At 35.8% G+C, this 72089-nt stretch overlaps 5 protein-coding genes across 8 annotated transcripts in view; 2 read left to right on the forward strand and 3 right to left on the reverse strand.

Moving 5' to 3' along the window:
• LOC110669832 (protein SOB FIVE-LIKE 5) overlaps positions 1-226 on the forward strand; it is a 1211-nt gene extending 985 nt beyond the window's left edge. Inside the window, exon 4 of the mRNA XM_021831656.2 lies at positions 1-226. This exon is cut by the window's left edge and continues 35 nt beyond it. The gene's annotated coding sequence lies outside the window, so the exon portion shown is untranslated.
• A 2940-nt stretch (positions 227-3166) lies between these two features.
• Positions 3167-24625, forward strand: LOC110669858 (calcium-transporting ATPase 3, endoplasmic reticulum-type). 3 transcript variants are annotated; one of them, XR_002497781.2, is made up of 35 exons: positions 3167-3379; positions 3502-3552; positions 3689-3722; positions 4309-4326; positions 4784-4920; positions 6461-6535; positions 6730-6775; positions 7448-7507; positions 7609-7689; positions 8992-9077; positions 9557-9658; positions 10058-10111; positions 10756-10857; positions 11428-11486; positions 11896-12040; positions 12586-12693; positions 13185-13337; positions 13537-13641; positions 13880-14076; positions 14955-15066; positions 15366-15464; positions 15563-15708; positions 15886-15943; positions 17318-17410; positions 18445-18495; positions 19022-19153; positions 19515-19616; positions 21352-21406; positions 21512-21597; positions 22375-22523; positions 22660-22765; positions 22870-22923; positions 23474-23522; positions 24015-24199; positions 24450-24625. XR_002497781.2 is itself a non-coding variant. In XM_021831696.2 (34 exons), exons 1-34 carry the CDS (start codon positions 3347-3349, stop codon positions 24080-24082), a joined length of 3006 nt encoding a protein of 1001 aa, XP_021687388.2. In that variant the 5' UTR covers positions 3167-3346; the 3' UTR covers positions 24083-24436. The 3 variants fall into 3 exon arrangements, 1 of the variants encoding a protein (XP_021687388.2); XR_002497782.2 differs by lacking the exon at positions 24450-24625 and having other exon boundaries at positions 22870-23371; positions 24015-24081; XM_021831696.2 differs by lacking the exon at positions 24450-24625 and having other exon boundaries at positions 24015-24436.
• On the reverse strand, positions 24473-27948 carry LOC110669859 (serine carboxypeptidase-like 2). The gene is made up of 14 exons (XM_021831699.2): positions 27216-27948; positions 26991-27136; positions 26762-26838; positions 26549-26671; positions 26369-26471; positions 26221-26258; positions 26015-26116; positions 25801-25887; positions 25560-25712; positions 25380-25451; positions 25186-25304; positions 24981-25094; positions 24826-24871; positions 24473-24748 (listed from the first exon to the last, which is right to left on the reverse strand). Exons 1-14 carry the CDS (start codon positions 27338-27340, stop codon positions 24665-24667), a joined length of 1389 nt encoding a protein of 462 aa, XP_021687391.2. The 5' UTR covers positions 27341-27948; the 3' UTR covers positions 24473-24664.
• A 943-nt stretch (positions 27949-28891) lies between these two features.
• On the reverse strand, positions 28892-32279 carry LOC110669801 (serine carboxypeptidase-like 17). The gene is made up of 14 exons (XM_021831581.2): positions 31938-32279; positions 31688-31833; positions 31444-31520; positions 31224-31346; positions 31040-31142; positions 30813-30850; positions 30614-30715; positions 30379-30465; positions 30071-30235; positions 29865-29936; positions 29661-29779; positions 29456-29569; positions 29315-29360; positions 28892-29212 (listed from the first exon to the last, which is right to left on the reverse strand). Exons 1-14 carry the CDS (start codon positions 32078-32080, stop codon positions 29129-29131), a joined length of 1419 nt encoding a protein of 472 aa, XP_021687273.2. The 5' UTR covers positions 32081-32279; the 3' UTR covers positions 28892-29128.
• Positions 32280-33961: 1682 nt separating this feature from the next.
• Positions 33962-39792, reverse strand: LOC110669800 (70 kDa peptidyl-prolyl isomerase). 2 transcript variants are annotated; one of them, XM_021831579.2, is made up of 13 exons: positions 39509-39792; positions 39259-39345; positions 38865-39122; positions 38685-38765; positions 38502-38582; positions 37097-37291; positions 36369-36458; positions 36091-36266; positions 35818-35940; positions 35574-35720; positions 34817-34944; positions 34619-34739; positions 33962-34484 (listed from the first exon to the last, which is right to left on the reverse strand). In XM_021831579.2, the coding sequence occupies exons 1-13, from the start codon at positions 39705-39707 to the stop codon at positions 34395-34397; spliced, it is 1776 nt and encodes a 591-aa protein (XP_021687271.2). In that variant the 5' UTR covers positions 39708-39792; the 3' UTR covers positions 33962-34394. The 2 variants fall into 2 exon arrangements, with proteins under 2 accessions (XP_021687271.2, XP_057986896.1); XM_058130913.1 differs by lacking the exons at positions 39259-39345; positions 39509-39792 and having other exon boundaries at positions 38685-38770; positions 38865-38900.
• Between the last annotated feature and the right edge of the window lie 32297 nt (positions 39793-72089).

The following is a 72089-nucleotide window of genomic DNA, read 5'->3' on the forward strand; positions in this document are numbered from 1 at the left end:
CCACTGATTAGCATCTTTTGTCTCTGCCACTGCAGTTGCTGTGGAGAGAAATATGGAAGGGATAAAAAGAGCAAAAAGGCACTAGATCTCAAAAGGGTTTTGTTCCTTTCTTTTTAAACTTGTTTTTTTTTTTTTTCTAAATTCTACTCCTTTTTATATGTTCCTGTCAATGCAGTGGGAAACAACTTGAGAATTTAAAAAAAAATAAATTTATTTATGCCTTTAATGCTCTCTTATTTTTCTCCTTTTGTTACTGGTAGTGTTCACATTAGGAAACTAGCAAGTCCTCTCTTCTTCAGCCTTTGCCACTCTTCTCTTTAGTCTCTAATACTGCATAATCCAATTTATCAGATTATCACCGAAGAATATAAATAAATAAATAAATGTTACATTAAATAAATAGTAAAAACACAAAACGTCTATAATGTGTCACATTAAAGCTCCAGCTTTTTGTCATGATTCACAGCTGCTGATAAAGTTCATTATCAAGAAAAGGGCAGCCAGTAAATTCAGGTAAAAAAGTTAACAAGAAAGACTGGTAGGACTAGATAAAAACTATGGTCCTTTGAAGAACAGAGTGTCTTGGCATTTGCCCTTGATAAGCGGGGTATCCATTTGCCCCCATCCAACAATAAACATGCACAGGGTGTGCAGGAGCTCAAGAAATGGTCATAACTACTAGAGCGTACCAATCCTGGAGGCCAATAAGTGACCCGCCCTTTTTCCACAATTGCACATGCCAGCCTAGCTTAAAAACTAGCTAGGTATGGTTGGTAAATTTGGTGATGTGCGACGAGCCAGACAATTTTTCAGATGGAAGGAACCGAAAGGTAAGCTTCATTTTCCACCAAAAGCGACCAGAAGCAGTTCATAACCCCACAACCCTTGGTAGCTACCTACTGAGAATGTGATACATACATAATATTGGTGCAATTATTGAATTTGTTTTGGTGGGTTTCCTTCAAAATCTTTATTGAAGGGGTTCCCATCCTCAAAATTAGCACCCTATATTGGAAAATGACTTAGATTTAGGAAAATGACAACGCCCTCCCTCCGCCTCTTTCCTATCAGATCAATTCTTTACTTGATAAAAATAACTTGACAGCATAGGACATCGGCTATTATAAGGCTAATGCCAACTTTAATCAAGATAATTCAATGAAAGGACTGAACAACTTGGTGCTTATTGATAAGATTAAGAAATAAGAACTAACATGAGAATCTTTCACAGAAATTCAGGGCCTACACTTTCTTTAGGCAATTATGCTTTTAATTGATACATAATGCCTAAACAGCTTGTTATGGATGCACTCATCATACTCTCACAAAAAGCACCAATAATTGTTATGAGTTGAAACTAACTTGTCCTCTTCTGTCATTTTTAAGCTCCTTCCAACAAATTTGTCGTTGTCTTCGCCTAATGATCACAACACTATCATCTGGATTATGGATTATAAGCTTATCAACACCTCTATATCTCAACATATGTAAAATCAAGTCCAAGTCATGGATTTTTCTTCAACCAAACCTCAACCCAAAAATGCAATATTTATTCGATATTCAAATTCGAATGTTATTTAATGTTGTGTACAATATAGTATTGAATTAATTCAACTTTACGTCACCTAACCATTTCTAAAATTTTCTATGAATTGTGGCCTCAATGTGCCACCAGCTTGCCACCAACTTGCATCAAATCATTCCAAGAGAGAAAGGAAAAAACAAAAGAAGAAAAAAAGGTAAAAAGAAGGTGATTATTTTGAGTTTTGACTTCAAATAGGTACACATTCCACAGTACACTGCACAAAGTCCCCTGAGATCATATAAGTAACTATTCCAGGTTTCGGCACCCACATGCCATTTGCTTACGCACAATAGCTATATGCCCCTAGAGTTGAAGACCCACATGCCATTCCTCCTCCAGGGTCAACCCACATATAAAAAAAAAAAAAAAAAAAAAGAAGCAACAATCGTCCACGGGAGATATGAACAATTATTTACTGAAAGTTTGAAACACTATCAACAAGAGTATAAGTTGCTTTTCCCAGGCCCCTCCCCTGGAATTTAAGGTAAAGAAGCCTTTGAGGGTTTGACATGGTGGTTAACTGTTAATAGTCACGAGGACCTGAGCGGGTGGGGTGGGGGTACCCATTCGTGGTTTGTCCTTGATTAAATTAATGCCTCGCTGCGGCCCATTGGCTATTGGTCTCACCGTCGTTAGCGGGCAGAAATTCCCCATCATAAAATAAAAATTAAAAAGAAGCATATGCTCATAACAAGTGTCCCATAAAAACAAAATATAAGCTTGATGATATGATTGACTGCATTAGTATTTTTAGTTTTTCTTGTTTAAATTTTTATTTTTATATTTAAAGATATCCTTCTATCAATTTACTTTATTCACATTTAAATACATTTAATAATTATGTATAATTTTTAAATTATTTTAATATAGTTAAAACTATGATTAATAAACAGAGAGTTTTTGTTATTAATAATTTAATCAATCCTATGAACTTATTTGGTTACATTTTTTTTTAAATCCAACAAAAATATTTATAGATTACTAGAATTAAAATCAAGTACATCATCAGAAAATGAGGAAGGGATATCACCCCACTTATTAAAATCAGACTCAGAAATAGCCATCTTTGCAATAAAATGAGCAGACTAATTCACTAATTTACGCACAAAATAAAAAGATACCCCTTCAAACTCATGAACCAGGGCTTTTATATCATTTACAATAAGACCAAAATAAGAAATATTAAAAGTTTCAGAAGTGATAGCTTGTAGAGAATAACTATTATTAAATAAATCAATACAAATGAAAATAATAAAGCAAAAAATAAAAGTAATTATAGAAATATTTTTTAAATGAAATTTCCAAAAAAAATTTATAAAGGGACTAATTTATTAATGCTGATAATCCTTTATATAATATTAAATTTTTTTTTAAGCAAATAAAATTTCCGGAAATGATGTATAAATGTCACTCTATGTGAACATCAGGGCAAGGGACAAGGCCCAAATATGAGGCGCGGCCCAATTAGAAATTTCAATCAGCTTCAACTTCAAGCTAACGCCACCAACGTCTCTAGGGTCACGCTAGATTGAGGCCGAGAAGTTTTGTTAAACAATAACCCAAGGCCCAGCGTCCCCTCCCTTGAGCTTAACGTTTCTCTCTGTTCCCAGAGCGAAACCGAAGCGCCACGTCCGCAAATTAGATCTAACAAAAACCAGTGCCGACGATTGCTGTGGTCACTACAAACCAAATGGAAAGTCGCCGCTATTAAAATCGTACATTCAGTTATTCACAAAACCTTACAATTTCTTCATTTCTGCAATGGAGGACGCCTACGCCAGATCAGTTGCCGAGGTAATTGCCTTTCCTCGCTGAATTTACTTGTGGAATTCGATTAATTTCGATTTTAAGTGCTCACGTTGATGAGAAGCTACTAAATGCGATTATTTCTTTTTGTATTTGTTTGTTTTGGGCAGGTTTTGGATTTTTTTGGGGTGGACCCGAATAAGGGTCTCAGTGATTCTCAGGTATGAATAATTTTGTTTTTGTTTTTTAGAAGTTGAGCTGACTTTTGTAGCAGAAGAAGTGGAGTTGGCTTGAGTTGATTACTTGAGTGATTTGGGCATTTGATTTCGAGTTTAAGTTACGAGTTGTTGCTTGCAGGTAGTTCTTAATGCAAAAATTCATGGTAAAAATGGTAAGATATTCTTTCCTGAACTTCTGTTATTATTTAATTGAGCTTTCATTTTTTCGATTATTAGATTAGATAATCTTCCTTGCAATCTTGGTAGAGTGCATAGGAAAACAAAAAACTAGTACACCTTTGATTTCATGGTCATTTTACTTCTTCATAAGCTGATCATGTGGTTTAATGTAGTAATGTAATTGTATGTAATATAATTGTATTAACTCCTGCATAGATGTCATGGAGTCATTTTTCTGCTTGCCTTATCCTTAATTTTGATCTTTTCACTATGTGATGTCATAGAGGGCTTTAGATTATTATTTTTGTGCTATGCTGACTGCTGAGAGGCTCTCAATGATGTTTAATTGATGTCCTGTTATGCTGACTTCTTGCTATGACTGCTTTAGTATGTGTAGTTACATTAGTATTATAATGTCAAAATTTGGAAGGATTGCTTCATTTTTCTGTCATCTCCATTTTATGCAGAATTGCTTTTGTTTCTGTTAATCAATAATTTCTAGCGCATATCCTAACTTCTTCCTTTTGCCCCTTCATGTCTGCTTATCATTTGGCTTTATGCTGAATTCCCGGTCTGCAGTGCTGCCTGAAGAGAAAAGTAAGTACATGGCATATGCCTCTCTCTCTCTCTCTCTCTCTCTCTCTCTCCCTCATACACATTTATATGTATAGAGTGTAGAGACTTATTGAATCATGCCTCTATGTTTTTCCATATCATATATAAAGCAAAAGATAGTGTGTTTTACCCCAGTTACATAGCTACTCTCAACTGCTTTCAGATTTTTTTTCCTGCTAAGTTTTAATTTGGTTTATGACTTAATTGCATTGAGTACCATTTAATTGGTTATACTAGATGCTCAGGAGGGTTAATATAATGAGAAATAGTAATCTCTTTAATTAAAGTATTTAAAGTGGGATGAAGTGGAGGAATGTGTGAATGTCAAATATGTTATTTCAGCAGTATACTCTAAACATGTCTGTGATGGTGGTGTTACATAAGAAATTTAATGCATTAATTTCAAAAAGCTTATGCATTTCATTCTTACTCAATGCAGGGACTCCCTTCTGGAAATTGGTTCTGAAACAGTTTGATGATTTGCTTGTTAAGATATTAATAGCTGCTGCCATTGTTTCTTTCATTTTAGCTTTGGTTAATGGAGAGACTGGATTAACAGCTTTTTTGGAGCCCTTTGTAAGATATTATATTTTTTCTACTTGATTAAGCTGATTCTCATTATCATTTTGTGAATAAGCAAGGGCAATATTTTCAAAGTTCTTTCAAATAAATTTGCTTTTCAGTGTTGAACCTTTATACTACAGATGCTTAAATGCATGGATGTCTTGTTCCTTTTTAAAATGAATTTCTTTAATGTTCAAGGATCAAATAAAATTTCCACTTGTCTTTGGACAAGATGTATGGTTTGAACTTTGGCTGGTCCATGTCAAGGATCTTTCACCAGCAGGTAGTAGTATGTAGGAACACAATTTTAAACCGGGTGTTATGTAATCTTTTTGAGCTACTGTTATATTAATGACTAACTTTTAAGGTTGTAACCAATAAGAATACTTTATCTTCCCTGAGAAGCTAATGTTTCTGAAAATTAGATTATTGTTCTTTAATTCAATAATTAATTAAAATTGCTGTTACGTATTCACTATATCATAGACTTGATTTTTAAATATCTGTAACCTATCTAATGTGACTATTACATGGATAATGCATTTTGAATATTTTGACCTGTATGCAATATACTGTTATGCTGTTGTCTAGTGTTCTGAATCAAGCATGACATATGTTAGTATAGGAGTGGCAATTTCTTGGGCCAGGCCAGGCATGGTTTAAGGTAGAGCTTTATTAGGCTAGTCCTGTTTTAATCTATGCTTCTTGCATTTACATTTAATGGTTTTTTGATGCTTATGGCTGTTTTATGGTTACCATATTATCAACTGTTTTTTAAAGAAGTGGCAAAAAAGTTGTGCAGATGTATCTTGCATGGGTTAGTGATGTAGTATAAGATGGAATTTATGAATTATGTTAATTTAATTGTTAATTGTAAAATTAGGAAGATTAGATTTCTATTATTTAAGCATATTAGGTTTAGTATTTTCCTAGTTAGTATTGATTTTTATATTCCTAGTTTGTTTTAATGTGGTATTCCTAATTGGTTTCAATTAGGGCTAGTGATACACTTTAAATGCCTATATCTAGGTATTTTATCATTAGAGAGACTTTTATTATGATATTATTGACAGTTGAGAATTAATAAAGTTGAGAAATTAGTTTCTCCAGAGAATTTGTTTCTCACCCTTTGTTCCCCATTACCTTATTGATTCTACATCAGTTAGGTAGGCTCATTGGCCCAATAAACTGAAGGATGCTCCAGCTTAAAATGGGGCAGGCGGCTGGTCAGTGGCCACAAAATTGACACTTCTTGTTTTGAAGAGCTTTTTTTTTTTTTTTTTTTTTTTTTTTTTTTTTTTAAAAAAAAATGATATGGATGTGTTTTATGTGTTGGTGATAGAACAAAATAATTTGATGTGATCTGGGATGTGCATTTTGGTGTTTCTATGGCGCATTTACTTCTCGTATTTCTCTGTTTGCTGGGCACACTTATTAATTCCCATGTAGGAGTGTCATTTGTTGCTTAGGTCTCCAATTCTACATCCTGGCATATGCACAATGATCTTTAATGGTTAATATCTTTTTTATGTTGATTACATGACTTGTACAGGTTATCCTGTTGATTTTAGCTGCCAATGCTGCTGTAGGGGTAATCACAGAAACAAATGCTGAGAGGGCTCTTGAAGTAAGTTCTGAACTTCTAATGGCTCACCTAAACACTTGCAAAAATATCTTTAACCTTATGGATGTGCATCTTACTTTTATCCTTTGCTTTTCTTGGGTGGTAGAAGATAAGAAATGCAAACATATGTTCTGGAATGCTATTGATTTTAGTTTGCACATTATCTCATTGTGACTATTGTTTCCTCTTGCTTGTAGGAGCTGCGTGCCTACCAAGCTGATATTGCAACTGTGCTTCGAAATGGTAAAGCCAAAGTATAATTCCAGATCATTGTGAACTTGTGAAAGCTAATTTTTCTTGTTGCACTGAATAAGTCCTTTTCAGTTGGGCGAACTTATTTGTAAATAGAATGAAATATTAAATTTCTGTTGAGATATTCTCAAAGCTGTTTTGAGGATGGGATGTGATTTGTTTGGGTTTAAGTTCAAGTCTTCTGGTAAGAAAGTGTGAAAATAACTGCAGTTGTTGTAATTGCTATCCATTTATGTTGCTGTATCATTGTATGAGAGCTCTGTGAACATTCTTTCCCCCTTTCTCTGGTTGATTTTGTTTTGAAGATGAAGGAAGACAAACAAATAACAGTAGCTCTGTTGTTTAAGTATTTGGCTTCTATTCTTGACTTGGTTGCTCTCTTTACTCAAATGCAGAGCACTTACGAAGTTTTTGCTTTTCAGTGTATCTTACTTAGATGGCTAAGCACAATTTTTTTAAGGACATGTCCATTGTGGTTCCTTTTACTGAAAAAGAGAATAAAAGAAACTAGCTAGATTTCTGTATTGGCCTAGCAGTTTACAGAAGCCAATATATTAGTTCTATAATACACTTTGTTACTAGTTCACAGATAAAATAACAAATTGCTAAAAGTGTTTATATTATTTATTTATTGCTTTCATTCCACCTGAAACTTTTATGCAGGTTGCTTTTCCATACTTCCAGCAACAGATCTTGTTCCAGGTGATATTGTGGAAGTCTGTGGTAAGTCAATAATGCTTCTGGATTTTTAGAGTTGGTTAATTATTATCATACGGCACCGTGATCTTAGAGGATATGACTTTAGATTTTGTGGCCTAAAATAGTGGGAAGCAAGGTTCCAGCTGACATGAGAATGATTGAGATGCTAAGCGATCAGTTACGCGTTGATCAAGCAATACTTACTGGTACATCTGCTATTTATTATTGATATTACATTTTAACTTATTCTATATTAATGGTATTTCAGGTTCTACCTGAATTGCCATAGAAAGGGGCAAAGAAACTGCACGCTTTTTAAACTAACTAATGTGGTTTTTCTTTTTTAAATTTTTTGTTGAATATGCATGTGGATTTCGCATTTTCTTTTTTCAATTTTAGAATTTGAGTTGTAGCTTTCTTTTACATGTTGCTTAGTTCATGGAGATTTGTGATTATTATTTTGTTTACTTAAATCAATTTAGTGTCATTCCCAAACTAGTTGGGGTGAATTGTATAAATCCATTTCCTCCATTTCATTTTTTTTGGGGCTACTTAGAGCTCATATGAACTCCATTTTTTCCATGTATATTTCTTTAATTGGGATCAATTTCAAAGCTAATGGCTTGAAATAACTAAATTTCTTGAGGCATGTACATGTCAAGGACAAAAATTTGACACATGGTAATGGAAAGAGCTGAGGGAGGGGGACATGGAAAGACATCAGTTTCTGTATTTTTTTGTGGGAAAAAAGAAACAGAACCAAGGAGGGGGGATTGAAAAAATCATTTTCATATTGTCATTTGAAAGGGGGAAAAAAAGAAAAGAGACAAGGGAAGGGAGGAGAGGAGAATGAATCAGAAAAGAGTTGAAACAAGATAGAATGAGAGAGATTTGAGGTGCATGGATGCTAGAAATGGAAGGATTGACAGCTGGCAACTCCAGGGCCAATGGCTTGGTCAGATTTTTGTGATTTCTGGCGACAGTGATGACATTTCCAGCATGTTGTGGCTTTTATTGGCAAGGGAACTAGACGGCAGAGGCTTGGGAGGCATTTCTCACACCTTGCATTGCACAACAGTTGTGTGCCTCTGTGGTTTTGTCCACCTCATCCCTGTAGATGTGCTGGCCCTAGGGCCTGGTGTGCCTTAAACAATTATGCCTTCCACTGGCCACTCGTATGTGGAACAGACCATGCATCTTACACTCCTCTATTCATTCTTGTCTGGACTGTGTCATACTCATACACTTCACAAGGCGACAGAAAATCCATCTTAAATGATGCTTGCAATTTTATTTAATTTGTATGCATTGATACAGATGAAGGGTCTAGCAAGTGCTGCTGCATCTGTCTGTGTTTTTATTTGCACATGGAGCTGTTTTTAGTAATATTTCTTTCTGGTTTGTTTTTGAATTGGGGTTTTTTGGATTCTCTTTGATGATTGCTATGAGCATGTGCATGATCTGATTTGGGTATGAAACCAAATGATTCTGTGTGGTGATAATGACAGGTGAGAGCTTTTCTGTGGAAAAGGAACTCAAGTCCACAACTGCAATAAATGCTGTATACCAAGACAAGACAAATATTCTTTTTTCGGTAATAATTATGTTCTCTTGTTGCATTTCTGAACTAACATCCGTCAACCTTACATGATGAATCGAATTGTTTGTTATCCAATACATTTGTTTTGGATTCCTTCTGGCATGTTGGTTTGTGAGATGAGAAGAGTATGGTTACTTCTATGAAGTAAGCCTGGACATAAAACATGTGCTTATAAAAGAAAATTGGACTCTAGCTTCTATTTCCTTTAGCAAGGGAGAGAATAATAAACTAAAATTAAGATGCTGCGAAGGGGTTTGTGAAACTCATTGAGTAGACATGGGTGGAGATAGATGTTTAGTTGAGTGGGTCATTTAATGCATTCAATTTTAATGGAAAGGAAGTACAGATTGTTTCTATTAGCTTTTTAGATGTTTGAGTAAATTAATCACAACGAGATAAGCCATACTGTAAATGCTATGGTATTTTACAGCACATTGTAACAAATGAGATTTTCCGTGTATTTTGACAACCAGGGTACTGTAGTGGTTGCTGGTCGGGCAAGAGCTGTTGTTGTTGGAGTTGGTGCCAACACTGCTATGGGCAGCATACGTGATTCTATGCTGCAAACAGATGATGTAAGGGTTTTGGTTCTTTAATTTTAGTTATATGTTCAATATGCAAAGTATACCTTTTAGTTATTTTTTTTTAAATTTATCCCCTTTCTCTATATATCCAATTTTCATCCCATAAACTTGCTTCGAAATTTTTATATTTCCCAGTTTAATTCATTGAAGCCCTTTAAGGGACTATGGTCTTGATGAATTGTTACTTTACAGAGTAATGAGCTCAAGGCAATATTTTCTCAGAGGTGTTTACTCCTGAATTGGTTTCTTTTCTGCATATTATATTATAGCCTTGTAATATGGGTCATAACTGTTTGTGTAATATTAGCTTATGTAAATCTTCTATGAGTGTTTGTTATAATATAAGCAGCTTTCTTGCATAATAACTGTTTATTTGTACAACTCTTGCAGGAAGCAACACCATTGAAGAAGAAGTTGGATGAATTTGGTACTTTTTTGGCTAAGGTTGTTGCTAAGAATCTATCCTCCCTCTCGTTTTGTGTTCTTCTGCTGGGATAAGCTTACTATTACAAATGTTGGGTTTGGAGTTTGTGAATTTGGTTGACTTTATCGTAAATGTTAATCATTCATTAAGCAAATCATCAATTTAAATGTTCATTGTGCATTTTCTGGACTTTCAATAGCTTGTTAAATCTAGGTCTGGGACTAGATAGATTGTACGTTCAACTTATTCAACATCCATGTCGTAAATTTGGACAAATTGAATTCTAATAGAATGATTGGCTGGGAGCTTGGTATTCGGCTTAAAAATAATTGGGCAGCAGATGCACTTTCATTTGGAACTTGGAACTAAAATTTTATGAATTACCGCATTACCTGCAGCACGCTTTTCACATTTTCATGCTAAACACAAAGTTTGGTTGATAGGAGCGCTTAGAGGAAGAAGTTTTTTCATGCATGAGGTCCCTGATTATAGTTATATATACTGTTTAATATTGTCTGATTGCCATTACCTCTAAGATTGTCAATATTATGCACCCCATACTGTTGAGCATATGAGTAGTTCTTCCTTTGCTCGCATAAACTGGTTGCATCTCTTAACTCTTATGTTTCTATAAAGTGTGTTTTAATGTTTGCTGCAAATTTAGGTTATTGCGGGGATTTGTGTGCTGGTATGGATTGTGAACATAGGCCACTTTCATGATCCTTCCCATGGTGGCTTCTTGCGTGGTGCAATCCACTATTTCAAGGTATTGTTCAGGAGATGAGATCCTTTCTATTTTTTTTTTTTTTGGAATATAACCTGTTAATGGCTTCTAAATTCATTCACTTTTCTAGGTTGTAATCTTCCTTGGAGATTCTTTGTTTTGTAAAGCAAAGCTTATCTATTTTCACTTTCATGCATGTCATCTAGCACAAAAAAATTTTAGCAAAGGTCACAAGATCATTCCCATTAGGACATGGTGGCAATTTTTGTTATGCTTAACAAAATTACTTATTCTTTTCACTTTTTGTAAACTTTCAGACTTCATCCATGGTATTAAAGTATATAACCTCCATATAATTTGTTGATTTGATCATGTAATGCCCTTTTGTTTTAGGTTTGTGATCTAAAAGTTATTAGAACCCTGGCTGAATAATGCTAACCTTTCCTGGTTCCATTTTTTGCTTTGTCTGTCGTTGTCGGGTTGAATTATCATTTGGTGCCTAATTATTAATCCCATTGTGCATTCTTCTTCTCAATGTTGCTGCTGCTGCTGCTGTTGTTGTTATTATTATTATTATTATAACTTTTGAGTTACTTTGTCGTGCCTACCTAGATTGCAGTTGCTCTTGCAGTTGCAGCAATTCCTGAAGGGCTTCCTGCTGTTGTTACAACGTGAGTGCTCAAAATTTATCTTTAAATTCTAGATGTTAATGTTCTTTTCAAGGACATTGACATGGCTGCTGTGCCTAATATGTTATGAAGTGCCCAACACAGTTTCTAACCCGAATAAGTTGAGAGATTGAATTGGAACTTCAAATATGTAGAATGGGTGTCAGTAATGAAGGAGCATCCTTCCCATGTTTCTATTGATGATTTATTGAGTAGCTTAATTTGCTCACATGAACATTGAAAGGGCCACGTGATATTGAAGTACAGAAATACAATTTTCCTGTCATATCTTATCTTTCTATTAAAAATTTCATTTTAATGGCCATTTCCATTAGGTTGTTTTTGACAGCATCCTTTCAAATTGTAATCTCTGTTCCTACATTTTTGCTTCCTGTATTTTTTCTCATTCTAGGTGTTTGGCCCTTGGAACAAAGCGCATGGCTCGTTTGAATGCCATTGTACGATCTTTGCCATCAGTAGAGACTCTAGGCTGCACAACAGTGATTTGCAGTGACAAGACTGGAACATTGACAACTAATATGATGTCCGTATCGAAGGTGATCATCAGAACTTGTGGATATTGATTGATAAATTATGAGTTTTGGTCATACTCTCTTTAAGTTAGTCTCCACTGTGGGCAATGGTCATACAGATTTTGTTGCATTTATTTTTCATGCAATCGTTTCTGGGGTTTGATATTGATGTTTGAAGTTTAAACAAGTCAGAAATTTGTTGTTAAACATTAACTTCATTTATTGCATTATCTGACTGGAAATTTCAAACACTTTTATCAATTATGTGGTAGATGGAGGAATTACTCTTTTGTGGTCACCATTCTTGTCTTTTTTCTGTCTTATAAAAATATCCATTTATTCCTTAACTAGTTTCAATTCATTCGTTGAATATATAAAATTTCAAAGACAATAGAATAAGATAATTATGATTTATTTGACGCTTGATGAAAGAAGAATTGACATCATTGATCAAACCGTTTTGTCAATGTCACTGCTGCATTTAGTTGAAGCATCGTCACTCAGCGGCTGTTTTTTTGGCATTTACATTTTTCTTTTATGATCTAATTTTCCTGCTAATGTCTTCCCAGATATGTGTTGTTCACTCTTTTCACCATCATCCTATGATTGCTGAATACAATGTCAGTGGGACAACATATGCTCCTGAGGGCATAATTTTTGATAGCAGTGGGATACAGGTATTTGATTTGTTAGATTGTGGGCTCAACATATTAGCTTATGGCATATTGTTTAAGTTAGTTAGTTTGGCTTATGAACAGCTCAATCATTTAATCCGTAAAGTCTCAAATCTCCACTTGAAAACATGGACTATTAGAAAAGTAGTACTTAGACTATTAATATGAATACCTCCACTATAAGTTGTCCTTATAATAGCCGCAATTTCTAACATCACCATTTACAAACTTGATCAGATTTCAGCCTTGGTCTTTTCACCACTTCCAAAAACTAAATTGTGGTGGTAGTCATGTACCATTTGTTGTCAGAAAGCAAGGTCTTTCCAATAAACAAGTAAAGATTACTTTTTGAAACCTTACCTAGTTTGCTATGTATCTTTTTTTTATTCCAACGAATGACTAGTTATAGGCTACTTTTAATAATTCCTTCAGGACTCCTGTCCTGCTAGCATTCTAACCTTGTGATAATAATATATATATATTTTTTAATGCAGCTTGAATTTCCAGCTCAGTTGCCTTGTCTGCTTCACGTGGCAATGTGTTCAGCTCTTTGCAATGAGTCTGTCTTACAGTATAATCCAGAAAAAGGAAATTATGAAAAAATTGGGGAGTCAACTGAAGTAGCATTGCGTGCTCTTGCAGAGAAGGTTGATTTGTATGACATGGCCCTATAAAGGCCATCTACTAATCACCATATTGTCTTCTTTATCTTCTCCACACTCTGTCTCTCTCTGTCTCTCTCTCTCTCTCTCTCTTCCCCCACCCCCCCAAAATATATATGCATATATATCTTTTGGCAAAACCATACATTTTAGTGTGTGAACATGCTTGTCTGCATCTTTCCAGGTTGGCATTCCTGGTTTTGATTCTATGCCTTCTGCACTGCATGTGCTGAGCAAGCATGAGCGTGCCTCTTACTGCAACCACTATTGGGAAAACCAATTCAAAAAGGTTTGCTTTCAGAAGTTTGATTATATTTGTATTCTCTTTTTTTTTTTAGTTACACTGTTGGTCTTGGTGGTGCAGTGTATATTCCTCCCTGTCTGCATAGCCTAATTCCTAATTGTGACCCAAGGCATTTTGGAGAGGACTTACTTGCAACTTTTAGCTCTAGTAGTAGTTTTATGTTCTAGTGGATTAATTGAACCTTGAAAATTTTGTTCCAATCAATCATTTTGATGCTGTATAGGTTTCCATATTGGAATTCTCTCGTGATAGGAAAATGATGAGTGTCTTATGTAGTCGAAAGCAGACTGAGATTATGTTTTCAAAAGGCGCTCCAGAGAGTATCATCTCTAGATGTTCTAACATCCTTTGCAATGACGATGGTTCCACTGTTCCTCTGTCTGCTGCTATCAGAGATGAGATAGAGTCAAGATTCCACAGGTTAGAATTGCTGTAATAATTTAATGCCTTCCCATGGTAGAGAATGTAGCCTGTAATTTTTCTTTCTTTGTTAAGATATTCTTTTGAGGTAATCTTGTGAATTTTTGTTGTGGAAAAAAATATGCTTTACTTCAGGAGATTCAATTTGTGATGTGCAGCCCCATTTTCTTTTCCTTTATTTATTTTTTTAAAATTTTGAATGGTACACAGACATAGTTAGTGGTTATCTGGGGAGGGGTTACAACAAGGGTCCTTGAGACTTGAGAGGTTGCAAGCAGCCAGATAACCTTCATGTTATGAGGGGGCAGAGTTCATTTAATATTGGATCTGGGATCTTGAATCAGTGATGGGGGTGCCAATCAGGCTAGGGCCAATTAGTGAGATGGGTGGTTCAAGAACTCATTTGGGTGGTCTCTTCTTAAGAATTGTCTAGATTATATTTGAAGAGTATTGGAATCATTTCCTAGCAATGCTTTTCATGGCTTTTTGGATAATGGTTAAATCAAATTTACTTTATTGTATGTCACCTTCCTCTGGCATGGGATCCTACTTACCTGTTACAGCTCTCAATTAGATCTTCATATCTGCAAATGCCCTGTATTTATCTTCCTGCAGCTTCTATAAAGATTAGTTATCGTCCAATGCTTAGAACTAAAGTTTCCTCCACCATGGTGGTTTAATTGTGCAATGTTTGATGTGTGTGTGTGTGTGTGTGTGTGTGTGTATATATATATATATATATATATATGCAACTACTAGTGAAATGCTTCTAGGCCTAATTTCTGCACTGTCATTCTGTCAAACTCCATATTTTTGTGGTTTTTCTTGACATTAAAATTTGTTGTTTTCATCATATGAACAGCCTTGTGTATTGTCAGTTTTGCAGGGAAAGAAACATTAAGATGTCTGGCTTTAGCCATGAAACAGATGCCCATGGGCCTACAGAGCCTTTCCTTTGACGATGAGAAGGACCTTACATTTATTGGGTTGGTATGCTTTCTGTTCAGAGTGGAATGCTTAACTCTAGTGGTATCCATATTAAATGCTATGCATAGGGATTGTTTTATATTCATATTATCCAGTTATATTTGTTTCTGAAAATCTATATTATGTATTTATATGTGTTTCTGAAATTCTATCTTAATTGTAGTTTGGTTTCTTTTGAACTGCCTTATATGTGAACTTGGGTGCATGTCTGACTCTGTGTTTGATCCTTCACTGTTTGTATTTTGAAATTTCCTCCACTGCTCACATGGGGTTGGTTTTTTTGTTTCTTACATTAATCAAAGGTTGGAATGCTTGATCCACCAAGAGAGGAAGTGAGAAATGCTATGCTTTCATGCATGACTGCTGGTATACGTGTAATAGTTGTTACTGGGGACAATAAGGTAATTTTAATTTGATGACGTGCATTTTACTGTTATATACTATGAGTTTATCTTTTAACCATCTTTATAGTTGTCTTTAATATGAGATACTACTTCAGTCAACAGCTGAATCACTTTGTCGAAAGATTGGTGCTTTTGATCATTTGGAAGATTTTGTGGGATGCTCATATACAGCCTCTGAATTTGAAGAACTCCCAGCATTGCAGCAAACACTGGCTTTGCAACGTATGGCACTGTTTACCAGGTAGGGGCAGTGTATGCCATATATTCCCTTTCCTCACAGTTCCACTACTGCATGGATTATTATGCCATCTCCCTTGCTTGTGCTTTAAGTTATGTTCCTTGTCCAAATTCAAGTTGTTCTTTTGCTGGTTTTTACAAATTCATTTAGTTGACATAAATATTTTTGCTAATTTCTTAGGGTTGAACCTGCTCATAAAAGGATGCTAGTGGAGGCCTTACAGAACCAAAATGAAGTGGTATTTCTTGTGCTTTTCTCCTCAAAATGTTTGCTTTCATAAATGCGAGCAAATATATACAAATAATGCATTTCTGTTAATTGTATTGAACAGATTCTACATTATTGTTAGAAGCAAAGTCTTTTTTTCTCATTTTGCCTTTTGAAATGGAAGTCAGTAAAGTATGAATTTAAAGTAAAAAGAAAAATTAATGATCAACTAAATTTAAAAAATTCTCTAAAGGTAATTTGATTAACCTGACAAGTGGGGTCTAAATGAAAAAAAGGATGTGTGAAAATTAAATGATATATTAACAACTTGTATCACATGGTTCAAGAAATTCTATAAAATATAAGGTGTTTCTTTGGTCTAAAAAACTGTCTAGATCCACTTATTTATTCATGGCATATGTTTGCAATGTTTTGTAAACTGCTGAGTTTGAATGTTTTTATTAGACTTGATGTCTGCATTACGTTACCTTATTTGACTGTTTTATGAATGAATAATACTGTTTGCCCTGGCTTCACATTCACAGTTTTGGTGTTGCAGACCCCATTAGAATGTCAGCTTCTTACTTTCAAGTTTGAAATTACCTTTTTAGCTACAGTAGGATGGCTATATTGCATTGGTTATCAAAGGATTTATCAAGTCTAGGCGATATACACATGAGAAAAAGCGGAGTTAGTTAGCTATTTATTTATTATCAGTTAAGAGTTATTTCTAAGTAGGAAGTTATGTATTAGCTATTTATTAGCTGAATAGGAGTTATCATTTTTTCTAATTAGGAAGTCTTTTGCAAGGTACTGTATTTATAGGATTTTTATGAGAATAAAACAAGAGAATTATTTTGATAAAAAAAAGTTTGAGTTCCTTAATGCTCAGAGATCGGAAGGTTCTCTCTAAGGAGCCTTCACTATTCTGATTTCACCCTACACTGCCTGTGGAGGTGTGGACACGATGTCGGACCAAAATTTTCAACAAAAGGCTAGTTGCCAAACAATTTATGTGTATTGGTTATCCAGGAAATATGCATATCACTTAAAAGTACCGAGTAAATGAACCTTGTTTGGTTGAAGCAATACATCTTTAGTTGCTTTATAATGGATATATGGTGCTCAGAATTGGATTATGTATTGGTTTGGATAATTGTCAGCTTTGCCTGGTTGAGCTTATAATTGTCCAACAGGTTGCTTTCAGTTGATTAAAATTGTCCAAATAAGGTGATCTAAAGGTGAAATGTTGAATCGTTAAACTCTTTAGTAGTCTTTATGTGCTTACACTTGTATACTTTTGTTTTGAATAGACAATACTATCTTCTGTGCTTGTTACTTTTTCTTCTTTTATATGCACTGTATTTATCAAACTTATTGAACACTCATAATGTGAAATTGTTAGGTGGCAATGACTGGTGATGGTGTTAATGATGCACCAGCCCTAAAGAAAGCAGATATAGGAATTGCCATGGGGTCTGGAACAGCAGTTGCAAAGGTATTGATAAGTGGCTTTCTTCAGAAGAGCATTGCAACCCAATGTTCGTCATGTAGTATACTTCAAGATTTTTAGGCTTTTTCTATGTAGTGACCATAATTCATGTTTTATTATTAAGGTTGTTGACGAACTATCTTCCTTTCTTGTGACATGCGCAAAAAAGTACATTTATGAATTTACATGCATATGATATATGGCCAGTGGCAGATGTAGGCCAACAAATGAGGGGTCAATTGACCCCTCTTTTTTTGAATATATATATATATATATAGACTCATAAATTTAATTACTGAACCCTCTTTTTGAGAAAATTTAAAATTAGTTGAGACAAAAAAGCATATTGTCCATTCAAAAGTTTGTTTATTTCTAAAATTCTATTATAAATTTTTCAATAATGAACTTTGTCAAGACAAAATGATATAATTGTACCTGTAATAAATTAATAAATGATTTTTAATTACTTATATAAATAAATATCTATTTTATAGCATAAATAATAATATAATGTTTTTATATATACTTTGCAAGGCATTGGATTTCATTGAGTCTAATTATAAGATATCAATATTATATTTTTAAATTTCTAACAATATTTTATTATCTATATTTTATATGTCGACCCCAGAAAAAAAAAAAAATTCTAAATCTGCCACTGTATATGGCCGGTGGATTATTAAAGCTTAGTTTAATTGTTTGAGTTACCTAAGTGCTCTTTTTCTCCTTTTTGGTTTTGGTATCACTGTCTTCATATTTTCATTATAACATTTAAGTTTCTCTTTTTCAGTTCCTGATACAATAAACAAGTTTTGTGCTAGCACAAGTGCTGTAGTATGTCTACTTTATATTGATTTAAAGACGTAAAATCTTATGATCTCAATGACAATGGAAGAGGAAAATTGTCATCACCCTGCTTACTGTTTATCAATTTTATTGACTTATTATTTAGTTCCGTTTTAATTGTGTAATGCTTCTAGATTTAATTAATAATGTATATTCCATTCATGTTCTGATGATCTGTATCCTTGCAATTTCAGAGTGCTTCTGATATGGTTTTGGCTGATGATAATTTTGCTTCTATTGTTGCGGTACAGTAGTCTCTCCACTATTATTAACTGTTATTTCACTTCATCTTGATATATGTTTGCACCTTTTTTTTTTTTGTCATTTCTCATTGTTTCTTGATTATTGTTTATGCAAAGGAAGATCCGCTTACATTTGGTGTAAGAATATCAAGAGTCGCATCAATTATTTGTTTTCAATAAACAATTTGGCCAACAGGCCATTGGATTGAATATCCTAGTCATATAGATCATATGCATCAGGATGGAACATGCACTTCTTCGATTATAGGAATAAATTTCTTTTATAATCATAAAATGATGAACTTCAATTTGAAGAGCTTTTTAGATGGAATAGTTATTATATTTTAACAATAAGACCATATATTTGCATGGGCAAACATGAATAACGTATTAAAACAATGGTTAATTAAAAAAAAAAAAGATTTTAGAAAAAGAGAAGGTGATGGGAAAGTGTTTATTGTGAGACCACTTGTAAGCAGATTCCCTTCTCATGTATGCTAAATCTCTTATGGAGGTGTATTCTATGCAGGCTGTTGCGGAGGGAAGGGCTATATACAATAACACAAAGCAATTCATCAGATATATGATCTCTTCAAATATTGGTGAAGTTGTTTGTATTTTTGTTGCAGCTGTACTTGGAATACCTGATACCTTGGCTCCTGTGAGTTCATTCAGTCTGAAGAATTTAATATCTCAACAATTTAATCTTTATGCATGAAGTAAATTAAAATAAAAATAGTTCATCATATAATTATTTGTCTTTATTGTTACCAGTGAGCACAAAATTAAGCACCATGCATCATAGTGTGATAAAAGCCCAATATTTTTAATCAGTTTATTGCTTTGCGTAATATGTCCATTCCTGCCTTCCTGGTGTTGATGGGAATACATTTCTTATGTTGAGACAAGAAGATTAGGAATTCTTCGAAAAAGTGATCCTTCTGTAATTTACCTGCATTAAATTCTTTGGAACATTAAATTAAAATGGAATATGGGATTTCACAATTTTTTACTACATCCAGGTCCAGTTGCTCTGGGTTAATTTGGTTACCGATGGATTGCCTGCCACTGCAATTGGTTTTAACAAGCAAGATTCAGATGTGATGAAGGCTAAACCTCGCAAGGTATTGCTCTAATTATTTGAAGAATATCATTTGTTTCGTTTCTGCAAAGAGTTTCCAACAATCCTTGCCTGCTGCATGCCAACCCCTAAGCAATTCAATAAATTTTAAGTTAGATTGATAGCAGGAGATGGATTTAAGTTTGAACTTAATTGTGTAATGATTTTTTGTAATGCCGCTATCTAGATATTCATGTGCCTAAAATGGCAGTAGCTAGAAATTTTATGATGATGAAGTATGCAGGTTCAATTTATAAGTTGCCTTCTTAACACATAGCTAGCCATTCCTCTCTCTCTCTCTCTCTCTCTCTCTCTCTCTCTCATGGATTTAAATTGTGGTCACACCCATGAGTAACGAAAACAAGCTTGTAATGGCCGTAACTAACAACCTATCGCTATGCAAATCTTTTTGAAAATTTTGCAAACTTAATAAAATAAATAGATATTTAAAGATATTAAGGAAAACTAAGATACAATACTAAATAATAAGCATAAATACATAAAATAAAGACAATAAATCCATCCTTCTTAGACATCATTTGTATTAATCCGTTTAAAACTAAAATAAGTATGTAGATAGTAAAAAATTAGCCATATTACCACCAAATAAACCTTCACTAATTGACGATCTTAGCTTAAAAAGTGAAAGATTTGTAAAAGATGGAAAATTTGAGGTGGAAAGTTGAGAGAAACAAAAGAGGAACCCTGGAAACCTGAAAGAAATAATTTGTCTGCCCCTGTGCTCCAAAATAAAAAGCATCTCACTGGAGTAATGGCCATTACCCGTTACTTAACAGCCAATAGTGGCCGTTATATAATGTAACACTGTTAAATGCACGTTTTGAAGTTTCCCATCACTGTATCCCTACCTCCTTCTCTTGAAAGCCTAGCCTTAGTAGTCAATTGGTTGTGAAGCACAAAAGCTGCAATTTGCCTGTTGCATGCTACTCTCTCTTTTAGCATTGAGCATGGAAATCTAGATGAGGAGAAAACATATAACGAGTCTTTGAGATTTCCTTTATTGAAACAGTTTTTCCACTAAGAAGTCCCCAGTTCCCTCTTAATACTTTGTACTAGTATACTTGAATGCTAAATAAACTGCAAATGTGGACCATCAGAAACTGTCATTGGTGCTTGTTGCAATTTGAGCCCTTGCCTTCTGCAGGTAAGAGTATACACTGTTCTCTAAGTCTACGGTTCCCACTAACAATGGTTCCTTCTGCTTTCCCTCTTCCATCTCCCGAAATAACTTCCACAGTGACTTTTCAGAAGATTCTGGTTGTTGATACTTTAAAGGGAAGTTATTGCAACTAATGTAGCACGTGTAAATTGAGATGGAAAATCTGTGGACTCTTTTTTATTGTTACTGGATTGTGTTCTACTGGATCTAAATCATCAGCAGCGTCTCCAAGCATGTTAATAAATACTCCTAGTCATCCTGCCCAAGGGACCTCTCAGTTTTGCTTTATTGATATATTTTAATGAAATTTACTTACTATAAAGAATAATAATTAAAGAACAAAAAAGAGTTAGAATAGCAGTTCCTCTTTCCATTTTTTCCCCTATACATACTTGATCTTAAGTTAGAGCGTATGCTTAGCATGCAGGATTACATGTTCCTTGAAATTTGAACTTAACGAATTCCAGACTCTATTGTCTTGAATTCTTCTACTATAAATGACTACGAAACTTTTATATTTGTTCTATTGTGGATAACATTTATATCAATTTGATTACAGGTGAATGAAGCAGTTGTTAATGGGTGGTTGTTTTTTCGCTATTTGGTAATTGGAGGTAATAATACATGCTGCATGTTGATTGCGATGCTGATCATTTCTGCTGCTTAATTTTTTTTTTTCTAATTTCCAACGTGTATGACGTACTATCTGGTTGATGCAGCCTATGTTGGCCTTGCAACAGTTGCAGGTTTCGTGTGGTGGTTTGTATACTCTGACAGTGGTCCCAAACTACCATACAATGAATTGGTGAGATTTAATTTTAAGTGGCAATTAGTGAGTCTTTTGTTATGAAAGAATGGGCCAAAGCTCTCTTCTTTGGGCATGATTTCCATCATGTTATGACTTGGAGATTGTGTAAGCATGTGGCATGCCAAATAAAAGTAAAGTTCAATATTGCTTTTTGGCAATTTTTACAGTTTGTGTTACAAGTTGCTTGTTTAGGTCTTAGTGTCATCTGAGTTGCTCTCTCTCCTGCTGGCCTCAGTACTTGAAGCTTTCTACATCTTCTTCCAATGCAGTATATATTCTTCTACATGGGCATAACCTAAATCTTAATTGTGACTCAAGCCCTTTATTGGATAGGATCTTTGAACAATTATTAGTAGGATACTTAAATAAGTAATTTTATATTTTTTTATAGTGTGGTTTATTCACTTCTGGTTTTGGTTGAATTAAAATATTTTGGTTGTGAGAACCTAGGGCCTTGGTTTTTGTGTTACTGGTTAAGGTTTGGCTGATTAATATCAGCATTTTATCCTCTAAATTCATGGTGGTGTCAAACTGGAAGTTGTTTTCTAATCTGTTCCGTTTTTATGTTTGTTTTCTGAGCCCCTTTTTCTGCCTTGTAAGTTGTTTTGAGTTCCTAAACTACTAATGGTGGAGATTCTTGGTTTTCAATTGGTATGCACCAAGTGACAGAGTTGTGCCTTTTGTTGTTAGCCTGAAATTACATTCCACTTGTACTGTTGTTATGCACGTCCTTGGCAACCCATTTTCAGAAATTTAATCCTTTATTTGTTGCAGATGAATTTTGACTCTTGCTCAACAAGGGAGACTACTTATCCATGCAGTATATTTGAGGATAAACATCCATCAACAGTCTCCATGACTGTGCTTGTCGTTGTTGAGATGTTTAATGCTTTGAACAATCTCAGCGAAAATCAATCACTTTTGTGAGTGCTTTATTTGATGAGAATTCTTACATATTTAATAGCTTTTATTTCTGCATCAGGTCTTTAATTTTTTTCCCCATCAGATGAATTAAGTTTATTGTTTCTGACTTTCAATGGATTTTTCTCCCTTTCTTAGTGTTATCCCTCCCTGGAGTAATTTATGGCTTGTTGGTTCCATCATCCTGACTATGATGTTTCACATGCTAATTTTGTATGTGCATCCCCTTTCTGTTCTTTTCTCTGTAAGTTGTTTTCATTTTTTTTCCATCACTTATTATTTCTATTGATAATTTACTTTACCCACTGTCATGAGGAACTTGTTGTAAGTTGAAATATATTGTTGCAGGTAACACCGTTATCTTGGGCTGAGTGGACTGTTGTTCTATATCTTTCATTCCCTGTATGAAGTGATCTTCACCTTCCCAGTTTACTAATTTTCCACTAATTTGGATATTTTGCTGTCAACCATTATATGATTCAGTTATTTTATTTGGCGCAATATCTTTCTTCAAGAATTTAGTTGGAAAAATATTTACCTTATTACTCGTGCTCCACTTGAGTGGTTTCCACTCCATTCTAATCTGGTAAAAACAATGATTATTGATTCATATTCTCATGATGCACTGCATATTATCAGTCTTCAGGTTTTTTTCTTATCCTTTTGAACCTTCCCTGCTTTTCTTGGCTTCTTAATAGTTGACATGAGCTTTGGGCAGTTTTGGACTGGGATTTTCTCCATCCAATGCAGCCTCATGGCAGTCCTTAGTTCTGATATTTTTGGTTCTTTTTTGGATATATGGGAAAGGTGCCTTTTATGATGCTTTTACCCCTTCCTGAATGTTCTGCCGGTGAGAGCTAGTTTCCGGTTGGGCAAAAGTAGCAGCTAAAGTTGTGTAATTTGAACTTCCTTTTACTTGCATACTGGTTCTAATATTGTGTGTTTGCTGTAGGTTATAATTATTGATGAAATCCTGAAGTTCTTCTCAAGAAATTCCAATGGTAATGTTCATTCTACTGACCTTCTGTGACATATTCTGACAAAGCTGAGTCCCATTTTCTGTTTTCTGCTAGTTGATAGGCACATCTGATGTTAGGAAAGCGTATTGCATTGTCATGTATTTCGGTCTGTTGATCTTTTGCCATTTTATTCAAAAGGTCATTCTGGTTCAGAAATGTTACTTATGTTATTTAGGGATGACATATGCCAGGCATTGCATAACATGTGAACTGGGAAAGTCTGCACAATATATAGTGAATACAATTCTGATATTAGAAATGTGTATTGCATTGTCATGTATTTCGGTCTGTTGATCTTTTGCCATTTTACTCAAAAGGTCATTCTAGTTCGGAAATGTTAATTGTGCTATTTAGGGATGACATATGCCAAGCATTGCATAACACGTGAACTGGGAAAGTCTGCAAAATATATAGTGAATACAATGATTATCTATTGGCAAATAAATGCTTTATTGCCTGTTTACTTCATGGTAGGCATAAGGTTGAGATTCAGATTCAGAAGGCCTGATTTACTTCCAAAGAGGGAATTGCGGGACAAGTAAGAAGGAAGCCTTGTGTGATTGAATTTTTCGCGGACACTCAAACACTTAAAATACAGAAGATAAATACATCAATGGATAACAAACTTCGATTTATCTGCAAGATGGAAGTTATCTGAGGTACCCTGCACAAATTCTGATTTCACTTAAATTAATTGCCGACCTCATTATAGGTGCCATACGATGTTGTATGATGAAGCCAAGACGCCTGGTTACGCTGGAAGTTTTTGCCATCATTCTTTTGTTTTATATTGACCTCAAGAATACACTTATTATTATTAATTTTTCTGTTTTATAAACTCAAAAATGTGGTGGTATCATTTTTGTGGTTAATTATTTATTATCCTTTTCTAACTATCTTGGTCTGCAGTGTACATCTCTGCAATCGGTTCATTTTGAGTGCTGTAGGCGTACCATCAAATTGCATTGATCCACATCATCATTTGAAGAGCAGAATGCAGAAATGTTGAGATTGAATATTATTTAAGAAATGGCTTACTATTCTCACATTTCCTTAAAGGTGTATAATATAACTAATTGGTCGTCAATTAGCATTTTCTATATTAGGGCTTTTGATGCACATAATTACAAAGGCTCCTGATTTATCCACCTTTTGAGCATGGCTAAACATTCTTCAGGCTTGTATTCTGGAGCTGTGTGCCCCGCACCCTGCACATTAACCAGACAATTATGAAAAGAAACCTGTAAATAATACTGTGGAAATGTAGAAGTTGGTTAATGGTTACCTTCACAGTTGCAAATGTCATCCGATTGGAGTAAGTCCTTGTATACCTATTCAAGGCAAATGTTCAAAACACACATTTGTTTTCCTATTCTAGTACATAAGGAACAAGAACGAGAATATATATATATATAATTAAGATTTATGTTCGGAGCTTACCCTGCAACTTGGCCTTCAACAAGCCACGGTCTCCAATCATCAAGAATTGAATAGTTTAAAGATCTTATCCATGCTTGAGTTCCCAAGAATGGCACAACCATGTCATGATCGCCACTGTTTCAAATTAATGAGAGACGATGCAATTTACTAACCATAAAAAGCTTTGTGGTATTAAAATCAATAAACCAACTAAGAATAATCTAACCTATAGATTAATGAGCGGTAGCCTTTCTTGCTAAGGTATAAATGATACTTGATACTGCTTGGAATGTCAGAAGTATAAGGTATTCCATAGTTGCATCGCTGCCATTGCTTTATGCTTCCCTGCACTCGAACGGAGTTTTGAATTGTTCTTTCGCTAATTTTGGAAGTTTTAACTTTCAATTATCAGACTCATACCTCTCGTATATGAAGTGCTTCACGAACACTGTTGTCACCGGCCCAAATATAAGAAAGCAGGTATGCATAACTCTATAGGAATCAAAACAAAGCTAAAAATTAGAATGGAGTGCCAATCGTAGAAGAAGTTACTATATTGGTAGAACATAAAATTGAGTTCATCATTAATTGTGAAGTTACACGACAGCCAATTGTCGGAAAAAATGGATCGATTTCAAGGATGTCGTGAGAGTTGTCGCTGAGAGATCTTTTATCAAGTATCTGAAATGGCTTTGGAGAAGCAAAACCACAAATGGGTTCCAAGATGTGATTAGGAAAGAGCCCATAAAGACCCTGATAACACCATTGTAGTAGCCTTGCATGAGCTTAGGTCATATAACATTAAGAATATGAAGAGTTACAGAAATATCTGAACGTGTACCTCGTTAAAATCCTGCATGTGTTTCAAGCACACGGTATTGTTGGGGTCTATATTCACATATTCTTCTCCACAACTTCTCTTTAATGACTGGAACAAATAGTGGACTAGTTAGACATAATACCAAGATTTTCTTTCTTTTCAAAACCACCTCTATTATTTTTCCCCCCAGGAGATCACTAAGAACTTTTGGGATTCAAGCAAGGATGCAAATCACCTCATAGAGTTCATCAGAAATAAGACCCATTCCATGAGCAAATGGGATCTTTGAGTTGGCATCAAAACTTATATCTGCACCACCATTCCCTATAATATATCCCTGAAAACATCCATAAGTCACTATTTCATTGTTAATTATGATTTCTAAATAGAAGCAGGAAACAAGAAAATAAAATTTCTAGAATAATACTCTCATATACTAACCTTCACATTTATTGGTGGATCCATACCCTCTTCGTTCCCTGCATGAACATAGAAAAGCAAGAAAAAGATGATTTCAAACAATTTAAAGTTCACTTCATGATAATAGGTGTATTTGACATTTCCATGTTTCTGTCCCTCAATGCCATACCATCTGAGACTTTTTGAGTTATAGCTGGAATGGTAATCCCAGAGTAGGAGTCCCCTGCGATATAGACTGGGTTCGAGAGGAATTCTGGATGATCCATTAGCCACTACATGACGCAAAAAGAAATTAAACTTCGTAATATCAACAACAAAAATTATGACTAGTATGATATCAAGTAATTACCTTTCTAAGAAATTGATCTGCTTGGCGAACTTGAATCAAGTCAGTTGAATGAGAAGCAAGTTGGGTTCTTGCATAGGAAAATCCAGTGCCAACAGGCATATCTACGAATATTATGCTGGCCACCTGAAAAATTAATCACCAACCATCCATGTTAAAAAAAAAAAATGTTCTAACTGATCAAAATGGTTCTAATCTGGCACTAAAAATCTTCACCTGCGTCCATGAATGTGGATTCAGGACCAATGTAGGCAAGCTCCCATTGTACTCCACCACCTCAAAAGTGATTGGACCTACATATGAACAAAGATGAAGAAATTCATTAAGAAGTGGACCCCAACATGCTGAAACTCTTGAATCTTGATCACTACTATTAACAAGTTGACATGGGTCCTACAGCCTCAGCTCAGGTTAAGTTTTATCTCCTTCTATTTGGTTATCTTACCAATTTCATAAAGAAGACCAGACAAGGCAGAGCAGCCAGGGCCACCGGTTAGCCAAAGCAAGAGAGGGTCTTCTTTAGGATTCCCCTGTGACTTAATGAAGTAGTAGAAGAGCTGTACGTCTTCTGATTCATCGACACCAACATATCTGACAGTGTCATGTACATGTAATTAATTTTAAGCTAGCTAACTTTGATTAAACTATGGTTTTCTCAAATGAAACTCACCCAGTTTGAAGTTCAAAGGGAAGTGGCCCTTGAAACCCTGGAATATAGTTAACAGTGAAGTGAGAGGCTGCAATCCCTGATCCAACCCATAACAACAGAACGAAAAGAATGCACAAGTTTTCCATTGATGTTGGTCTTGTACTTTGCTAAAACTAATAATCTCCTTAATAAACCCTAACTAATAGAATAAATCTGATAAGGAACGTACAAAAAACGGGTGGCTAGTGATCAGTGAAAAAGATGTACATGAAAACATGGCTAAAAACACCAATGGTTATTTAGTGGAGACATAAATTTGTTTCAAAACACGTATTTGTATGTCTCTAAGAAGATGACAAAGAATGACTAAGCATTGGAAAAATGATAATGAACATAATGACAAATCTTTGATTAAGAAATATTTTCTATTGTGCTCCTTTCTCAGTCGTCACCTAAACAGGACAATAAAGATCAACCTAGAGACGTTGAATAATCAAAACTAACAGTATTCAAAATTATCTCATAGTCCATTAATTTCTTTGAAATAAAGCGAAGTTAATCTAATTAGATTATTTATTACTCATAGTTCTTGTCATGAATGTGACAGAAAATCACAAGTAAAACACTACAAAATCCCACTATTCAATTCAGTCAAGCCCTCCTTCTACTACAGATATTTACCAAGTCAAGACATGGGAAGTAAATAATCATCTAGCTTTATGGAGATACTAGCTGAAAGTCTGAGCGGCTGAAACTAAATTTATATGTATAATGAACAAAAAAAAAGGATTGAACTGTATCTTACCCACAAGCTAGAGATAAAATGGATTGTTGCGTGTTGGTGGGCTGCATTAAAATGAAGATGTAGATTTATTTCAAGATGTCTTATATTAGAATGCAATGACAAAAAAGTTGCAATTTTTTCTCCATTGGCAACTTCCTGTTGTTGTGCACATAAGCTTTCACATAATTACAGCCCTGACAGATCCTGATCAGAAAAGAACAAGCAGATATTGCCAAAAAGGGATGCATTAAACCAATCAAAGTTGAAAAATTCTCTGCTAGTCCACAGGTAATGCTTGTCTTTATGCATCCAAGAAATTGATATTATTCTAGATTATACTGATTTTATTTGAGACTAAAGCAAGCTGATTCATAAGAGACGTATCGGTTTGGCTGACCTAATGAATTTCCCTTTCTGCCACTGATATTTGATGAAGGAAACCAGAGAAATAGGTTTAAATAGGAATTTCCAGCAAAAGAATGTCTTCTAATGCCTTTAATATTACTTATCGTATTTAATTACATTAATTACTTGACTGTTTACCATAATTTTTCTATATAGTTATTTAAAATTTAACAATTATTTTTTTATTAAAAAAAATGTGAAATTAAGACACTTGAGAAAATTATAAAATTGTAAATAAAGGTAGCTTTTTTTATTAAGTAGAGGTATATTTATATTCATTAGATTTCTCATAAATATATATAAGAAATCCATTCATAAGTTAAATTTTCTTACAACACTATAATTTCTTTATTTGAATTCTATATTATTTTAATACATTATTTTTAATTTATTTAAAATATCAGACAATTTAAAAGATTATAAGTTTTATTTATATTTTATTAAAAAATCTTGATGCCAGTGTGCGGATTTTTGATTTAGATGAATTTAATTTGAGAGTTTGTGAAAATTTAATATTAATTGAATTTAATTTTTATTCATAATTATTCCACATAGATTTCACGAAATTACTACATTATGCAATTGTACATTTTATTTATAAAGGAATAGAAGAACAACTTAGAGGGCAAGTATTTTCCCATAAGGCAAGTATTTTCCCATAACTCTTTGCTCTAGTTTTAGTTTATTTCTCTTGAATTTACGGTTCATATTAGCCTTCATATCACCACTTTGGGCTGCAACCTAGTTACAGAGGCTCCTGGCTTATCCACCTCTTGAACATAGCAAAACATTCTGCAGGCTTGTATTCAGGAGCTGTGTGCCCTCCACCCTGCAACCCAACAATAAAGTGTTCAGGGAAAGACGAATCTTTATTTCGCTTTAGACCAATAATACAATAGCAATCATTCATAGAAATGGAGAAATTCTTTACCTTCACAGTCGCATATGCCATCTGATTAGAGTAAGTTCTCGTGTATCTACACAAACCAAGTAATCAATTTACTAGCCAGAATATAAAATATATATATATATATTAGAAGGAAGAAGATTTATTTTAAGGGGACATACATACCCTGCAACTTGGCTTTCAAGGAGCCATGGCCGCCAATCATCAACAATGGAGAAGTTCAGAGATTTTATCCATGCTCGAGTTCCCACGAATGGCACAAGCATGTCGTGATCGCCACTTTTTCAAAGTAAAAGAAAAAAAGCTACATGATTCACCAATTCACAAGAAAAGAAAAATTAATTTATTTAATGAAATAGAGTGATCTAACCTGTAGACTAACGAACGGTAACCTTTCTTCCCCAGATATAAATGATACTTAATAGTGCTGAAAATTTCTTGGGTATAAGATAATCCATTAGTGCATCGTTCCCATTGCCCTATGGTTCCCTGCACCAAATGAAATTCTGCATCATTCCCTCCCTGATTTGTTGTTAATTAGTTTAAATGCTTAATCTTTGGACTATTCTTATACCTCTCGTACGCCAAGTGCTTTTTGGACACTTTTGTCATTGACCCAATATTTGGAAAGCAGATATGCGTAAGTCTACAAGCGCTTAAAACAGACGTTACTGAGTGTAATATGATAAAATAGTTTATATCAGAAGAATCCTCTCTATATATTTCAAGAAAATGCATATGTAGGAGATAAGATTAAGACGGAAGAAAATGTGGAATTACCCGACAGCCAATTGTAGGAAGTGATGGATCAGGATCAACCAAATCTCCGGAGTTGTCATTGAGAATGAGAGATCTTCTTTTATGAAATGATAACTCCAATGGCTTTGGGGAGACAAAAGCACAAAGGGGCTCCAAGATTTGTGCAGCATCAAGTCCTGAAGTACACTGGGATAGCCAATTGCAGAAAATTATGTTAAACCAATTGTCGAAAATTATGTTAACTTGGATGATACAAAATCATAATAATTAAAAAAAAAAATGAAGAAGAAGAAGAAGAAGGGGATTCACAGAAAGTTTTGGTTTTCTACCTTATAAAATTCCTGCATATGCTGCAAACAATCTGCATTGCTCGGGTCTACAAACGTGTATTCTCCCCTACAATTTCTCTTCAATGACTAGACAAAGTTGAAAACAAGTTAGACAAAACAACTATTCTTTCTTTCTTTTCTGCCACAAGTATAAATCTTTCTTTTTCAGATTACCAATGAATTTAGCCTATGATATTTTGGAAGGATCTAGGAGTTCTGCAAGAAAAAGGATAACCTCATAGAGTTCGTCAGAAATAAGTCCCATGCCGTGAGCAAATGGGACCTTAGAGTTGCCATCAAAAGTGAAATCTGTAGCAGCATTCCCAAGTATGTATCCCTGAAACCATACAAAACCATAATTTCATAAGCTATTCTCAAGAACCAAATAAATTGAACCAAAGTGAAATAAGGCAAATGATAGGTATAATTGCAACCTTGAGATTTATCAGTGGTTTGCTACCATCTTCATTCCCTGCATCACCATAATCATTAGAACAACTAGACATAGGATAGTTTCCAGTGATTTCAAAAAAAAAAAAAATCCAAATTCATAGATCGCTGGAAAGGCAATTAAATAATTGAACCTATGTTGAGATACTTAAAGTTCTTCCATTTCAACATTATGCAGTACCTTGCACTCATAAGGAAAAATAGTAAATACCATCTGAAATTAGCTGAACTAAGGCTGGAAGAGGAAGGCCAGAGTAGGAATCCCCACCGACATAAACTGGATTTGAGAGGAATTCCGGATGATCTGTCAGCCACTGCATAAATCAAAGTAGTAAACCATGCAGCTGAATATATTGCATACCATCTTGATTTGCAGAGCAAAATTGTGAGGTTACCTTTCTAAGAAATTCGTCAGCTTGCTTAATTTGTATGAAGTCCCCTGTGAGAGAAGCAAGTGGGGTTCTTGCATAAGAGAATCCAGTGCCAACAGGCGAATCTACAAATATTATGCTGGCCACCTAATAATTAATCTCTAATTACCCATATTAATCAGGGAATAAACATATCATTTCAATATAGATTGTTGCAAACTGGTGTAGAACAACAGTCTATCACCTTTGTCCATGAGTGTGGATTCAAGACCAATGTCGGTAAGCTCCCATTGTACTCCACTACCTCAAAATATATTGGACCTGCACATATTGATCAAATGTTAATCGCCGTGACCCGTCAACGAGGAAAGAAGACTTTCACAGTGAAATCCTCAAGCTTGTTCATCTTGAAGTTGTAAGTACATTTTTCAAGAAATTGTGGAAAGAAATGTGGATTCACTTAGCCAAAAAAAGATTGATGGTCTTACCAATTTCATAAATAAGACCAGAAAGGGCAGAACAGCCAGGGCCACCAGTTAGCCAAAGCACGAGAGGATCCTCTTTTGCATTCCCCTGTGACTTAACGAAGTAGTAGAAGAGCTGCACGTCTTCTGATTCATCCACACCAATATATCTGATACAGCCATAAACATCTAAGTTCTAATAACATTACCTTTCTTTTCGTATGATCGTCGCAATTAACATTTGCTAAATATAATCAAATACTCAGTTTCTCACCCAGTTTCAAATTCAAAGGGAAGTGGCCCCTGAAACCCTGGAAGAAACTCAACTATTGAGTGAGAAGCTGCTAGTTCCGACCAACCCTGTAATACCAGGAGAAAAAGAATGCAGAGGTTGTACATAGCTTCTGATCTTACCATTTTCTTAGCCTCACGTATTGAACCACATTTAGAAGAATAAAAAAAGGAGTTTGACGAAATAAATGGTTGGTGGGGTTGCGATAAGGAAGTATAATCTTAACAAATTCTGCAAAATGTAGTAGGGATAAGGGTAGAGACGTGAGCTAGTTTCATACTGTCTGATATTCATTAAATCATTCTAGAAATACGGGCATTCCAGAAAAGGACACTGGAACATTGCTAACATGGATGACTAAGCAAACAAGATAAATTATTAATAAAAGGACAATTTTCAACCCTTGCACAATATATAATATATGTTGTTGGAACTTTTCCGATATTCCAGCATTGAGTCGATTACTAATACTGTGGCCTTTCGCCCACATGTACGTGATAAGTTGCCTTTATTGCTGATGCTGCCCTGCCCTGTCCTTACCAGAGAGAACTAAGGGCATAGCCCATTCCCTACGAATCAAACATGGAATATTTCAATATGGGATGGGATGCTTCTTGAGCTTCTTCAAATAATAAGGGAAGGAGAGACTTATACAAGATCTTTCACCAAACACTAAAAGATGGCTAATTATTATATATGGTGACTTAATTTATAAGTATTTTATAAAAGTCATTGAATTTTAATTTTTTTTTATAATTGAATTTCAATGTGATTTTATAAAAATTACTGTAATTAAAAATTAAAAATTTTCAAATTAACCTGCTAACCTGTCAAATATTTTACAAATAAAATTACTTAACTAATGACTAAATAAACAAAAAAAAAAAGGGAATGAGTGTTTTATGTCCTATTTTTTTTGTAAGAAACTAATAAAATAAAATAATTTATTTTATAAGATAGTTGATAAATCAACAAATTAATATGAAAACTTTTAATTTTTTATCATAGTAAATGTTATAAAATTAAATTAAAATTCAATAAGTTTTATGTAAAAAAAAAAATTAAACTGTACTAGGGCTATTCATGGTTTTCAGGGCCTTAAACCGAATCGAACCGAACCGAATCAATCTAATAGAAACCGTACCAAACCGAAGTTATTTTAATACTTTGGTTCTATTTCAATTTTTCACTAAGAATCGAACCAGAATCGTATTAAAATCAAATCAAGAATCAAATTTATTCATATATTTTTCTATAATTTTTTAAATTTATTATATACTTTTAATAATTTATTCTATAATATATATATATATATGAACTAAATAGAACTTTATATTATATTTTATTTCTTCATATTTTCTTAATAATTTTAATAATAAATACATTGAATTACCTTATAATTTTTAATTATAAATATACTTTTATACAAAATATATTAATTCATAATTATATTTATATCTTACAGCTAAATATTACATAATTAATAAATAATTAAAATATATATTATACTACTATATGATACAATATATTTAATAATAAATTATCTATGCACTTTATACAATTTAGAAATAATTAAAAAATATATTATATGATATATTATATATTAATAATCTAATTCAAAACCTAAATACTAATTCAAATGTGACTTTTTAAAGAAAATAATTACATAAAACTGTTTCAAAAATTAAAAATTGAACCAGAACCAAAATCGAGAATTATACTAAACAAAAACAAAAACAACAAAAAACCAAATCAAAACCATACTAAAATTTCAATTTGATTCCAATTCTTAAAAAGACCCCAAATCGAATTAAAATCACACACCCTAAACTTTGATGATTTTTATATAAATACTCATAAAATTAACGACGTAAGACATCTTTTGCTTTTGCCCAAAGATAAGCCGCAAGGCTATGAGCGTTGGTGCCCAGCTGATGCAGAAAAATAAAAAACCTACTTTTCAAGATTTCCGGATCCCTCCTACGTGGGTTTAGCGCACTGAGAGCTTAATAAACTTCACAAATTTATAAAGCTTCGAACTTCGAAGGTTATGTGCCTTCAATGGTTTTCATTTTTTTCAACTAAGCCCCTTTACCCTAGGATGACAAACAGCTTTATACCTGTTTCATTACATTGTCCAGATTTCTGCATCCTATACATTTTATTGACAAGTAGTAATATAAACAAAACAACAGAATTGCACTAAATATTATAAGAAAGAAAATCACGATGACGGATTATCAGATCCACATTTGCTTCCAATAAATACGGTGTCCCCATTTAACACGGTTATATATGCTATGATGTTGATATTGTGAGACGTGAACATGGATTCATGTTATTTGTCTGTGCCTGTGTTATTTTTTCCGTCTTGGTTTTGTAAGGTTTATTTTACATATTTCATCACATGTATTTCAACAGGGATCAACCATTCTAATATCAGCAAAAGCTATCAGCAACTTTTTCCATTTCCATGGCCACATAATCTTCATCTTTCTTCTCATCCTCTGATTTCTCAACCTTCAATTTCTGTCAGAAAATTCACGATATTCAATTGCCGTTAATGTTGAAAATATGCCATGCTTGTACTACAGTGTAGTGTCTTGTATGGTTCCAGCTGTGAAAAGGTTGAAAGCAGATCATACAAGCAAAACATCACGTACCTTAATCCCCACAGATGTCTGCTTTGTCATTCGTGCAAACATGTTTGAGTAGAGTTTTGCATCTCTCTTGTTGCTTTCAGCTTGAAGTTGTTTAAGTGCTGTTTGAAGTGATTTCACCTCCCTGAAAAGAGTATGTTAGTGAATGAAACTACTGAAAAAGCTCACCATTGAATTTCTAACTTAAGGATATTCTGCCACCTGTTCTGAGGATCAACTTCAAGTGCCTTCTTAATGTCTAGCTCAGCTGAGACCAAATCTGCAGTTTGCATATATGCTTGTGCTCGCCTATACAAAGCTTTTACATTGTTGAACTCAATATCCAGTACCTGTTGCAGATCAAAATTTAGAACATAAGATGATATTTTGTCTCCAATTTTACTTGTCAGGCTACAGAATATATCATGTTGAATGTCCAGACTTTTGGCCCTTGATAACCACTTGTAACCACCACTGAACATCAAATTCAAAATATAATAAATAATAGTTATAATAATAACAAAATAATAACTACCACTGCACTTATCAAACCATCACCAGTTCAAGTATGTAGTTCATGGGAGTAGATGCACAAACCCAGTATTTGAATGATAGTAAACATTTGGAATCCTATTATATCCTCTTGCCAAGAAATTATGGCAGTGCCTCTCACTGTGACACATTGCTGACAGCTAAAGGCATTTGTAGCAGACTAGCAGGACCAACAAGTCAGACGAACCAAAAGCAATAACTCATGGGTCTTCAGGGGGAAAATCCTGTTACTAGATCTCTAACCCCTAGCATATAACTGGTTTCTAAAATTACAAGTTCATACAGTATGATTTCAGGCAGAATATTGTCCTCGGAGTTAACTTCAGAGGTCTCATGCCTCAAAAACACACAACTTTTATGTTTTATATTTTACTACTTTTTCAAATTTAACAAGCTCATGGTCACTCTTTTTCTTTTAGCACCTCACCTTTGAACATAAACTAATTGCTCCCTGGAAATCATCAAGTTTGAGGCCACATGCCGCTCCATTCAACCAGCAAGACGCCCTTAATGATTTAACTAGCTTTTGCTCATCATCTCCAAAGGATCCCTCTTCAACAACATAGTCTGCAGCCTAATAATATGGACAAACAATTAAAATAGAACCAAAATCCCCATGATCCTTGACAAGTTTATTTAAAAATGATGATGATGCACACCAAGCTGCCTACTTTATCATACTTCTTTGCCGCTCTTTGATACTTCCCACTTTTAAATAGTATATTGCCTTCTTCTTTCTTTCTACAAGCAGTTTCAATTTTCACCTGATTGTTCATCTCCCATGGTGGTCTTTCCTGCTTATTGAAAAACAGAAATTATTGTGTTGGTGCTATAAGAGGTAAAAATTGTTCAGGGCACTGCCCTTTTCTTTTCTTTTCTTTTCTTTTATTTATTTATTTATTTTTTTTTTTTTGGTGGGGTTGGGGGGCATTGACAGTAATTACCTTTATAAAATCTAACATTTCAACTTCATAGAGTAACACTGAAGAAGGAGGTATAGTAGCAAGATCTTTCTTTACTTCGAAGTTTCCAAAACCATATTCTGGATTTATGGTCAATATTGCCCTCTCCCCAATCTTCATTGTTGCTGCTGCACTATCTAAACCAGCAATCACTTGTTCTACATACAGCAAAATGAAATGGTATGATCAAGTTCTCCCCGGGTGATCAGAAAACCACAATTCAAGTGCCATAAACATCAAACTAAACGTGATCAACTAACCTTCATCTGTAATAAATTGCAGAGGCTGCTCCCCATCAAGCCCTTTCTTTTCAAATACAGTTCCATCTTGTAAACTGGCTGTGTAGCTAACTGTATCAATAATTTTAGAAACAGTTAATCAGCTAAATTATTTAAGTATGGAAATTACACGATATTAAAATCCATAGTCCAAAAAACAAATATTGCTCAGCCTATATTTTAATCCCATAACTATCAAAACATTGCTTTTGAAGACACAATGCTTTTACATAGAGCATGTGATTAGATGGCTGAAGTTGCTGACATCTAAAAGTACACACAATTTCTCATAGTTTTAAGAAGGATATCTAGTCCACTACATGGTGTTAACTTAATTAATGAGGTTTTGACTGAGAAGCTCTAATACCATGCTAACCTTGTGGTAAGAAAAAGCACAAATACTAATGCGTAATACTTTAGGGCTTAACAAATAATCAGAGTGTGTGCACACTCTTTTTTTTTATTTTTTTTTTTTTTTGTGCTAATGAGCTATATGTTCGCTATCTGCACACCCAACAGCCCCAAAGTGTACACATTACAATTGTCCCATAAATTGTTGGTATATTTGTCCAATTAAGTGTGAATCACTCGATTATTCCTCATTTGGTAAAGTTTCTCTGAATATCATTCCATTTCTATCTATACATCTTTGCACAACTGATTCTGATAAAATTGTTGTAAACCATTATGCAAATATCAGAAATACTTACTAGTTACAGTGGCACCTTCATTTGCAACAAGAGTGCCCTCCCCTTCTTTCAAGATCTTCTTGAAGACCTTGGAATCCCCAGTAACATCAACAACAGGCTTGAAGGACACCAACTCCAGATCTATGTTCAGCACTGAATTTGGTGGGACTGGATGGATACCATCACTAGCTTCCTTTCCCTCCTCTCCAAATGCATCTGAAAATTTTTTTTTTTCATTTTTTTTTTTTGCACATGTTAAAGGCACAAAATCAATAATCCTCAATTGGATCTTGAATTTTTTATAGATTAGAGGGCTAAATATGTATCACTCTCATGCAGATCATAGGGCTAAAATTAGAAAAGGGCATATGCTACTAACTTATCTACTCATCTTCTGCAGCATCAGCATTCCCTTCATTGACCCAAAATTGTGGTACATATACATAGAGTATTTCCTGCTTACATATCTCACTTGGTACTAAAGCTCCTACATTTTCAGTCCCAGATACAGATAAAATGTACCGTTTAAGTTCTGGAACACTAAAACGAGAGCAAGACATTTTAAGCTCTGGAACACTAAAACGAGACTAAGTTAATGAATGCTTAAAAAAACAATGAAGTACCTCATGGTATGATAAGCCATGAGAATTTAATGTTTATCTTGGATATAGGATGATTGACAATAAACAAAAATAAGATTTCTTTCTTTTTCTTCAATAATTAAGGAGGAATTTACCAGTAAGATTCAGACCTTGGTGCTCACTTCAAGATAGCCTAACCTAGCCGCCTCTACCGCTAGACCAAGGCACCAGATGAAAAAAAAATCCAAAATATTACAAATTACACACACATACATAGACATATATGGAAAATATTATTTAAGTAGTCTAGGCTGTTATCTTTTCTACAAGTAACATCAAGTTTAACATGTTTGTGAGTAGCAACAGTTGAAAAGCACTACTTCCCACCATCAACTCCAGTAAGACCATGGGAAATGGTCTTTCAATATCAACCAAGTCCTAATTTCTATCTCATAATTGACAAATAGATATAACAGACACGGAAGTGCTAAGAATCACTTGGAAGTTAGTTTTCAATGTTAACAACACTTAGTCACTAAGTCCCCATTTCTATCTCCTAACTGAGGAGAGCTATTGTTAATCATTACCTCAAATTAGGCTAACAATGGCTCTCATATGGTCTAAGGATTTTCCCTCCACAGTCCACACACAAAAAAATGATAATAATAAAATAAAAGATAACTTCAAATTGTGTGTTAAAGTTCATATAAGAATTCTTAGGAATCTATTTCTACTAATTTGTGTTAAAGTTCATATAAGAATTCTTAGGAATCCATTTCTACTAATTAACAAGCAGAAAATCCACCACAGTAGAGCTATTTGCCAATAATGATTAGAAAACATACATTGTGGTTGGACAATTAGTTTAACCTTCTCTCCTCTTTTCATGGTTATGATCGCTTTTGGCAATGCAGGACATAGATGACCTAAAAGTGCAAATTGTTGATTAACAGAAGTCAATCATCAAGAAATAGTTGATAACCAATGTAAGCAGTTAAATACCATGATGTTTCATTGATTGATATTACCATCTTTTACATGAAATTCGAATCCTTCTTCAGGTGTTTTTGCAACAACAGTACCATTGGCAAGTGCCACTTCATACTTCACTGCACTAGCAAAAGGCCATCCACATTATTGCATTTATACCTTTAAAATGGTTATCAGAAAGCAAAGGAAAACTCTCACAAATTAAGCAGTTGAAATACCAAGGACTTCATCTAAGTCACTGGGACGCTCAATCTTCTCCCCCCTCTCAATAATTTTCTTGATAATTCCACGGTCTTTGCTCACATTCACCACTGTGATCCAAGAAATGAGTTCAACCTCAAACAGAACGACAGTATTTGCAGGCACACCTTCACGGCCCACGAATCCATAGGCCAATTCAGGGGGCACTGTGAACAATGCACATTCCCCCTTTTTCATGGTAATTATCCCATGATCCAACCCTGCTACCACTTGACCTATTAAACACAAAAACACCCAAATCACCAAAGAAAGAATCGGAAAATAAAGCAACCAAAGAAGATCAAACAAAAAAAAAATAACAATAATAATAATAATAAACTAGGGATACACAAACAGGTCAAGAAAACCCACCTTGACCAAGTCTAAGAGTCACAGGTTCATCTCTATCGCGCGTAGAATCGAACTTGGTCCCATCAAGCAAAGTACCCCCATAGTGAACTGCATTCAATCAGAACACGACTTTCTCCGGAATTATAGATTCTTCCCAGTGAAATTTTACAAAAATTACCAAAAGGACATACAAAGTTCATCCAATAAATAGAAGTAATGGAAAGAAAAAATGATAAATGGACGCAGACAAACACATTTCATATATGGGCACCTGTAACTTCGTCATTGAACTCAGGGGTTTCCCAGCCTAGGCCGCGCTTGAGGAGCTTCTTTTTGAAACCAGAGTTATTGAGCTCCCTTTCTTCGCCTACCTTAAGAGGGGGAGCCGATTCGATCACCTCCCCTGGTTCTTCATCGAGCTCGTCCTCGTCCTCAATGTCTGACAAGTGTAACCCCTTCTCTATACCCATTCCTTAATTCATTCCTCCGACGATCGATACCACTGAGATTTTGAAATTTTGCAGGCGATAGATGCAGTATTTTCTGGACAGTGTGACTGATACTAAATTGGATCCTGTATGGTTTCACATGGTTCTTCTAGTGTACAATCAAATTTAGAAGCTGATGGCTTGGCATGGTTATTTATCTCTGTACAAATATAAAATTCTAATAGATTTATAAAGGATATTTAGTAATTAATGAAAAAAAATAAAATATATTTTTAATTATTATTATTATAATATTATTTATAAATTAATATTTTATTAAATAAATATTTTAAATTATTATGTATTTAAAATAATAATAAAAAAATATTTTAATATTTTTTATATTAAAAATTTATTACATTATTATATATTATATTATTTTTTAAATATACTAATAATAAAAATTATATCGTATAAAAATATCATATAATTAGGTTTATAAAGTATATTTAGTAATTAATTAAAAAATAAAATATATTTTTAATTATTATTATAATAATAATATTAATAAATTAATATTTTATTAAATAAATATTTTAAAATTTTTATGTATTTAAAATAATAATAAAAAATATGTTAATAATTTTTATATTTAATTTTTTATATTATATCATATCATTTAAGTAAAAAATTATTAAATTATTTTATATTATATTATTTTTTAAATATAGTAATAATAAAAATTATGTATTAACAAATTAAACAGGGGAAGGATGACGCGCGGGACTATTACCTTACCGTCAGCCCTCAGATTGCAGCGTTCTTAACTTGCAAGCATTGTGTTTATTTGCTCCCTCTTCGATCCATTTTATTTACCTCATTATTATTTTTTTTTTTATTGTTATCCCAATATATTTTTTTTACTTATTATATTTTTTTATCCTAATTAAATATAATAATATTTTAATTAATTATTAATTTTTTTATAAAAATAAATTATCTAATTATTTTTTTCATTTTTATATACAAATTTTAAAAAATATTTAAAATGGAGCAGAAAGGATAAAGTTCATTTAATAAAAACTTAAATGAGTTTACTAATTATTAAATTAAATATTTATATTAAAATTTATTTAAAATTAATAAAAAATTATATAATAAATTTACTAATCTAAATGCAAATTATTCCATAGCCGCATTGTAGATAGTATTAAATAATAATTATTAAATTATTTATAAATTAATTTATTAAATTAGTTATAATTTTAAAATATATTTTAAATTTAACTGTGATAAATTTTATTTATTTAATGTCAACCACAAATTTTTGTTATACAATTATTATAAATTTGTTATTATATAATAATTAATAATTTTTAAATTAAATATTTAATATGAGATTTATATAAATTAATGTATTTAATATTTTAATTATATATTTTTTAATTGATCATAAATAAATTTTATAATAAATATTTAATTTTGAAGATTTTGAGTTATTTTTATATGATTGCATTCATTTTAAAAAAAAAAGTTTAGAATCTTAAATTAAATAATACACAATTGACTAAACTAAATATTATTTTTCATGTATAATCATTAATATGCTAATTATTTTAATAAAACAAATACTTCTGCTTTTATACATTGTACTCACAACTATTATTTTCATGTAATTTCTTAAATTAATTTCATTTTTCTTTGATATAATGTACGTTAATCCTATATTATTACGGTCAACCTCAATTTATATGTCTATTAATTAAGATTAACCTGTTATTTTCTGAAGATCCAGTAGAAAATCCACCGTGATGCAATTGCCGTTTTACGGTGGAAGGGCAGGCTTTGTAAAATTCATAATATTTTTATCAAAAAGATTAAATCTATAATCAAAATTAAGAGGTGGACATGGTTGAATGTTTATTGCTTTGATTTAGGAGTTGAATTTGAATTGAACAAGAAACAACTGTCACGGGCCCAGGTTTTAGCCCTCACTTAGAACCATGCTGCTGCACTTGACTTTAACTCTTTCAAGATAAGTCAATCAAAAGAATCTGTCAATAAGATGAATATATTAGCATGGTTTGACAAGCCAATTGGGAAAAATATCACAAACATCACATTTGAACAAGCATGTGAGTGTAAAATATGCTTTGAAAGTGATGAATCACTATTTTTAAGGTATTAATTGCCCTCACTAGATTACTGCAAGGTTATGACAATATACTTTCAGGATACAGCAAAGCCTGAAATCTGCAGACAGCAAGTCCTGAAGATCTCCCTGAAAAACTCTTTATACAAACTGAATTTAGAGAGACTATAAGGAAAGAAGAAGAAGTAGAAGTAGTATGTATATCTGGATTGAAAAACTCATCCATATTTATAAAGAATGAAAAGTTATAGCATCTTTTTTAAATAGACACATCTATCTATCTCCAATAGATACAACTGTTTGTGTAAAAAATGTATGTTTATTAATAAACACATATACAAATAGTTGTATTTGTATAGAATAGATATGTCTGTTTATTAACAGACACCTATATAAATAGTTGTGAATGTTTGTATAGAATAGACATGTCTGTTTATTAACAGATACCTATATAAACAATTGTGACTGTTTGTATAGAATTGATATGTATGTTTATTAATAGACATATCTACTTGTTAATAAACACATATGTTCGTAATTTATTTATGAAAATTTACAATAAGATAATTATTTTATTTCACACATATAAGTGACAAGTTTCATAATAGAATAATATATATTTATTTATATATATATAATTCTATACACATTTCACTATTGTCATTCCTTTATTTTCTTACATTTTAACAATATAGGAATTCTTTCTCTCTATACTATCTAACATACAAGCTATTTAAGCAGATCTCTCAAGGATAATAACCAAAATATAATTCTAGACAATAATTTTAAAATTCTCCCAAGAATAAATTAAAGAATAATAGTGTTGATTGTAGGTAGAAATGAAGAGAAGAGACAAAAAAGAAAAATTAATAGATTTTTGTTCTAAACTGCTATTTATAAAGCATTTGCATCTCTTCGAATATATAAAACGGTTCACTTTGTATCTATTAGAATAATTATATCTGTTCACTTATACCTTTTACAACAGATACAACCGTTCACTTTGTATCTCTTATAACAATTACATCTGTTTGTTTATACCTCTTAGAATATATACAACTATTCACTTTGTATCTCTTAGAACAATACAATATCCTCCACTTTGTTAATGATAAACATAATCAATATGAATTAGGATTTATGCATACAAAAAGTGTTTTTCGACTTATACACATAAATCTTATTACCTTATTTAACACATTCACCATGAGCTTTAGCATCATAATATAACCTTATATTTTTTCTAATTATAAGTATGTCATAAATATAAAGATAAATTATCACATAAAAAACTTTTAATGTGTAAGTATTTCTGAATTTGTTTAAAAGAAAAGTCGTATGTGGCATACAGTAATTTATTCCTATAATCATTCAAACTAGAAGTATGATGTGCTATTATTTCTCCTAATTGCAGTGATTTAGGAACTACCACTTTCAAATCCTTAAACTTTGAAACAAAGATATGCAACTCATGGGCTTATCCATAACAGGCATATTATTAAGTATTTAAAATTCAAAATATTTTATTGTCACGACCCAACCTATGGGTCGGACCGGCACTAAGACCTGGGCCAGCCTAAAGCCCCCGAGGCCCGTAGTAAGCCTTAACTATTCATTTACCCAACTCTAAGGCCCATTTGGGCCCAATATCAAGAAAACAAGCCATGAGTCCGCCATAAAATGGACTTACCAACGGGGAGTTTTCGACTCACCCGACCTGTAAACACAATATATAGTTAATTGGGGAGCTCAGCTCACCCTCCACATACTCATCAACATAATAATAAATGGGAGCTCAGCTCCCTCATCCAATCCATCAAACATGCATAGCATATTAAGTTTACAGGTCCCAAAATAATAATTTAGTTTACAGACCCAAATCAAATAACATTTCTAACACATGCGGAAATTCTAAGATTTAACAAGTTTATACAAACAGTAATAATTGACCTGCGAGGGAGAAAAGCAGGTTAACCAAAATAAAATCCTCCTGTAGCCTGAAAAAATATTGAACAGGAGTGAGCGTTCGACTCAGAGAGTAAAATATCAATTTTAACCATAATCTCTATAACTATCTAGAACTAATGCACCCTGTAGAGTGAAATGCAACATCAACAACATTTTCACATCATAACATCAAAAAGGTAATTTGGAGCACTCACGCACCCTGTAACATCAATCATAATATATGGGAGCTGATCCCCTATACAGCTCTCTTAAATCCAACTCGGTGCCTGAAGAACTCATTTCGGACTTCCACTTAATAACCAAATCGGGTCCCTGAAGAACTCAAGCCGTGTCTACCCCGAAGGACCGGGTCCCAGCGAAGATCTCAAGCCGTGTCTACCCGTCCTATCCATAGTCCACACCACATCACACGCACGCCAACGCACGCACGCACACTGCTCCAAATTACCACAACAACATCCATGGCACGCTAACAGTTATGAATGCAACATAAATCGTGCCTAGAGTTTAACTACATAAATATATGCATATAAGTGATGCATGGGCATGCTTGAACATATAATAATATCGAAATTACAATTAAAATTAATATTTTACTCACAGACTTGACGGTGGTCACTGAGGCGGCTGGGCGGAGGAAGAAAGCTGTCCCGGCTCACCTGACAATTATATTACGATTATTTAATACAATCTGACTCAATACAAACAAAGAAAAAGACCAATTACGTCCTAAGTCGTGCCGAAAATCCGGCAGAGTCTCCCCTATACCTAGGACCTACCCAACTTGCAAAAGGGTTCAAAACACACTTCTATACTCACAATCCATATATCCACAGTTCAATCATATCACACAGCCCCTCCTGGGCCCATCAAATCAGTCATCCATCACAATACGCAAAATTTCAATTTAGTCCTTATTATTTATCATTTTTGCAAAAACTGCCCAACAAGCTCTAAAAATTATAAAACTTTGCCCCGCGGTCCTTAGCAATATTACTAAACTATTGCAAAAAGAATCGTAATTTTCTAAGCTACCACGAATATTTTATGGATTTTTAATCCTATTTAAGCACTAGAAAATTACGAAAAAGCAAGGTTCGGGTTTACCTTTGCCGATTCCGACTTCGGGAACGCGCTCAGGACGTCTGACAATGGGGGGGCTAGCCAAAACCTCGGTCCAATTTGGAGACTTTTCCAGAACGGTCCGCATGCCCGAAATTTGCGCATCTTGGCCAATCGCCGAATTTCCGCGAATCGATGATACCTACACGAAGCCCATAACACGGGGGTTAGTACATAAATTTTTTAGAATTTTCTAAGCTCATTAAATGCTCGGAAAAACACTGCGAAATTCCGTGGGACCCACCGAAAAATGGTGTCGAAAAAATTCGAAATTTATGTCGTTGCGAAGCTCTCGATGAATGGAGCGTGCTGGTGGCCTCGGTTTTCTCGTGGGATTCACGGTTTTCGAGAAATCTGGCCCAAAAGTCGAAATGGGCTAAAATCTTCCCGAGCAAAAATCGGACAAACCGCTCGATGGATTTCGGCGTTCTTGGTGTCTATGGAAAGCTCTCACCGAGTAGATGATTTTAGACACAAGACCCGATCCAATTGGTGGCCGGATCGACCGGATTTGGCCGGGGAAGCTGAATCGACGCGCGCGCGCAGGGGGGCGTTTCGCGCTCGTTTTTCCATTGTTTGGCGGCATTACTGGGAGGGTCAAGGCGCGCACGGCCACTGGGGTCAAGGTGGTCGGCCGGCGGCTGGGGGTGGGGAGGAGAGAGAAAAGAGAGAGAAAAGGGAGAGGGACGACGCGCGCGGGGAAGAAAAAGGGAAGAAGGAAAAGGCCGGTCCGATCCGATCCGGTTCGATTCGGCCGGTTCGATTCAGAATACAAAATTTTGAATTTTTATTCTGCCTTGGGACCGAAAACGAGGTCCAAAAATTTCGAAAAAATTCCAGAAAACTCAGAAAAATACGTAGACTCCAAATATATTTTTAGTTTTGCCACGTGGTCTTTAAATTAATTTTTAAAAATCATCAAAGTTTATATTTTCGGAAAATCGAACCCGATTTTTAAAATCCGAAAAATCTCAAAAAAATTCCAAAAATTTAAATAAAATTAAAATACCAAAAATGCTCATAAAATTTAAAATTTTGGGGTGTTACATTCTTCCCCCCTTACAGAAAATTCGTCCTCGAATTTTACACAAAGCAAAATAAAGCACATGATTATACATTGAACAAATAAGGGTACTTGCTACGCATGTCCCGTTCTGACTCCCAGGTGCACTCTTCCACTGACTGACTCCTCCACAAAACTTTAACCATAGGGATCTGTTTTGATCTCAGCTGTCTCACTTGGTAGTCCACTATGGCTACAGGCTGCTCCTCAAATGTCATGTTCTCTTTTAGCTCTATCACATCCGGCTGCAGTACATGAGAAGGATCGGGAATGTATTTCCTGAGCATGCAGATGTGAAACACGGGATGAACGTGAGAGAGGTTGGGTGGTAGCTCCAACCGGTAGGCAACTGCTCCAATTCTATCAGTAACCTCAAAAGGTCCGATATACCGAGGTGCCAACTTGCCATTCTTTCCAAATCTCATGACTCCCTTCATTGGAGAAACCTTCAGGAATACATAGTCGCCCACTGCAAACTCCACATCCCTCCGTCTGGGGTCTGCATAACTCTTACGCCTCTTGAAAGTCAAGCTACTGCTCGATTAAGGGAACCATCTCAAGTGTCTTGCACTGTGTCTACATCATGCACCATCGCTTCCCCCATTTCTGTCCAACACAGAGGAGACCTACACTTTCTTCCATATAATACCTCATAGGGTGCCATCCCTATGCTGGAGTGATAACTGTTGTTGTAGGCAAACTCCACCAAAGCTAGCTGCTCATCCCATTGACCTCCAAAATCCAAGACACTCATGCGAAGCATGTCTTCGATGTTTGGATTGTCCTTTCATTTGTCCGTCATGCGAGGGTGGAAAGGCATCTGAAGTTCAATCAGTGTGCCAAGTGCCTCCTGCAACTTTCTCCAAAGCGAGAAGTGAATAGGGCCTTCGCCGGATATTATGGGCGGAACTCCATGCAATCGACTATTTCTCGAATGTAGAGCCGCATCTTGTGCCACAGTATGTAGTCTTTACAGGCAAGAAGTGAGCTGATTTGGTCAAGCGGTCTACAATTACCCATATCGAATCATATCCTCGCGTGGTACGAGGCAACCCAGTCACAAAATCCATAGTGATCATTTCCCACTTCCATTCGGGGATAGGGAGCTCTTGCAGCTTCCCTGACGGTCTCTGGTGTTCAAACTTCACCTTCTGACAAGTCAAGCACTTGGACACAAAGTCTGCTATGTCACTCTTCATGCCATTCCACCAATAGCTATCCTTCACATCATGGTACATCTTGGTGGAACCTGGGTGGACACTGTACAGTGTATAGTGTGCCTCTTGCATGATTTCATTTCTGAGATTGTCTACATCGGGCACACATATCCTCGAACCATGCACTAGGGCGCCATCATTGGCAAATCCAAACTCACCACCTTCACCTTGCTGTACTCTTTCTATGATCTTCATCAATTGTTGGTCTCTGTTCTGGGAAACTCTAACTCTGTCCCTCAAGTCTGGCCTTATTGAAAAAGGAGCCAACAATACAGGATTAAACCTTGATCCATCAACTCATGTACCTCCTGAATCAATGGTCTCTTCTCTACTAAAATGTGTGCCAAACTGCCAGAAGATTTTCTGCTCAAGGCATCTGCCACAACATTGGCCTTTCCAGGGTGGTACTGGATGGTGCAATCATAGTCTTTCAGAAGCTCCATCCATCTCCTCTGTCTCAAGTTCAAGTCCCTCTGTTGGAAGATGTACTTCAAACTCTTATGGTCGGTGTATCTCGCACACTTCACCATACAGGTAGTGTCTCCAGATTTTTAGTGCAAAGACTACAGCCACCATTTCCAAATCATGGGTGGGGTAGTTCTGCTCATGCCTCTTCAGCTGCCTTGAAGCATAAGCCACTACTTTTCCATTCTGCATCAAGACACACCCTAGGCCAACTCTGGAGGCGTCACAATACACGGTGTATCCTTCACCACTCACAGGTAGTGTCAACACAGGGGCAGTGGTTAGACACTCCTTAAGCTTCTGGAAACTCACCTCACAGTCATCTGTCCAAATGAATGGAACATTCTTCCTGGTCAACTTAGTTAGGGGAGCCGCTATCCTGGAGAAATCTTGTACAAAATGCCTATAGTAGCCAGCTAAACCCAGAAAACTTCGCACCTCAGTGACTGTTGTAGGCCTAAGCTAATCAGTTACAGCTTTAATTTTCTTGGGATCCACTTGAATGCCGTCACTAGAAACCACGTGTCCCAAGAATGAGATGCTTTCTAGCCAAAATTCACATTTTGAAAATTTGGCATATAGCTGGTGCTCCCTCAAAGTCTGCAACACCATTCTCAAGTGCCACACGTGTTCTTCCTCGGTCCGAGAGTATACCAGAATGTCATCTATGAATACGATGACAAAACGGTCCAAAAATGACTTGAACACCCTGTTCATCAAGTCCATGAAGGCTGCTGGTGCATTAGTGAGTCCAAAAGACATCACCAAGAACTCATAATGACCATATCTTGTCCTGAACGCCGTTTTGGACACGTCCTCATTCCTGATTCTCAACTGATGGTAGCCTGATCGCAGGTCTATCTTGGAAAAGAATCTAGCTCCTTGGAGCTGATCAAACAAATCATCGATCCGAGGAAGTGGATACTTGTTCTTCACAGTCACCTTGTTCAGCTGTCTGTAGTCGATACACAACCTCAATGACCCATCCTTCTTTCTCACAAATAGAACAGGAGTGCCCCAAGGTGAAGTGCTCGGACGTATAAAACCCTTGTCCAAAAGCTCCTGTAGTTGCTCCTTCAGCTCTTTCAATTCTGCTGGTGCCATCCTGTAAGGTGGCATGGATATGGGATTTGTACCCGGAACAACATCAATGCAGAACTCTATTCCCCTTTTTGGTGGCAACCCTGGAAGCTCCTCTGGAAAGACATCCATAAATTCTCTGACAACAGGAACATTTCCCATGCTGACACCTTCTACAGATGTATCTCTCACCAATGCCAAATACCCTTGGCATCCACGCCTCAATATTTTTCTAGCACTAATTGCTGACACCAAGTTATATGGAGCTACGCTCCTGTCACCATCAAAGCTAAACTCTTCCACACCAGGTATGTGGAAATACACCTTTTTGTTCCTTCAGTCCAAAGTGGCATAGTGAGTTGCCAACCAATCCATCCCCAAAATTACATCGAAGTCCATTACTGGTAGAGGAACCAAGTCTGCTGGGAGGATCTTTCCATCCACTACTACTGGGCTACCCAGAAAAACCATATCTACATCTATGTTGTCACTAAGTGGGGTAGCTACCGACAAAGGGCATTCTAAGGTTGTAGGGTTTCTACCCAACCTCATGGCAAACACAGGGGAGACAAATGAGTGTGTAGCACCCAGATCTATCAAAACACGAGCCTCATAAGAACAGACCAGAAGAATACCTGCCACAACTGCATTTGAAGCTTGAGCATCCTGGTGGGTCAGGGTGAAAACTCGAGCTTGACCCCTACCCTGAGTGGCGTAACCACGATCGACTTCTACCTCACGACCGCCACCAAATCCACGTCCCCCTTGTCCTCGGCCTGTTGGCCATCGATTGCACGCCATGTTGGAAGTACCGGATACAATGGCGAGGAACATTTGCAATGAACCTGTGACCCCATCGTGGCTCGGTGAACACGGGGCATTCCTAGCAAAGTGACTGGTTGGCCACACAGAAGCATACTCTGAACCCATCAAACAAGGTCTGAATGTCCTCTTCCACAGTGTGCACAAGGTGCCAAAGTGGATATTGAACGAGCTGCATTCGAATCAAGCACTTACACTGCTGGATCCGCACTAGTCTGAACCCTCGGATTTGTGTCTAAAACCACTCCTCTTATTCCCGCTTCTTCCTCTGTAAGTAGTTTGGCCACCACTATCCGTAGTACCCATGTGGGGAACACCAAGAACCCTCCGCCTGCTTTTTCTTTGCTCTACCATTTGTCATCCACAAAGATAGCTAATCTCAACTGTCTGCTCGATCAACCACCACATCAAAAGACTGATCAGACATCATGGCCAGGTTCGCATACCTCCTGTCAAGCCCCTTTAGGAATCTTTTCACCTTCATAGTCTCTGTAGATACTGCTGTAGGGGCATATCTGCTCAATTCCAGAAATTCTGTAGCATATTCATCTACAGACCTGCCATTCTGTCTTAAGGCCTCAAAGGCCCACTGCTTCTAATCTCTGAAGCTTTCTGGCACAAACCGATTGATGAAAAGTTCTACAAACTGAGCCCATGTCAAACCCTCCATCCGGGGTAACACGTAGTCATTCATCCATTGTCTAGGCATAGGCCCCATGAAATGCTGCATACACTCTATCAGTCTTCTATCACCAATTGTAATTGCATTCTGCCGCTGCGAGAATCCAAAAACCGATATGCATCGTCTGACACATCATAAGTACCAGGCACCAACTTCTTGAAATTTATGATTTGTTTGTAAGGTTCCCCTCTTGGTGCGGTGGACTGCTGCTGCTGTGGAGGGTGTACCATATATTGCGCCATCATGTCGATGGTTCTCTACAGACCAGCTAGAGTAGCTGCCATGGGGTCCATGGGACCCTGTGCCATGAAAGACTATTCCTGAACTGTGGGCAGCTGCTCTTCTACTTGAGCAGCTCTAGGCCTCCTACCCCGCCTCCTCGGGGCAGGCGCCTCATCCTGTGCCGACACCTCGTCGGGCACATCTGGTTCTGGTGCAGTGGTAGCTCTCCTGCTTCTACGCATTTTCCTGAAATTCAGCAGCATTAGCCCACAAAATTCGAAACTGCACATTACATAGCTCTATAGACTCATGTTTACACACAATATATAAAGCAGAAACTAGAAGCAAAGATGACAATGCAAGACGAATATGGACCCTATTTTTCCGCATGTGACTCCTAGTAGACTCTTTCCAACACTTTAGACAACATTCCCTAAGAATCTGGAGCCTAAGCTCTGATACCACATTTGTCACGACCCAACCTATGGGCCGGACCGGCACTAGGACCTGGGCCAGCCTAAAGCTCCCGAGACCCGTAGTAAGCCTTAACTATTCATTTACCCAACTCTAAGGCCCATTTGGGCCCAATATCAAGAAAACAAACGGACAGAGTCCGGCCATAAAATGGACTTACCAACGGGGAGTTTTCGACTCACCCGACCTGTAAACACAATATATAGTCAATTGGGGAGCTCAGCTCACCCTCCACATACTCATCAACATAATAATAAATGGGAGCTCAGCTCCCTCATCCAATCCATCAAACATGCATAGCATATTAAGTTTACAGGTCCCAAAATAATAATTTAGTTTACAGACCCAAATCAAATAACATTTCTAACACATGCGAAAATTCTAAGATTTAACAAGTTTATACAAACAGTAATAATTGACCTGCGAGGGAGAAAAGCAGGTTAACCAAAATAAAATCCTCATGTAGCCTGAAAAAAAATATTGAACAGGAGTGAGCGTTCGACTCAGAGAGTAAAATATCAATTTTAACCATAATCTCTATAACTATCTAGAACTAATGCACCCTGTAGAGTGAAATGCAACATCAACAACATTTTCATATCATAACATCAAAAAGGTAATTTGGAGCACTCACGCACCCTGTAACATCAATCATAATATATGGAGCCGATCCCTATCTGACTCTCTTAAATCCAACTTGGTGCCAGCGAAGAACTCAGCTCGGACTTCCACTTAATAACCAAATCGGGGTCCCAGCGAAGAACTCAAGCCGTGTCTACCCCGAAGGACCGGGTCCCAGCGAAGATCTCAAGCCGTGTCTACCCGTCCTATCCATAGTCCACACCACATCACACGCACGCCAACGCACGCACGCACACTGCTCCAAATTACCACAACAACATCCATGGCACGCTAACAGTTATGAATGCAACATAAATCGTGCCTAGAGTTCAACTACATAAATATATGCATATAAGTGATGCATGGGCATGCTTGAACATATAATAATATCGAAATTACAATTAAAATTAATATTTTACTCATAGACTTGACGGTGGTCACTGAGGCGGCTGGGCGGAGGAAGAAGGCTGTCCCGGCTCACCTGATAATTATATTACGATTATTTAATACAATCTGACTCAATACAAACAAAGAAAAAGACCAATTACGTCCTAAGTCGTGCCGAAAATCCGGTAGAGTCTCCCCTATACCTAGGACCTACCCAACCTGCAAAAGGGTTCAAAACACACTTCTATACTCACAATCCATATATCCACAGTTCAATCATATCACACACTCTCCCAGGCCCATCAAATCGAGTCATCCATCACAATACGCAAAATTTCAATTTAGTCCTTATTATTTATCATTTTTGCAAAAAGCGCCCAACAAGCTCTAAAATTATAAAACTTTGCCTCATGTCCTTAGCAATATTACTAAGCTATTGCAAAAGAATCGTAATTTTCTAAGCTACCACGAATATTTTATGGATTTTTAATCCTATTTAAGCACTAGAAAATTACGAAAAAACAAGGTTCGGTTTACCTTTGCCGATTCCGACTTGGAAACGCGCCGACGCTTGACAATGGGGCTAGCCAAAACTTGGTCCAATTCGAGACTTTTCCAGAACGTCCGTTCGCCCGAAATTTGCGCACCGTCCAATCGTCGAATTTCCGCGAATCGAGGATACCTACACGAAGCCCATAACACGGGGTTAGTACATAAATTTTTCAGAATTTTCTAAGCTCATTAAATGCTCGGAAAAACACCTGCGAAGTTAGTGGGACCCACCAAAAGCGGTGTCGGAAAAATTCGAAATTTATGTCGCGCGGCTCTCGATGAATGGAGCTTCTTTGGTGGCCTCGGTTTTCTCGTGATTCACGATTTTCGAGAAATCTAGCCCAAAAGTCGAAATGGGCTAAAATCTTCCGAGCAAAAATCGGACAAACCGCTCGATGGATTTCGGCGTTCTTGGTGTCTATGGAAAGCTCTCGGAGTATATGATTTTAGACACAAGACCGGTCCAATTGGTGGCGGATCGGCGGTTGGCGGGAAGGCTGAATCGACGCAGCATGAGGCGTTCTCGCGCGTTTTCCGGCCGTTTAGGCGGCCGTTTGGGAGGGCTGGCGCGCGCCGATCGGTGAAGTGGGCGGTGGTGGCCGTGGCGGTGAGTGGGGAGAGAGAAAAGAGAGAGAAAAGGAGAGAGGGACGGCAGCGGGAAGAAAAAGGGAAGAAGGAAAAGGCCGGTCCGATTCGATCGGTCCAATCCGGTCCGGTTCGATTCGGCCGGTTCGATTCAAAATACAAAATTTTGAATTTTTACTCTACCTCGGGACCGAAAACGAGGTCCAAAAATTCTGAAAAAATTCCAGAAAACTCAGAAAAATACGTAGACTCCAAATATATTTTTAGTTTTGCCACGTGGTTTTAAATTAATTTTTAAAAATCATCAAAGTTTATATTTTCAGAAAATCGAACCCGATTTTTAAAATCCGAAAAATCTCAAAAAAATTCCAAAAATTTAAATAAAATTAAAATACCAAAAATGCTCATAAAATTTAAAATTTTGGGGTGTTACATTTATAATGAGAAATTTATCCATACCTTTTTTTTCTGTATTGTATTCGAATTCTAATGAATTCTAAATTTCCTTTGGAGACTTGACAGAGGTAAACAAATCTTATAGCCTATCTGATGAGTTGTTAAGAATATGACATCTGCATGGCAATTCATCTTCTTTTCCTAATCTGCTTTCACTTTCTCAGTGAACATAATTTGTTTCTTAAAACAATCAAGTTTCACAAACTCTTGATTTATTATGGAAACATTCTTAGACTCCATTGCGATTAATACTTTAAAATTGTTGAGGCAGTGGGTGTAGAATAGGTTTTGAAACATGATGAATCACTATCTTTAAGGTATTAATTGCCCCCACTAGATTGCTGCAAGGTTATGGTAATATACTTCTAGGATACAACAAAGCCTGAAATCTGCAGACAGCAACTCTTGAAGATTTTCCTTAAAAACTCTTTATACGAACTGAATTTAGAGAGACTAGAAGAAAAGAAGAAGAAGTAGAAGTAGTATGTATATCTGGATTGAAAAACTCATCCATATTTATAAAGAATGAAAAGTTATAGCACCTTTTCCAGATAGACACATCTATCTATCTCCAATAGATATAACTGTTTGTGTAAAAGACATGTCTGTTTATTAACAAACACCTATACAAATAGTTGTGACTGTTTGTATAGAATGGACATGTCTGTTTATTAACAGAAACCTATATAAATAGTTGTGACTATTTGTAGAGAATAAACATGTCTGTTTATTAACAGACACCTATACAAACAGTGTGAATTGACATGTCTGTTTATTAATAGACATTTTTACTTGTTAATAAACACATCTATTCATAATTTATTTACTAAAATTTACAATAACATAATTATTTTATTTTACACATATACGTGCCTAGTGTCATAATAGAATAATATATATTTATTTTTATATATATAATTCTATACACATTTCACTCTTGTCATTCCTTCATTTTCTTATATTTTAACAATATAGGAATTCTTTCTCTCTATACTATCTAACATACAAGCTATTTATAACAACAAATGCTACATTGGGCTTAAAATAATCTTTACACGGATGCTTTCCTGCGTCAGGAAGAACCAAACCATACACCAAAGGGAGTGGGCAGGCAACTCTCTTTACAAATTTCAACTTTTCCCATATCCCAATTTTCATCAAATCAATCAAAAGGCAGGACTTGTTTTGGCTACAGCATAGCTTCTGCTTCGAGGATACAACTCTGCCTTTGCTTCTTTCTTATTTGCACCATTGCTACTACCTTCTTCTTCAGATACCGCCTCGTCAATCCTTCCCATGAATCCCATCCCAACACTGCAACTCTTAGGCATTTGTTTTGATTGCTGCTTCATGTTGATGGGGCACTCACAAACAGCACCCAAGTTCATCCATCTAACAAGGCAAACTTTGCATCCACTCTACATAATATCAATCAATGTGATAAGGCACTAAGATGAAATGCAGAAGAAAATGTATTGATCAAGTGTCAAGATACAATTAGAACCTATCTAAGAGCACCTTGATCATCAAAATAAGACAAGCAATGTCATCAAATTGCTTGAATCCAAATTCTTACAAGAAATAAGGAAGAAAATACAAGCTCACTCATTCAACAATGGTGGCAAAATTCTCTGTAATGTTTTCTCTAAAAAATGACTATTCAAGTTGCCTAAAAAAAAATAAAGAAGACAGATATATATAGATGGGGCACCAACAGAATGCTGCCTACATGGCACTATAAGACCAAAAAAATGAAAATATCCTACTTAAAATGTGGCACTGGTATGGGACAGAATATTCCAGATTTGGGATGGCTATCATGGGAAGAACATTCCAGATTTGCTCAATTGGCCAAATCATCTAAAGCCATGTGTACTAGTAAGATGGCAGCCAAGTAATCTCCAAATGCCAGGCTGGCTGAATGTGGGAGTGACATGTCACCTCATGGGTGATGATGTGGCACACTTGGGTGATGACATGTCACCACTTGGGTGCTGACATGGAGCATTCAGGTGATAACGTGGAGCACTTGGGTGATGGCGTGGCGCACCTGGGTGATGACATGATTCCATGCTGCATATTTCCTATTTGGGTGAAAATGATCTACTTGGTCTTCAATAGTAAACATGACGATTCAATGTGATTGGTATTTGTCTCCTGGTGCCTCCAATGCTCAATGACTAGATTTTGAAGTTCCCTTAGCCTTGCTCTAGTAATGGGACCTCTGAACAATGGAAGTGGTTCTGGTGGCTCCTCATCATCCCCTCCCTCTTTGAAAGAATTCGTCCTCGAATTCGGACCTGCATCAACAAAATGAGAGAGATCAGAAACATTAAATGAATGGCTAACACCATACTCACCAGGTAGCTCTATCTTGTAGCATTATCGTTGATCCTTTCCAACACCTTGAATGGACCATCACATCATGGATGCAATTTCGACTTTCTTTGATTAGGGAACCGATCCTTCCTAAAATGCACCCAAACTAAGTCACTTGGTTCAAACACAAGTGCCTTTTGGCCTTTGTTAGCATGAGTTGCATATTAAGCATTTTTCTTTTCAATTTACATTTTAGCTTGCTCATGCAACTTCTTAACCAATTCAGTTTTTCTTTTACCATCAAGACTATCAATATGATCAACAGGTAATGGTAACAAGTCTAATGGAGTCAAAGGATTATAACCATATAAAAGCTTAAAAGGTGAAAAATCAGTGGAAGAATGTACAACACGATTATAAGCAAACTCAACAAAAGGCAAGCAATCTTCCTAGCACTTCAAATTCTTTTGAATCACCCCACTCAATAGAGTGGTAAGTGTCCTATTGACTACTTTAGTTTGTCCATCAGTTTGTGGATGACAAGTCGTGGAAAATAAGAGTTTAGTGCCTAATTTACCCCACAATACTTTCCAAAAGTGACCTAAGAACGTAACATCTCTATCACTTACTATTGTCCTAGGTATGCCATGTAATTTTACAACCTCTTTAAAGAATAAATCAACAATATATGTGGCATCATATATTTTGTGGCAAGGTATAAAGTGTGCCATTTTGGAAAATCTATCAACAACCACAAATATGCTATCATGTTTACACTGTGACCTAGGCAACCCCAATATGAAATCCATCGAAATATCAGTCCAAGGTTCCTTAGGTACAAGTAACGATGTATACAAACCATGTGACATACTCCTAGACTTTCCCTTTTTGCACTTAACACAACTAGAACACAACTTTCCACATCTTTTCTCATTTTAGGCCAAAAGAAGTGTTCTTGTAATATGCCCAAAGTCTTGGATACACCAAAGTGGCCCATCAGACCACCACTATGAGACTCCAAAACAAGCAGGTCATGTATAGAACATTTAGGCACACAAAGCTTATTCTCTTTATTTAAGTACCCATCATGTCTATAATACTTTTGGAATGCACCTTTCTCATAAGCATCAAACAAACCAGCAGAATCATCATCATTAACATATAATTCCTTTATGAACTCAAATCCAAGCAACTTTGTATCAAGAGTGGATAATAGTGTGTGCCTCCTAGAAAGAGCATCATCAACAACATTCTCTTTTCCCTGCTTGTATTTAATTACATATGGAAACATCTCAACAAAAGCAACCCATTTTACATGCCTTTTACTAAACTTATTTTGACTCTTAATATGCTTCAAAGATTCATTATCAGAATGTATGACAAACTCTTTGTTCCACAAATAATGTTGCCAAGTCTCCAAGGCTCTAACTTATGCATACAATTCCTTGTCATAAGTAGAGTAATTCAAGGCAGCACCATGCAATTTCTCACTAAAATATGCAATAGGTCTTTTTTCTTGTATAAGAACAGCACCTATACCTACACCACTGGCATCACACTCAATTTCAAATGTTTTATCAAAATCAGGCAAGCTCAACAATGGTGCAGAACACAACCTATCTTTCAATTCAGCAAATGCAAGTTCATGTTTCTTCTTCCACTCAAATGCAACATCTTTTTTAACAAGTTCATTTAAAGGAGTAGCAATAGAGCTAAAATGAGGCACAAATCTCCTATAAAAACTAGCCAATCCATGAAAACTCCTAATTTCAAATGCATTTTTAGGAGTTGGCCAGTCCCTAATGGCTTTGACCTTCTCTTCATCAACTTCAACACCCCTGCCACTCATAATAAAACCAAGAAATACAACTTTTCCCAAGCAGAAAGAATATTTCTTTGCATTTGCATATAATTTCTCATGTTTCAACACATCAAATACAAGTCTCAAATGATGCAAATGCTCATCCATGTCTTTGTTATAGATTAAGATGTCATCAAAATAAACTACCACAAATATGCCTATGAATGATCTCAACATATGATTCATCAAACGCATGAAAGTGCTTGGTGCATTACCGAGTCCGAATGGCATTACCATCCACTCATACAAGCCATACTTGGTTTTGAAAGTAGTTTTCCATTCATCTCCTATTTTCATTCTAATCTGATGGTAACCATTTTTCAAATCAATCTTAGAAAACACACATGCACCAAACAACTCATCAAGCATATCATCAAGTCACGGTATGGGATACCTATATTTTACAGTAATTTTGTTTATGGCTCTACAATCCACGCACATGCGATAGCTCCCATCCTTCTTTGGTACAAGAATCACCGGAACAGCGCAAGGACTCATGTTCTCACACACATATCCCTTTGCTAAGAGTTCTTCCACTTGCCTTTGGAGCTCCTTTGTTTCTGCTGGGTTACTTCTATAAGCGGGTCTATTCGGTATGGGTGCCCCGAAATAAGATCAATCTGGTGCTCAATCCCTCAAATGGGTGGTAATCCAGGTGGCAACACCTCCAGAAAGACATCATTATACTCCTGCAACAAAGAAATAGTACCACTAGGCAAATTGGGGTCAAGGTCAAAAATTCATAAATGTGCCTCTTTGTATAAAAGTACACAAAGAGGTCTCTCATAATGTAAAGCCTCTCTCACTTCTTTTCCTTTCACAAACAAGCTCATTCTTTTCTCACGGCTCTCCTTTTGCCCTGAGCCCTCACTCTTTTTCTGTTCTATTACTTCTTTTACTTTCACACTCCTCTCATTTTTCCCCTTATCAAGCTCGGCCTCTGTAACACCTCTCACCCGTCTACAGTGTTGTCACACCTTACCCCTCTGTAAGGCATAACATGATCCCGTAGAATACCTAATGAACTACCGAACTTCACCTACCGATAACTCATTAAGTACCCTACAAGGGATTTTAAAACAATTTTCTTATCTTTGACAAGTGGTGAGCATTTCTAATAAGTATTTAAGACATTTAGTTGAAATTAAAACTAATAATATTTTTGGCCATTTTAGTTTTCCGCAAATCTTATAAAAATTTTGACAGAGTTTCCTCTGTATTTTGAAAAAACCGTTCTTCGAATACCTGTAAAAAGCACTTCTAAAAGTTTTTCTCAACCACTACTTCGGTTTCACAATCAAACTCAATCAATTTCTCAAAATACTGTCAATCAATATCATTCATATTTCATTAAAAACAAAATAATTTATACACAACCTTACAAATTTATATCAAAAGAAACACAAACTAAACTTTATTACAAACTTCATACAAATTTGTGTACAAGCTGCTCAAGACCCATTTTTACATGTCCATACATTTATGTGCAATATATATATCAAAAGAAGTATTCTGATTAGGGTATAAATTATACCTAAAAACTTTAGGCTGGTAGCTTCTCACACCTCAGCAGCTCAGTCTGCTGCTCCTCTAGTTTCTGTATCTGCGACAATGATAAAGCTATCATGAGTACTAGGACTCAGTGGTGCACAATATACTAAAATAATCTTTATGCAAAACTTAAAGCACATTAATTCAAAAATTTGACTAAACATGAAAATTAAATACAATCATGCATTGTAAGATTTTACATGTAAACCAAGTTTATTTCAAAGTATCAAAACACATTTCATAAAACCCACAGTTAGATCATACCATTCGAAACAAATGGAATCTCAATAGCCAGAGGCTAAAGAGAAATCATATTACAAGGCTAGCTAGCTCAAATATATGGATATCCATTCACATCCTCTTCTACTGGCACACCTCAACACTTCTCCAGAGAAGGAATCAAAATTCAAAACAAATTACCCCCACTAGTCGTGCTAGTGAGGTGTTCAAATATATGGTCATGATACTGTGGTTTCAAAACTTATCTTAACAATTTGCTAAACATTGTCATTTCAAATATACACAATAACTTTCACAATTTAAATCAAACATCATAAGAATGCCATAATCCAATATTTCACATTATTCAAAACAATATGCAAAAGATGATTATAAAAGTATACGTTGTGCACAAACCTCAAACGAGTCGTCCTTTAGCCTCGACTCGGTTCCTCGGGTTCCTTCCCGATATTCTTTTCAACTGAAACACATAATTTTACAATGTTTCAGTACTAGAACTTAAAATAAATCCAAAATAAACTTAACTTCACATTTAGCTAGCTCTAACGTGTTAAATTCGATGTTCTCGAAATTTTGTGTTTTGGGTTACTATTCACTGCACTATTCAAGTCAAATTATTGACTTTCTAAGGCTTAATAGGTATGGGAACTTCAACTTCACCCACATACCACATTTTGGTCACCAAACTTGTTGGTTTTGGTCATTTGTTTAAAGCTTAGGTCAAATTGGCAAAATTGCCAATTTTCGGTTTTGGTTCTCCGAAGTTGCACTATTCCATTGGTCGATCTACTGTTGGAATTTGACAAAACTTCCTTCATAGAAAATGTTCCTTATTATCTTAAGTGTATTCTCATTTTTGGATCACCTCAATCGGAGTTTTGTAGCTCAAGTTATGGCCAAAATAAGTTTACTGTTCACATGCACTGTTCATACTGCAATTTAGGTGCTGGCAGATTTTTGGTCCAACTTTGGTCAATTGTTTGATCAAGTTAAGTTCATAATTTGGTCTCACTTTCTTCATATGAAATGTTGTACTATGTCTTAGGTTTCCATCGGTTCAAGAATCGCCTAAATCCGAGTTTTCTAGAGAGAGTTATAGCTATCCAAACATTGCTACTCAACTAAAAATCTGCAGAATTTCAGTACATAAATTTTAACTTTGCTCAATGATTTGAATGAGTTAATGGCCTAATTTGGGTTGGTGTTCTTCATGAAAGTTTTAGGTCTATATCATATCTAATTGCTGGTAAAATTTCAGGTCAATTTGACCTACCTAGCTCGAGTTATGACCAAATGAACAGTTACTGTTCATTTGGTCAGTTTAGTGCAGTGGTAGCCTGCTATCAACTCACTTTGGTCAATTGTTTCACCAAGTTTTTGTCAGTTTTTGGCTATGATTCCTTAATGAAAATTGTGCTCTTTTATGTCTATTTTCATCTCCAATTGGTGGCATATCAATTGGACTTGTAAAATTTGAGTTTTGGTCCTTCAAAGTGGGTTTGGTCATGCTGCCAGCAGCATGACCATTTACCTCTGAATTTAGTTTTCATTCCTATCATTCCCACACAAGTTATTTGGTCATAATTGACCATTATTTCACTTCACAATAGGTCCAACATGCCATTTATGCATTTCTCCAAATTTTGGTTCATAAACCCTAGCATTGAAACCCTAATCTCACTAACTCTTGCATTTAACTACTTTTAATGATTTTAATGTTAATCATTTAACTAAGTAAGGTTTCTAAACTTATTCAATTGCATCATATTCATGCAAACCATACTCCTCTCAAGCTGCCCCAAAATTCAGTTTGTTCTTCCCCACATTTTTTTTTCATTTTAAGGTTATTTACAAGCTCTTAATGCCATATAAACACTAATTAAACAAAGAAAAATTAAGGCTTGTATTACCAACCTTGAGCAGAATTTTCTTCCTCCTTTTCTTCAAATTTTCCTTCTTTCTTTCTTGCTCAATCCTCTTCTCAAGTTGCCTAGATAAGCTTTAACTATGGTGGCTAATTTTTCTATGGTGAAATTAGGGATTTGATCAAGCTCAAAATGAGCTTTAATGGAGGTTTTGGGTGAGGGAGAGAGAGTCACGTTTTTGATGAAGAAGATGACTTTATTATATTTTTTTTTTCTTTTCTTTTCTTTTCTTTTATACCAAAATTCCCAAATTAATAAAATAAATCAATTAAGCCTTTATGACATCATGCATGATGTCATCACTTTGACTTTTCCATCTTCTTTCTTTTTTTTTTTCTATTAGTTCTTTAATTTAATTCTCAATTCCAAAATTTTCTTTTCTCCGATTTTATTTGACAGTTAGGTCAGAAGTCAGCTCTCGGGGTCAATTGACCAAATCGCCCCTCGCCGGTTCATCTCGGTTTGCAAATAATCCAATATTTCTTCCGCTCACGACCTAATTATTTGGTGACTTATGATTCTTTTTGTGATTTTCTCTTTTCCACTTTGTGTCCATAAGGGTCCTAAGGACCGCAACGTCACTTTTACGGTTCAAAATTTGAGTTTAAAAGCGACTTAGTGATCGTTCAGGAGGTCACTCATCATTTGTGACTCTCGGCTCGTTTAACCTCTTATGTTCTGTTTTTCTTATTTATAGTTAACTAATTAAACATTACTAATTATTTGTGTTTATGGCTTCTCATGTTGTCTTAAGTGTGGCCCTAATCCCATTAATTTTCCGGACCGACACCGGTCACCGGAACAGTGAAATCTACCAGGCTATGCAACGGGGGTGTTACAATTCTCCCCCCCTTAAATAAATTTCGTCTCGAAATTTTTACAGTATCAATCTCTCGAGCATTTGTGGGTGTTGTCTCCTCATGTCCTCCTCTCGTTCCCAAGTAGCTTCTTGGCCGAATGATGGTTCCACAAAGACTTTTACCAACGGTATCTGCTTATTCCGAGTCGCTTCACCTCATAAGCTAGAATCTTTATGGGTTCTTCTTCATATGTGAGGTGGATTCACTTCTATTTCTTCTCTTGGTAGTACATGAGATGGGTCTGATCGGTACCTCCTCAACATGGACACATGGAAGACATTATGTATCTTCTCCAACTCGGAGGTAGTGCCAACCGATATGCCAAAGGACCCACTCTTTCCGAACCTCATATGGCCCGATAAAGCGAGGACTTAGTTTCCCTTTACCGAATCTCATAATCCTCTTCCAAGGAGAAACCTTGAGGAAAACTTTCTCACCCACTTTGCATACTCAATATCCCTTCTCTTGGATCAATGTAGGACTTCGACGATGCGATGCGACTTTAAGTCGATCTCACGATCACGGATTTTCTCTTGATCTGTTGGACAATTTCGGGTCCGATCATCTTTCTTTCACCCACGTCATCCCAACACAATGGGGTTCTACATTTTCTGCCATACAAAGCTTCATATGGAGGCATCCCAATGCTTGATTGGTAGCTGTTGTTGTAAGCAAACTCAGTCAAAGGCAAGTGTGTATCCCAACTACCCTCAAACTCAATCACACAAGCCCGTAGCATGTCCTCCAAAATCTGAATTACCCTCTCAGACTGGCCATCTGTCTGTGGGTGGAATGCAGTACTAAAGTTCAATCTAGTTCCTAGGGCTCTCTGAAGACTACCCCAGAATCTAGAAGTGAACCTAGGATCTCTGTCTGACACAATAGATACTGGCACTCCATGCAGTCTCACAATCTCATCGATGTATAACTTGGCCAATCTTTCTAAACTGTAATCCATCCGGACTGGCAGAAAATGGGCAGATTTAGTCAGTCTGTCAACAATGACCCAAACTGCATCATGACTCTTCTGTGTCCTCGGAAGTCCCATCACAAAATCCATCGTTATTCTCTCCCATTTCCACTCTGGTACTGGTAGTGGATGTAACAACCCAGCGGGTACTTGATGCTCTGCCTTTACTTGCTGACAAGTTAGGCATTTAGATACAAACTCTGCCACATCCCTTTTCATACCCATCCACCAGTAATGCTCCTTTAGCCCTCTATACATTTTTGTGCCACCAAGGTGCATGGCAAAAGGAGACTCATGTGCTTCCTTCAAAATGATCTACCTCAAATCAACATCATTAGGAACACATATTCTGCCCTGGTGTAGCAATAAACCATCATCTCTGATTGAGAATTCTGGTTTCTTGCCCTGCCGGACTTCTTCCAACGACACGATACTTCGATCATTACGAGCGACCATTCTAATCGATCAATCAACACTTTGTACATGCCATGCAACTATGTGCCCGCCCATCATCATTAATCTCTAAACTGGCATGTAATGATCTCAACTCATGTACCAAAGACAAAGGAGTAACTCGTAGACTTGCCATAGTCTTGCGACTTAAGGCGTCAGCCACAACATTAGCTTTCCCTGGCTGATAGTCTATCAGACAATCATAGTCTTTTATCAACTCTAACCATCTCCTCTGTCTCAAATTCAGCTCTTTTTGGGTGCCCAAATACTTTAAACTCTTATGATCTGTGTAGATGCAACACTTTTCCCCATACAAATAGTGTCTCCAGATCTTAAGAGCAAACACAATAGCTGCAAGCTCCAAATCATGTGTCGGATAATTCCTCTCATGCGGTTTTAGCTGGCGTGATGCATAGGCAATGACATTTCGATCTTGCATCAACACACAACCTAACCCGTTGTGAGAAGCATCAGAATCAGTGTATATTCTTTACGGTGTGGGTAAAGTTAAGGCTGAGCTTGATCAAACATCTCTTCAATTCATCAAAACTCTGTGGCATTTATCATCACTGAAATTTTACATCTTTTCTAAGCGGCTTGGTCAATGGATATGCCAACATGGAGAATCCCTTCACAAATCTACGGTAGTATCGGCTAAACCAGAAAACTACGAATCTCTGTGACATTTCTGGGTGGCCTCCAATTAAGGACAGCTTCAATCTTACTTGGATCTACCTTAATGCCCTCTTCTGATACTACATGCCCCAAAAAGGATATCTCCTTCAGCCAAAATTAACACTTCAACAATTTGGCATATAGTTGTTTCTCCCTCAAAGTCTGCAGTACAATCCGCAGATGTCTATCATGCTCTTCTGCATTCCTCGAATAGACCAATATATCATTAATGAATACCACAACAAACTGGTCGAGGTATGGTCTGAAGATAGTGTTCATCAGATCCATAAAAGCAGCCGGAGCATTAGTTAACCCAAATGGCATAACTAGGAACTCATAATGGCCATAGTGGGTTCTGAAGGCAGTTTTAGGAATTTGCTCTTGTACTTTCAGCTGATAATAACATGATCTCATGTCAATTTTGGAGAACACAGCTGCACCCCTCAACTGATCAAACAAGTCATCAATGCGGGGCAATGGATATCTATTCTTTATTGTCACCTTATTCAACTGCCGATAATCAATACACAAGCGGAGAGTGCCATCTTTCTTCTTTACAAACAACACTGGCGCTCTCCAAGGTGACACACTAGGGCGGATAAAGCCCTTGTCAAGCAATTCTTGCAACTGCACTTTCAACTCTTTCAATTCTGCAGGTGCCATTCTATATGGCGTTATGGAGATTGGATCCACACCAGGCATAACATCAATTTCAAACTGCACCTCTCTTTCTGGAGGTAATCCTGGCAATTCATCAGGAAACACATCCGGAAAATCACATACTGATGAGGATGTCCCTTAGTCTTTGGACTCCCCACTTGGGTGTCTATCACATGTGCCAAGTATGCTTCACACCCTTTACGATCATCTTTACGGCTAGTGCCGAAATGATGTTTGATGGCGATAAATGCCTCTCCCCATGTATGATCACATCACCGTACAAAGGAGACCAAAAGTAGTATCTTGATCTCTGATCAATCATAGCATGATGCATGGCTAACCAATCCATGCCTAAGATAATATCATACTCTCTGAAGGGCATCTCAATCAAGTCCGACAGCAAAACATGTCCTAGGAACACCAAAGCACATTCTATATAAATTCTGTTGACCGGACCTCTTGTCCTAACGGACTAGTTACTAGCACTTCAAAACCCATTTGCACACATGGGACAAGTGAACTGACTATGCTAGCACTAACATATGAATGGGTTGAACCCGGATCAAACAATACAAATACATCTTGACCAGAGATAGAGAATGTACCAGCTACCACATCAGAAGTCTCAGCCTCTTCTCGCTGTTTCATTGCGTAGATTCTGGTCGAAGCACTTCCTTGTCCTGACTGACCAACTGTGCCCTGACTGCCTGAAGTAGTGCCTCTACCTCTGCCTCTTCCTCTGCCAACTGACTGTGAACCTCTAGGAGCAGGACTCGAATAGATCCTTGGCGTAGTAGGAGCTGGACCATATCTCGGAGCACTAGTACAGTCTTTAGCTATATGGCCCTTGCCTCCACAGTTAAAACAGGCTCCAGTGGCCCAATAGCATTCCCCCCCATGAATCTTGCCACAAGTCTCACAGGGGCGGGCAGAATGTGAACCCCTGCTTGACTGCTGACCAGACCTAGGGGGTCTCTGACCAGAAAATCTACCTCTGCCAAATCTGCCACCTCGACCCCTGCTGGGTCCACTAAACTTCTTTTTCTTTCCAGAGGTAGCACCAGAACTCTGTTCAACTGATTTTTCCCCCTTGTCTTTTTCTAATTTCTCGACTTTTTCCTTCACTGGGTTTGCTTCTGCTTCAACTCTCTCGATTCAAGTGCTTGAGACATAAGTTACGAGAAGTTCTTTGTGTCGAAATCCCACAACTTGCATCCTTATGCTGGGCTTCAAACCCGTCTCAAATCTCTTGCATCTTGCTTTACTGGTAGTAAGGAGACTCTCCGCATAGTGACTCAGGCGGGAGAACTCCCTCTCATACTCTGCCACTGATCGATTTCCTTGTTTCAAACTCAAAAATTCTTGCAATTTCTGATCAACATATGCATCTGGGATGTATTTCTGTCTGAACTCTCTGATGAAGTCATCCCAGGTTAGCACTGGTGGTTCTGCCAAGCTGTGGGGGATGGTCTTCCACCAATCATATGCATCCCCTTGCAGTAGCGACACAGAATATTCGAACTTCAACTCATCTGGGCAGTGCAATTTCTTAAACACTCTGTCCATTCTTTCAAGCCATTGCTCTGCCTCTAAAGGGTCCACTGTACCCTTAAATTCTGCAGCCCCATACTTCAGTAATTTATCATATTGTCTGGCTGGAGGCAATGGTTGTGCCACAGGTGGTTGTGGTGGAGTTTGAACGGGCATACCCCCAGCCATTTGTTGAAACATCGCAGCCATCTGCTGTGCAAATTGTGCAGGGAACTGCGGCATTTGTGGGGCTGGTGCTACTGACCCACTGACATTCGGTAAAGCTGGGGCTTCCCCTTGTGCCTCAGCTTCAACAGACTGCTCAACTGAGCGATCCCCTTCTTCCATTTCAGGCTGAAGCTAGGGTATCTCCTGAACAAGTAACATAAGGAGATTTCCCTCCGTTAGTTCACATTCATGATGTAATGCACTGTATGTAGCAATTATGGACATTGAGCAGTTGTACTTAACAAAGAAAAGACACAAATTCACAATTTAAAACATAATTCAAAAATTTGCTCTGATACCACTAAAACATGTCACACCTTACCCCTCTGTAAGGCATAACATGATCCCGTAGAATACCTAATGAACTACCGAACTTCACCTACCGATAACTCATTAAGTACCCTACAAGGGATTTTAAAACAATTTTCTTATCTTTGACAAGTGGTGAGCATTTCTAATAAGTATTTAAAACATTTAGTTGAAATTAAAACTAATTAATATTTTTGGCCATTTTAGTTTTCCGCAAATCTTATAAAAATTTTGACAGAGTTTCCTCTGTATTTTGAAAAAACCGTTCTTCGAATACCTGTAAAAAGCACTTCTAAAAGTTTTTCTCAACCACTACTTCGGTTTCACAATCAAACTCAATCAATTTCTCAAAATACTGTCAATCAATATCATTCATATTTCATTAAAAACAAAATAATTTATACACAACCTTACAAATTTATATCAAAAGAAACACAAACTAAACTTTATTACAAACTTCATACAAATTTGTGTACAAGCTGCTCAAGACCCATTTTTACATGTCCATACATTTATGTGCAATATATACATCAAAAGAAGTATTTACAGTTAGGGTATAAATTATACCCGAAAACTTTAGGCTGGTAGCTTCTCACACCTCAGCAGCTCAGTCTGCTGCTCCTCTAGTTTCTGTATCTGCGACAGCAATAAAAGCTATCGCTGAGTACTAGGACTCAGTGGTGCACAATATACTAAAATAATCTTTATGCAAAACTTAAAGCACATTAATTCAAAAATTTGACTAAACATGAAAATTAAATACAATCATGCATTGTAAGATTTTACATGTAAACCAAGTTTATTTCAAAGTATCAAAACACATTTCATAAAACCCACAGTTAGATCATGCCATTCGAAATAAATGGAATCTCAATAGCCAGAGGCTAAAGAGAAATCATATCACAAGGCTAGCTAGCTCAAATATATGGATATCCATTCACATCCTCTTCTACTGGCACACCTCAACACTTCTCCAGAGAAGGAATCAAAATTCAAAACAAATTACCCCCACTAGTCGTGCTAGTGAGGTGTTCAAATATATGGTCATGATACTGTGGTTTCAAAACTTATCTTAACAATTTACTAAACATTGTCATTTCAAATATACACAATAACTTTCACAATTTAAATCAAACATCATAAGAATGCCATAATCCAATATTTCACATTATTCAAAACAATATGCAAAAGATGATTATAAAAGTATACGTTGTGCACAAACCTCAAACGAGTCGTCCTTTAGCCTCGACTCGGTTCCTCGGGTTCCTTCCCGATATTCTTTTCAACTGAAACACATAATTTTACAATGTTTCAGTACTAGAACTTAAAATAAATCCAAAATAAACTTAACTTCACATTTAGCTAGCTCTAACGTGTTAAATTCGACGTTCTCGAAATTTTGTGTTTCGGGTTACTATTCACTGCACTATTCAAGTCAAATTATTGACTTTCTAAGGCTTAATAGGTATGGGAACTTCAACTTCACCCACATACCACATTTTGGTCACCAAACTTGTTGGTTTTGGTCATTTGTTTAAAGCTTAGGTCAAATTGGCAAAATTGCCAATTTTCGGTTTTGGTTCTCCGAAGTTGCACTATTCCATTGGTCGATCTACTGTTGGAATTTGATAAAACTTCCTTCATAGAAAATGTTCCTTATTATCTTAAGTGTATTCTCATTTTTGGATCACCTCAATCGGAGTTTTGTAGCTCAAGTTATGGCCAAAATAAGTTTACTGTTCACATGCACTGTTCATACTGCAATTTAGGTGCTGGCAGATTTTTGGTCCAACTTTGGTCAATTGTTTGATCAAGTTAAGTTCATAATTTGGTCTCACTTTCTTCATATGAAATGTTGTACTATGTCTTAGGTTTCCATCGGTTCAAGAATCGCCTAAATCCGAGTTTTCTAGAGAGAGTTATAGCTATCCAAACATTGCTGCTCAACTAAAAATCTGCAGAATTTCAGTACATAAATTTTAAATTTGCTCAATGATTTGAATGAGTTAATGGCCTAATTTGGGTTGGTGTTCTTCATGAAAGTTTTAGGTCTATATCATATCTAATTGCTGGTAAAATTTCAGGTCAATTTGACCTACCTAGCTCGAGTTATGACCAAATGAACAGTTACTGTTCATTTGGTCAGTTTAGTGCAGTGGTAGCCTGCTATCAACTCACTTTGGTCAATTGTTTCACCAAGTTTTTGTCAGTTTTTGGCTATGATTCCTTAATGAAAATTGTGCTCTTTTATGTCTATTTTCATCTCCAATTGGTGGCATATCAATTGGACTTGTAAAATTTGAGTTTTGGTCCTTCAAAGTGGGTTTGGTCATGCTGCCAGCAGCATGACCATTTACCTCCGAATTTAGTTTTCATTCCTATCATTCCCACACAAGTTATTTGGTCATAATTGACCATTATTTCACTTCACAATAGGTCCAACATGCCATTTATGCATTTCTCCAAATTTTGGTTCATAAACCCTAGCATTGAAACCCTAATCTCACTAACTCTCGCATTTAACTACTTCTAATGATTTTAATGTTAATCATTTAACTAAGTAAGGTTTCTAAACTCATTCAATTGCATCATATTCATGCAAACCATACTCCTCTCAAGCTGCCCCAAAATTCAGTTTGTTCTTCCCCACATTTTTTTTTCATTTTAAGGTTATTTACAAGCTCTTAATGCCATATAAACACTAATTAAACAAAGAAAAATTAAGGCTTGTATTACCAACCTTGAGCAGAATTTTCTTCCTCCTTTTCTTCAAATTTTCCTTCTTTCTTTCTTGCTCAATCCTCTTCTCAAGTTGCCTAGATAAGCTTTAACTATGGTGGCTAATTTTTCTATGGTGAAATTAGGGATTTGATCAAGCTCAAAATGAGCTTTAATGGAGGTTTTGGGTGAGGGAGAGAGAGTCACGTTTTTGATGAAGAAGATGACTTTATTATATTTTTTTTTTCTTTTCTTTTCTTTTCTTTTATGTCTTAGGAAGACCAAAATTCCCAAATTAATAAAATAAATCAATTAAGCCTTTATGACATCATGCATGATGTCATCACTTTGACTTTTCCATCTTCTTTCTTTTTTTCTTTTTATTAGTTCTTTAATTTAATTCTCAATTCCGAAATTTTCTTTTCTCCGATTTTATTTGACAGTTAGGTCAGGAGTCAGCTCTCGGGGTCAATTGACCAAATCGCCCCTCGCCGGTTCATCCCGGTTTGCAAATAATCCAATATTTCTTCCGGCTCCCTGACCTAATTATTTGACTGACTTAACAGTTCTTTTTTGTGATTTTCTCTTTTCCACTGTGTCCATAAGGGTCCTAAGGACCGCAGCGTCACTTTTTACGGTTCAAAATTTGAGTTTAAAACGACTTCGCAGTCGTTCCCGAGGAGGTCACTCATCGCTGTGACTCTCGGCTCGTTTAACCTCTTATGTTCTGTTTTTCTTATTTATAGTTAACTAATTAAACATTACTAATTATTTGTGTTTATGGCTTCTCATGTTGTCTTAAGTGTGGCCCTAATCCCATTAATTTTCCGGACCGACACCGGTCACCGGAACAGTGAAATCTACCAGGCTATGCAACGGGGGTGTTACAAGTGTAGCCGAGCAAGAAGTGCACATTCGATGCCGAAGCACCCTATTTTATGTTATCCTGTTCACTGTTAATTTTAAACTTTGTAGAAAATATGTGATAATATATTTTTTATTTTTTTTATCACAATTTATTTCTGTGAAAATCGGGGCAGAGCCTCCTCTGTTTTATTAGCATCTGGTGGGTTCCAATAGTTACTTGTTAAAAATAATTTCATATCTGTATTATTTTTTCATGTACCATATCATATCATTTCAAGAAAATGAAATTCAGTTCATTCATATGAAAATTATATACAAAAATTTCCAAACTTATTTACAATCCCAAAATATAAATTACATTTATTTATAATGTTCAGAATTTATACACATTTCATTATAAATGAACCAAAATGCAAAACCCTAATTACATTGGGCCCTACCAAAATAAACACTAATGAGATGAGCTCTGGACTGTAGCAGATCTGGACCAAGTCTGGTCTAGGCCCTACTGCTATGGCTGCTCTCCAGTACCTACGCGTGGTAAGAACCAACGCGCTAAGCATAACGCTTAGTAGTGCATAAATAAGGAAAAAAATAACTAAATAATTTAAAATAATTATTTCACATATAACCTTATAAATAGATATCAATTTTCATGTTTTTAAAATCTGTTACATGTTTTCTAGAACTTTGGAAGTGAATAAGCTAATAGGGATCTTTTCTGTGCATATACCTTATATTTAGTCTTATAAAATTCATATTAATGATTTTCTCATGTACTTATTTATATTTAAGACTTATTGCTTTTATCTGTGCTTAAGTAACCTATGACAGACTATAAAGACTGGATACACGGGAGTATACTAGTTAAACATCCGTATGTCTACCCAGTATACGGCAGTCATATCAGGCACAAGGCCAGCAGTCAGGCATAAGCCAGTAATAATAAAAATTAGCATTATGGCCATCGGGCAAGCATAAAGCCAATAAAACAATCATCTTAGACATATGTTGTCTGTCAATGATTATCCATGTGGGTAGTACTGCAATATGTAGTCCCTAATTGGTATACCAATCGATCCAAGCTATATAAATGAGTCTAGGTATACTTTGGGTAGAATAGTATTATTAAGTATTTATAATTTCATTAATTCATGTTATTTTTATGCTTAACAATTTATTCTAATTCATTTCATCTTATATGCCTAGTTATTTTATAGACTTTTCTTTAGGTCCAGATTTGGTGCACTATTTTTACATGACAAATTGACTAGGATGTGGCCACTGTTTGGCCACACTCCCTTCATAAAATTTGTTTCTCTATGTCTTGTCTTTGTTTTAATTTTTGAATCATATTAATTGGAGTTTTAGAACTCAAGTTATGGCTGAA

Source organism: Hevea brasiliensis, chromosome 12 (assembly GCF_030052815.1).
Source record: "Hevea brasiliensis isolate MT/VB/25A 57/8 chromosome 12, ASM3005281v1, whole genome shotgun sequence".
Classification (NCBI taxonomy): domain Eukaryota; kingdom Viridiplantae; phylum Streptophyta; class Magnoliopsida; order Malpighiales; family Euphorbiaceae; genus Hevea; species Hevea brasiliensis.

Coding starts and splice junctions, on each gene's coding strand:
- LOC110669858 (XM_021831696.2), top strand. CDS start 3,347: ATGGAGGACGCCTACGCCAGATCAGTTGCCGAG. Junction 12,041..12,585: donor ATATGATGTCCGTATCGAAG/GTGATCATCAGA, acceptor ATGTCTTCCCAG/ATATGTGTTGTTCACTCTTT. Junction 14,077..14,954: donor ATAGAGTCAAGATTCCACAG/GTTAGAATTGCT, acceptor GTGTATTGTCAG/TTTTGCAGGGAAAGAAACAT.
- LOC110669859 (XM_021831699.2), bottom strand. CDS start 27,340: ATGGAAAACTTGTGCATTCTTTTCGTTCTGTTGTTATGGGTTGGATCA. Junction 26,117..26,220: donor ATCCACCAATAAATGTGAAG/GTTAGTATATGA, acceptor GGATGTTTTCAG/GGATATATTATAGGGAATGG. Junction 25,452..25,559: donor TTCCGACAATTGGCTGTCGT/GTAACTTCACAA, acceptor TGATTCCTATAG/AGTTATGCATACCTGCTTTC.
- LOC110669801 (XM_021831581.2), bottom strand. CDS start 32,080: ATGGTAAGATCAGAAGCTATGTACAACCTCTGCATTCTTTTTCTCCTG. Junction 31,834..31,937: donor CCCTTTGAATTTGAAACTGG/GTGAGAAACTGA, acceptor TGGCTGTATCAG/ATATATTGGTGTGGATGAAT. Junction 31,347..31,443: donor ATCCACACTCATGGACAAAG/GTGATAGACTGT, acceptor ATTAATTATTAG/GTGGCCAGCATAATATTTGT.
- LOC110669800 (XM_021831579.2), bottom strand. CDS start 39,707: ATGGGTATAGAGAAGGGGTTACACTTGTCAGACATTGAGGACGAGGAC. Junction 39,123..39,258: donor GACTCTTAGACTTGGTCAAG/GTGGGTTTTCTT, acceptor TGTGTTTAATAG/GTCAAGTGGTAGCAGGGTTG. Junction 38,583..38,684: donor CGAATTTCATGTAAAAGATG/GTAATATCAATC, acceptor TTGCACTTTTAG/GTCATCTATGTCCTGCATTG.